Below are 72,089 nucleotides of genomic sequence, written 5' to 3' on the forward strand. Positions count from 1 at the left end.
CCCTTTATTTTTTTGAGTAGTGTACACATATATATATATATATATATATATATATATATATATATATATATATATATACTGTGGCTCTGGGTGTTGGGGGGAACGGCAGTGGCGGAGGAGCGGGGCACAGAAGGCAGCTGCCACCTGCTGCAGCCTACACCTGAACGGGATTCGGGCATATGATCTGACGTGGCCATAGACTATAATGGTCCAGACAGAGTGAATGTGCCCTCTGTCGTGCATCAGGTGTGTACGCCTACTGGAGGCGCAGTCTACTAAGCCTATGGCCTCGTCAGCACACACTACCGAATCCAGTTTTGTGAGGGAGTTCGCACCAAAGCCCCGACTGGTCAATGTGAAACTCCGTAAGGAAGAATGATGAGATACATACCTGCATAGACAGAGTATGAGAGTGATGAATGGATGGATAGATGGGGGCATTTTTGTCAGGTTTACACAGTGGCTGTTGGGCTCGAAAGAAATCACTTTGTGCAAACGTTGTCCTTATAGTCATGATTCCTTTTTCAGACCCCACCGCTCCACAATTTTACCACGGCCACTGATTTTACCTCGGCTCCCAGGAGGCTTCAGCCGCGCTCAACAGATTCGTCAACTTTCACAGAAGTCCAGTAGGTTCTGCCCTATTTCTGGAAACCTCCATATGGCAAATATGGATGAGACAGACGGATGATTAGATGGATGTCTGAGAAGAGGGCGCCCTGATAATGAACATATATTACAAAGCCAGAACAAAAACAACAGGGGTCCCGGACCCTGGCCGTGTAGACTGATAACTGGTGTACTGCACTTACAGGGGGACATTAAGTCATAGGGGCCCCACCAGGCAGGGACCCGATATTACAGGGTGGCAGGAGGGCGACTATTGCAAACAACATAATTAGAGCTATGGGCCCTTATGTGCAGAGTATTCAGGGGCCCCATTATGCAATGCAGGCGGGATACAGAGTCCCAGCAGAGCTTATATATCAGGTGTAAGGGCCACATAGTAATGGTATCAGGGGCCCCAGCAGCCGCCTGTACTCAGCTCCTATATATCAGGTGTAAAGGCCGCATAGTAATGATATCAGGGGCCCCAGCAGCCGCCTGTACTCAGCCCCTATATATCAGGGGTAAGGGCCACATAGTAATGGTATCAAGGGCCCAGCAGCCGCCTGTACTCAGCTCCTATATATCAGGTGTAAGGGCCACATAGTAATGGTATCAGGGGCCCCAGCAGCCGCCTGTACTCAGCTCCTATATATCAGGTGTAAGGGCCACATAGTAATGGTATCAGGGGCCCCAGCAGCCGCCTGTACTCAGCCCTTATATATCAGGTGTAAGGGCCACACAGTAATGGTATCAGGGGCCCCAGCAGCCGCCTGTACTCAGCCCTTATATATCAGGTGTAAGGGCCACATAGCAATGGTATCAGGGGCCCCAGCAGCCGCCTGTACTCAGCCCTTACATATCAGGTGTAAGGGCCACATAGCAATGGTATCAGGGGCCCAGCAGCCGCCTGTACTCAGCCCTTATATATCAGGTGTAAGGGCCACATAGTACTGGTATCAGGGCCCCCAGCAGCCGCCTGTGCTCAGCCCTTTTATATCAGGTGTAAGGGCCACATAGTAATGGTGTCAGGGGCCCCAGCAGCCGCCTGTACTCAGCCCTTATATATCAGGGGTAAGGGCCACATAGTAATGGTATCAGGGGCCCCAGCAGCCGCCTGTACTCAGCTCCTATATATCAGGTGTAAGGGCCACATAGTAATGGTATCAAGGGCCCAGCAGCCGCCTGTACTCAGCCCTTATATATCAGGTGTAAGGGCCACATAGTAATGGTATCAGGGGCCCCAGCAGCCGCCTGTACTCAGCCCCTATATATCAGGGGTAAGGGCCACATAGTAATGGTATCAGGGGCCCCAGCAGCCGCCTGTACTCAGCTCCTATATATCAGGGGTAAGGGCCACATAGTAATGGTATCAAGGGCCCAGCAGCCGCCTGTACTCAGCTCCTATATATCAGGTGTAAGGGCCACATAGTAATGGTATCAGGGGCCCCAGCAGCCGCCTGTACTCAGCTCCTATATATCAGGTGTAAGGGCCACATAGTAATGGTATCAGGGGCCCCAGCAGCAGCCTGTACTCAGCTCCTATATATCAGGTGTAAGGGCCACATAGTAATGGTATCAGGGGCCCCAGCAGCCGCCTGTACTCAGCTCCTATATATCTGGTGTAAGGGCCACATAGTAATGGTATCAGGGGCCCCAGCAGCCGCCTGTACTCAGCTCCTATATATCAGGTGTAAGGGCCACATAGTAATGGTATCAGGGGCCCCGGCAGCTGCCTGTACTCAGCTCCTATACAGTGGTGGCCAAAAGTATTGGCACCCCTGCAATTCTGTCAGATAATACTCCGTTTCTTCCTGAAAATGATTGCAATCACAAATTCTTTGGTCTTATTATCTTCATTTAATTTGTCTTCAATGAAAAAACACAAAAAGAATTGTCCTAAAGCCACATTGGATACAATTGGCAATAACTAAATCACACTTGCAGCCATTTAACATGGATTATGTTATGATCTGCAACATAAACTAAGGAAAGAAAGGGAAAAGCTGTCCCTACAGTAAGACTAAGCTGAATCCCTACGATGTAGCGGGCAGCCTGTTCCTTGTGAACAGACCCGCCTTCGTCCTCGGCTAGTCTGAACAGAGACCTATAGAATAAAGGGAGGGGTCCCTAAAAGAACTAAGGACTGGGACAAAAAATGGACACCTCCTAACAGAAGTTGTTGCAGAGCAAAAATACAAACTGAACAAAAAGTACTAGAGGTCCAGAGGACCAAGCAAACTAGACAGAGATAGGCACCGAAGCACCTGGCTAGAGAGACAGGCAAAAAACACTGAAGTCCAGCAAAGCCAGAAGGGCGGAGCTGGAATATATAGGCAGCTAGTCACGTGACCGCAAAACACAAGATAGCAAAAACTAACAGGAGGGTTCTAACAGAGTAAAGTTGACTCAGCCTCTGTCCTGTGTCCTTGTGTGTACCACATTGAGCATGGAGAAAAGAAAGAAGACAAAAGAGCTGTTTGAGGACTTGAGAAACCAAATTGTGAGGAAGCATGAGCAATCTCAAGGCTACAAGTCCATCCCCAAAGACCTGAATGTTCCTGTGTCTTCCGTGCGCAGTGTCATCAAGAAGTTTAAAGCCCATGGCACTGTGGCTAACCTATCTAGATGTGGACGGAAAAGAAAAATTGACAAGAGATTTCAACGCAAGATTGTGCGGATGGTGGATAAAGAACCTCGACTAACATCCAAACAAGTTCAAGCTGCCCTGCAGTCCGAGGGTACAACAGTGTCAACCCGTACTATCCGTCGGCGTCTGAATGAAAAGGGACTGTATGGTAGGATACCCAGGAAGACCCCACTTCTTACCCCGAGACATAAAAAAGCCAGGCTGGAGTTTGCCAAAACTTACCTGAGAAAGCCTAAAACGTTTTGGAAGAATGTTCTCTGGTCAGATGAGACAAAAGTAGAGGTTTTTGGGAAAAAGCATCAACATAGAGTGCACAGGAAAAAAAAGAGGCATTCAAAGAAAAGAACATGGTCCCTACAGTCAAACATGGCGGAAGTTCCCTGATGTTTTGGGGTTGCTTTGCTGCCTCTGGCACTGGACTGCTTGACCGTATGCATGGCATTATGAAGTCTGAAGACTACCAACAAAGTTTGCAGCATAATGTAGGGCCCAGTGTGAGAAAGCTGGGTCTCCCTCATAGGTCATGGGTCTTCCAGCAGGACAATGACCCAAAACACACTTCCAAAAGCACTATAAAATGGTTTGAGAGAAAGCACTGGAGACTTCTAAGGTGGCCAGCAATGAGTCCAGACCTGAATCCCATGGAACATCTGTGCAGAGATCTCAAAATGGCAGTTTGGAGAAGGCACCCTTCAAATATCAGGGACCTGGAGCAGCTTGCCAAAGAAGAATGGTCTACAATTCCAGCAGAGCATTGTAAGAAACTCATTGATGGTTACCGTAAGCGGTTGTTCGCAGTTATTTTGGCTAAAGGTTGTGCAGCCAAGTATTAGGCTGAAGGTGCCAATACTTTTGTCTGGCCCATTTTTGGAGTTTTGTGTGAAATGATCATTGATTTGATTTTTGTTTCATTCTCTTTTGTGTTTTTTTCTTTGCAAGAAAATTAAATGAAGATAATAATACCAAAGAATTTGTGATTGCAATCATTTTCAGGAAGAAACTGAGTATTATCTGACAGAATTGCAGGGGTGCCAATACTTTTGGCCACCACTGTATATCAGGTGTAAGGGCCACATAGTAATGGTATCAGGGGCCCCAGCAGCCACCTGTACTCAGCTACTATATATGGCCACGGCCGAAAGTGTTGGCAATCTTAAAATTGTTCCAGAAAATGAAGTATTTCTCCCAGAAAATTATTGCAATTACACATGTTTTGTTATACACATGTTTAATATTCTTTGTGTGTATTGGAACAAAAGAAAAAAACAAACAAAAGGAAAAAAGGCAAATTGGACATCATTTCATACAAAACCCCAAAAATGGGCCGGACAAAATTGATAGCACCTTTCCAAAATTGTGGGTGAACAACTTTGTTTCAAGCATGTGATGCTCATTCAAACTAACCTGGGCAAGTAACAGGTGTGGGCAATATGAAAATCACACCTGAAACCAGATAAAAAGTGGAGAAGTTGACTCAATCTTTGCATTGTGTCTGTGTGTGCCACACTAAGCATGGAGTACAGAAAGAGAAGAGAACTGTCTGAGTACTTGAGAACCAAAATTGTTGAAAAATATTACCAACGGATTTTGGGTCGCAATGTAGTGCCCAGTGTCAGAAAGCTGGGTTTGCGTCCTAGGTCATGGTTCTTCCAGGAGAATGACCCCAAACATACTTCAAGAAGCCCGCAGAAATGGATGGAAACATAGCGCTGGAGAGGTATGAAGTAGCAGCAACTATGAGAGACATGGAGCAGTTTACAAAAGAAGAGTGGTCAAAATTCCAGCTGAGAGGTGTAAGAAGCTTGTTGATGGTTATAGGAAGCGATTGATTGCAGTTATTTTATTCCAAAGAGTGAGCAACCAAATATTAAAGTTGAGGGTGCCAACAATTTTGTTCAGACCATTTTTGGGGCTGTGTGTGAAATTATGTCCAATTTGCCTTTTTTTCTGCTTTTATGTGTTGTTGCAATACACACAAAGAAAATAAAGTGTGTATAGCAAAACATGTGTAACAGCAATAATTGGGAGAAATACTTCATTTTCTGAAACAATTTCAAGGGAGTGAACACTTTCGGCCATAACTGTATGTGTAATATATACATATATACATACATACACACACATACAGTTGAAACCAGAAGTTTCCATACACTATATAAAAAGACACATCTGCATGTTTTTCTCAATATCTGACATGAAATCAGAATAAACCTTTCCCGTTTTAGGTCAATTAGGATTACCATAATTTTGAAAATTTGCCAAATGCCAGAATAATGAGAGAGAGAGAATGTTTAAGTCATTTTTATTACTTACTGCAAAGTCAAAAGTTTACACACACTAAGATTACTATGCCTTTAAACAATTCTGGACTGCCCATATGATGATGTAATGTGTTTGGAAGCTTCTAATAGTTTTTTTTTCTGTAGTATCATGGGAAAGTCTAAAGAAATTAGCGAAGATATCAGGAAGAGAATTGTGGACTTGCACAAGTCTGGCTCATCCTTAGATACAATTTCAAGATACCTGACGGTGCCTCGGTCATCTGTACAAACAATTATACGCAAGTACAAACAAGATGGGAATGTACTGCCATCTTATCGCTCAGGAAGGAGACGGGTTCTGTGTCCCAGAGATGAACGTGCTTTGGTCCGACACGTGCATATCAACCCAAGGACAAAAGCAAGAGACCTTGTGAAGATGATGGCGGAAGCTGGTAAGATTGTGTCAATAACCACAGTGAAACGAGTACTGTATCAACATGGGCTGAAAGGCCACTCTGCCAGGAAGAAGCCATTACTCCAAAAGAAACATAAAAAAGCCAAATTAATGTTTGCAAATGCACACAGGAACAAAGACCTTAATTTTTGGAGACATGTCTGTGGTCTGATGAAACTAAAATTGAACTTTTTTGGCATAATGACCATCGCTACGTTTGGAGGAAAAAGGGAGAAGCTTGGAAGCCTAAGAACACCATCCCAACTGTGAAACATGGGGGTGGCAGCATCATGATCTGGGGTTGATTTGCTGCAGGAGGGACTGGTTCACTTCACAAAATAGATGACACCATGAGAAAAGAAGATTATGTGGCAATACTGAAGCAACATCTCAAGACATCAGCCAGGAAGTTAAAGCTTGGGCGGAAATGGGTATTCCAAATGGACAATGACCCGAAGCATATTGACAAAATGGGAACAAAGTGGCTTAAGAATAACAAAGTCAATGTTTCGGCGTGGCTATCACAAAGCTCTGATTGCAATCCTATTGAAAATTTATGGGCACTCTTGCTGCGAGCAAGGCGACCTACAAACCTGGATCTGTTACCCCAGTTTTGCCAGGAGGAATGGGTCCAAATTCCGACCAACTATTGTGAGAAGTTTGTGGAAGGATATCCCAAAAGTTTGACCCAAGTCATTCAGTTTAAGGGTGATGGTACCAAATACTAATGAAATGTATGTAAACTTTTGACTTTATATATATCAAAAATTGATTCTACTATAACCAGAACCCTGGTAGGATAAACAAAAACATGAACACTTCAAATAATATTAACAATATAATTTTATTAGAACATAAAATAACAATAATTAAAATACCAGGGGCCTCAAATGTGAGGGACAAACAAATGCTGTACCCTATATCTGCGCAGCAAGAGTAATAACCATATATTACCCCATTACTGAAATAATGTGACTATACAAATGCACTACAAAAGATTTCAATCTGAATAACCGCTCATGTGGCAAAAATAGAAAGAAAGAAATGCATATGCTATTATAACGGTCACTAGACTATCACTGATGAGTTTGAGATACGCCTATAAAATGTAAAGCGGCAGTGCATATGATGATATAGAGTCGACTGTCCAGCAAAAAAGTGCAAAGTGCTTAGATAAAGATAACGTATTGTTTCCAGCCTCAAAGAAACTAATGCATATAGCGGTTAATAATGTTAGTATATCTATCAGGGGAGACTGGGTACATAAAAAAGGCTGGGTACGGTCCCATAGAATAACTATAGTGTAATAGTGGCACTGTCCACAAATAGACAAAACAGCTCAACACCTCATGAGAAAGAAATACTTGGTTAGAATGGCAGCTTCTAGGCAGGGTAATCACGCGTCCCTCCACCCCGACGCGCGTTTCATCAACACTTCCTCAGGGGTCGTGCCAGGGAGGGGAACGCCAGATGTTATATAGGGAGCCTAATCCAATCATGAACCGAGCCGGAGAGAAAAAGTGTGTCACCTGACTTTCCGGTATGTGTTCTGGCTGGTATACGGCGTGAGACATTCTGTGCCCGCCACAATACATGTGACTCTGCGGCTTCTGGCATTTGACCCGCAAGCCGGCAGTGCAGTCACGGACATGACGGCAGTGCGTGCCAGCAGGGTCTAAGAGCCAGAAACAGCCAAGGTCAGGGGGAGGCGCCCATAAATGCTAGCGCTCAGCAGCCATACACTCTAACCTGATCATACATAATACTAAGATGTGAATAGGCAGAAATTATGGGATTCTATTGTGTCGTGAACAAATATACACACTGATTAGTGATTAGAATAATGTTAAGACTTTGCAGTAAGTAATAAAAATGCCTTAAAACATTCTCTCTCTCTCATTATTCTGGCATTTGGAAAATATCAAAAATGATGGTAATCCTAATTGACCTAAAACGGGAAAGGTTTATTCTGATTTCATGTCAGATATTGATAAAAACATGCAGATGTGTCTCTTTATATAGTGGATGGAAACTTCTGGTTTCATCTGTATATGTATTGATTTCATGGCTCTAATGATTTTTGGGGGAATTGCTCAAGTTTTTATTGTAAGCATTAAAAATTTTAAAAAATTTTTTACACTTTTATATTTTTTACATATTTCTATGTCGCCAACAAATTCTGCAAAGTTCAGTTTTTTTCTCATTAATAAAACTTGCATTTTTCTAATCATTTATTGTATCATAAAATATTACACACAATGCAGATTGTTCAATTTTGCCAAAATTTGACTTTTCCCATGTGTCCACCAGTCTTGACCAGCACCGGCAAAATTTTGAAGCCTTGCGGAGCTTCTTGGGGAGAGGCTTAACAGCGCCGCAGGTTTTTCCAGCTAATCCTTCACTAAAACAGGCGTGTAAAAGGCCAATCTTCATGAAATGGGACATAATCTTGTGTAACTGTCTGCCCAGAAACAATGTAGGGCTGACAATTATCTAATAGGTTTGAGGCCTTAAAGGGACTCTGTCAGCACAGAATGACTGTTCAAACCAAGCACAGGCACTCGATGCACTCTTGCTGCGGCCAAACATTTAAGTGCATCTTCTCATCTATTTCTATCCCTGTTACAAAATGGAGCGTCTGGTTGGATGCCCGACCACTGATCCATTCATTCTCAATGGAGCTGTTGGAAAAAGCAGAGCGCTCTGCAGCCCCAAAGGGCAAGAATGGAGGTCAGACTGAGCATGTGCACCGCTGCCCAATTCCAAAAGTGATAAAAGTGCCGCATTCTGCCCATCAGTGCCGCTCTAAGCTGTTGGACACCACCGATCACCTTGGATAGGTGATAAAGGGGTCGTCTGATGAAAAGAAGTTCTCTCGATTGATGCACGGAAGCATCGTTATAAAATACAGTTTTCTCTCATAAAATGTGAGATTTTAGTATTACGTTATACCAGGGATGGCCAATTTATTTTCCCGAGGAGCCCTCCACTGTTCTGGAGGGAAAAATCAACAGGCTGAAATCAATTCTGCTCAATATTAGAATTGATACATTCCGCTGACTCGCTGCTACATATTACGATAGAGCTTATTGTATCGTCTATCCTTACTTGTAGTGACTCGCCCCCTGGGCCGTGGGGCTCTCGGAACCAGACAACAGGGCAATGCTGGGAGTAGTAGTGGCGACCCGGTCCCGTGGCTCAGGGTGGTCAGACCAAATGCTGTGGCAGTGTATTTGTAGGTTTTGAAAGTCCGACTACGCCACCTGTGGATTGCGGTCAGGGAGGACCGGCGCTGCAGGGCATACCGCTGAGGCTGGTGTTGGGGGTGCAGCAGGGAATAGTACAACTCCCCATGGGAGGAGTGTAGCCTCAGGGCAGTGTAATAGGATGCTGGGGGTGATGGTGCAGGCGCAGCAGTAATCACACAGAGTCCAATAATGCAGTCCAGGGTCTTTTACTGCAGATCTTATCACAGACCCACCAGGAGTACAGGGAGGAATGGACCTGGGTGTCTGAGGGCATTGGGGCGAGCTCCACTGGTCAGGGTGAGTGGGTAGGCCTACCGTTCTCTCTCTGCCCTTGCTGACTATCTCCCCCTTTAGTGGTATGATAGCCCACGTCCCTGAGCTGGCCGTGTACTACGCCTGTATGGCTTGCGACTCGGGCCCTAGGTACCTATAGCTTGTCTGTGCTGTACTGGTCCCTCTGTGTGGCGGAGCTTCCAGGCTTCTTAGGCCAAGGGACCTAAAATCCCTCGCAAGTAGATGATCTGCTGCAGGACTTGCAATTCTGACAGCCTCGGATCCCAGTGTCCGGTATGTTGTTCTCTCTCAGCCAGGACCAGCTCTCGTCGCCTCTGTCCCTGGCTTGCTGTTCCTCCTTAGCCTCCTGGACTCCTCAGCTGCCGCTGACCTGTCCCTCTCTTCTGGGAACCCTTCTGGATGCTTCAGAAGTGGGTCCTGGTCTCCCTAACCCTGCCCTCAGTACCAGCTTTTATAGGGGCAGCCTGCTCCCCCTACTGGCCTGGGACAGGAGGTGCTGCATGCTAATGGTCCATGACCAGAGAACCTCCCTCCTGCTCTCAGACACAGCCTTACAAGTTTGTGGCATCCAGGCCTGGGGTGACACAGTAGCAGCAAATCCACACCATATAATTCAGTGCTTTTTATAAAGCATCTGCTCCCGTTATTCAATCATTGTACGATGATAAACAGCTCTTCACACACACATTATGATGCCCCCACAGTACATTCCCCCGACAAAGTATGATGTCCCCACAGTACATTCCACCACACACAGTATGATGTCCCCACAGCACATTCCCCCCCACACACAGTATGATGCCCCCACAGTACATTCCCCCCACACACAGTATGATGTCCCCACAGTACATTCCCCCCCACACACAGTATGATGTCCCCACAGTACATTCCCTCACACACATAGTATGATGCCCCCACAGTACATTCCTCCACACACAGTATGATGTCCTCACAGTACATCACCCCACACACAGTATGATGGCCCCACAGTACATTCCTCCCCACACACAGTATGATGCCCCCACAGTACATTCCCTCACACACACAGTATGATGTCCCCACAGTACATTCCTCCCCATAAAGTATGATGTCCCCACAATAGATTCCTCCACACACAGTATGATGTCCCCACAGTACATTCCCCCCACACACACACAGTATGATGCCCCCACAGTACATTCCCCCCACACACACAGTATGATGCCCCCACAGTACATTCCGCCCCACACACAGTATGATGCCCCCACAGTACATTCCCACACACACATTATGATGCCCCCACAGTATATTCCCCCTCACACACAATATAATGCCCCTACACAGCATGATGTCCCCACAGTAAATTCTCACACACAGTATGATGCCCCCACAGTAAATTCCCCCACACTCAGTATGATGTCTAAACAGTACATCCCCCCCAAAGTATGATGTCCCCACAGTACATTCCCCCCCACACACAGTATGATGCTCCCACAGTACATTTCCCCCACACACAGTATGATGTCCCCACAGTACATTCCCCCACACACAGTATGATACCCCCACAGTACATTCCCCCCACACACAATATGATGTCCCCACAGTACATTCCCCCACACACAGTATGATGTCCCCACAGTACATTCCCCCCACAGACAGTATGATTCCCCACAGTACATTCCTCCCCACACACAGTATGATGGCCCCACAGTACATTCCCCCACACACACAGTATGATGTCCCCACAGTACATTCCCCCACACAGTATGATGCCCCCACAGTACATTCCCCGACACACAGTATGATGTTCCCCTCTATGCCAGTCTTTTCACCGAGCTAAATACAACTCTCAGCAAAAAAAGTTGTGGACTGGCTCCGTACCGTCTCTGGCCATATTCACCTGTCCACGTGTTTGTGGTTAGGCAGTCCTTCCACTGGGGAGGGCACGGGTAATGTTGTGGGACCCATGCTTGTGGAAGGAGGAGACAATACCGGAAAAAATAATGGCGGCTGGGGACCGAGTATAGATACCCAGTCGCCGCCGCCATAAGATTGTGGACAGCTTCCGCCTCCACGAGCTTAAAAAGCCATATTTCAAGTGCAAGCAGCTGCCCAGAAATCTGGCAGTTTAGTGTTGCGGCCTGTGGGTGGGTGGATGGCTACATACTTGCACTTGCATTCCAAGTAACAGAAAACTAAGCAGATGGTGGCCTCTATCATCATCATGGCCTCACCTCGGCACTATGAACTCTCCAGAAGGAGAAGCCAGGGCCCGCCAGAGTAGTCTCCGGTTCTCTGGTGGGCCCGTCCAACCCTGCCGAAAAGCTGCCCTGGCTAATAAAATTGTGGGGGAAGGTTTCCGGACACTCTGTGGCTGCTTTTTTAATGTGGATCGGCCATGCTTATGCATGTTATTTCTCAAAAAGCATTACAGATCAGGCCATTGTCCAACTCTGTATTCAAGAAATAAAATGCGAAAAGAAAGATGTGTGTGTGTCAAAGCACCACCGACAAGTGCGAGTTGATGTTGGACGGACTGCCATTGCTTCTGCAACAAGCTGAATTACAGGACTTCCTGGGAGAAATGACACCCAGGGTAGATACGGTTTCCCTCTATGCCAGTCCTTTCACCGAACTAAATACAACTGTCAGCAAAAAAAAGTTGTGGACTGGCTATGTACCGTCCCTGGCCACGTTCACCTGTCCATGTGTTTGTGGTTAGGCGGTCCTTCTCAGTAAGTGCACTGGGGAGGGCACGGGTAATGTTGTGGGACCCGTGCTTGTGGAAGGCAGAGGCGATACCGGGAAATATAGTGGTGGCTGGGGAAAGAGTATGGACACCCGGCCGCCGCCGACATGAGGTTATGAAAAGCTTCCGCCTCCACGAGCCTAAAAGGCTACATTTCAAGTGCAAGTAGCTGTCAAAAATTTGTCAGTATAGTATTGCAGCCGGTGGGTAGGTGGGTGGCTGCCTGCATACTTGCACTTGCATTCCAAGGAACTGAACGCTGAGGAGGGACAAGGACGTGGATGGTGATTGTTGCAAATCTGTAACGACAGGTCCATGGCGGGAGGCATCTTCGCATGCGCCAAGCATCTCTTATGATGGGCACACTTTTAGGCAGTGACCTGGGAGTCAGAGATGCTTCCATGCTGTTCCCATGTCTTTTCAGCACTGTATGCATGTGTCTGATGATGTGTCACACACCACATGGCCAGATAAGGTTGTAAAATGTTAAAATGACATTTCCTGGTGAATGCATTTGTGTTGGTTGAAAGCAATGCAAAAGTGCAAAAACGCATCAAAAACGCTACGTGTGAACATAGCCCAAGGTGTGGAGGAGTATTTTTGTTTTTGGTTATTTATTTTCCCTTATATACAAGTTATAACTCTGGAAAGGATGTTCCTTAACATACTTCCCAGGAAAATCCATTTTGGTTTCGTTTTTGTATATTTTATTGTGAGTCCGTAAAAGTGGCGTAAATACTTCTGACAACATTGTTGACAGCAGTGACCTGGGAGTCAGAAATGCTTCCAGGGGTCTTCCCCATGCTGTTCCCATGTCATTTGAGCACTGTTCCCATCGATTTGGGCAATTTTTAGGCCCTCTGCAGACCGCCGGGGGGAGCCGCCTGAAAAATGCTCGAGTTTCCCATAGACTTACATTGGGCTCATTGCTCGGGTCGAGCAGCCGAGTATTCCAATTTGCTCGACCCGAGCATCGAGCACCCGAGCATTTTAGTGCTCGCCCATCACCATTAATGACGTAAATGATTGATCACTTGGGGCACTTATCATTAATTCTTCAATATTTGTCACAGTTGTTAATAGTAAACTCTCCAACCAATGAGGTAAATGTTATTTGGTAAAAAAAAGACACGCGAGGAATAAATATACACAATATTTCCCATAATATGACTATTATATCTTTGAGGAATGTTCACAAGTGGCAGTTTTTTCAGGGTTATTTTTCTGCTGCTAAAACACTGCGTTTTACAGTGCCAGCTTAGAGAATGAGATTTCTAAAGTCTCATTCACATGCTGCGTTTTTTTCCTTTTTTTATTTTAAATTTGCAGGATGTTAATTCTTTCAGGGGTTTTGCAACATTTTTCACCCATTCAAATGAATGAAAAAAAAAAACCCACAAGTATAAACACTGCAAAAACACAGCAAATAAGTGTGGATTGTATGCAGTGTTTTTCCTGAGTACAACCTGGTTTTTGGTGTGGAAAAAAATGCTGCAAAAACGCAACGTGTGAACATTCCCTTATCCTGGTTGTGTTGTATTTGGAAATAAAAGAGGACGGCCAAAAAAGCATATTGCTAGGCAGCATGTATGTGTGTAGAGCCACTCCTTGAAGATTCCATCACAAGATTCCATGATGACATCACAGGTCATGGTCGGGCATTATGACATCACAGCTCACAGTCACTATATATACAATGTACACAGGTTCACGGCTGCCTTTGTTGGCTTCATAGTGACTGAGCGCACTTGCAGTTTCTCGCTATTCTATAGTGACTGATCGCACTTGCAGTTTCTCGCTATCCCATAGTGACTGAGCGCACTTGCAGTTTCTCGCTATTATATATAGTGACTGATCGCACTTGCAGCTTCTATGGCTGAATTACTTTTGGACAATCTTCAAGTAGAAGCTCTATGGGAGATTCTTACCACCAATCGCCCTGAGATTGTGCTTCTACCACCCGATGGCGTCCTCAGCTTCACTCACCGGCTGGTGGTGGAGCTTGTAAGGGACTGCCTGATCAAATACCACCGAGGTCATCTCACCTCAGAGTATCTGACGGATTTACCTCAGAACATCAGGGCATTACTACAGCAGGTAAGTGGCGGAAGCTCCGCATAACACTTCTCAATAATGGATAATAATGGTGGGATAGAAGCAGGGGCTGATTAAGAGTAGCCAGGGCCCTGGGCAGTTTAGGAGCCGTGGGCTCCCAGCACCCGATGTATCACATGACATGTCACAAGATTGCCTTTGATAGATCATGTGATAAGTCACGCGATTAACATGCAGGTGCTCGGGTGCACTACACATAACAGAGCGCTATACATAATAGAGCAGGGGTGGGAAAGTAATATTACTGAGGGGCCACATGAGAAATGTGACTGTTGTGTAGGCCGAATCAATAGGCTGAAATTAATTCTGCTCAATATTAACATATGAATTATATTTTATATTATTAACTGTATCACTTAATATTGAGCAGAATTAAGTGTGCTGGCATCCCCCTACATACAGAAAGAGCCCACACACATACCCTATATACAGTAAGAGCCCACACACAGCACCCTTTATACAGTAAGAGCCCATACATAGCACCAATGTACAGTATGAGCTCACACACAGAATCCTATTTAGAGTATGAGCCCTCACATAGCCCCCTATATACAGCCAAGCTCTCACATAGCCCTCTATATACAGTATGAGCCCTCACATAGCCCGCTATAAATAGCTGAGCCGTCACATAGCCCCCTATATACAGCATGAGCCCCCACACACTTTAAATATTGCTTGGCAGCATGTATTTGTGCAGAGCCGCCGCTATAAGATTTCATCACAAGATTCCATGATGACATCACTAGTGATGGTCGGCCATTATGACATCAGAGCTCACAGTCACTGTGTACAATCTACACAGGGTCATGGCTGCCGTTGTTGGCTCCATAGTGACTGAGCACTTGCAGTTTCTCGCTATGGAACATTAGGACATTCCACAGCAGGTAAATGGTGGACGCTCCGCACAAATCTTCTCCACAATAATGGATAATAACGGTGGGATAGAAGCTTCTTCTTTCTTCCAATATAAAACAGGACAAGACCCCAGATATGTAGTCAATGTATCTGCAGAGAGGAGCAGATGTCAGATACAATGGCGGCCTTCATTGTGATCTTTCTCATCTCGAGATTTTTCATTTGTGTTTCTTTTCTTCTTTATAGGCTGAAAAAAGATCTCAATATAGAGATTTGTCTTTTGTTAAAGAACTGGCCGAAAAAGTCCTGTGTGTACTGGAAGGTCCGGCCCGCTCATCGGAACGCCCGGTAACGATCCATCATCTTCTCTATCACACGTCCTTGTTTTCTGATCTTCTCCAGATCACCAGCCAGATATCAGAAGATCTGGTGTTAGATCTTATCGGCCTCCCTGTCAGCCCCTGGCAAGCACAGGAGGTAATATGGCCGCCTGTCTCTGCTGATGGCAGTCTGTATTCTGCTGATGTAGTCACAGCTCAGTGGTGGGAAGTCTGTATTTCCGCCTCTGTCTCCCTCTATTATCCATATTAATGTTTTTGCAATGTTACCTCATCTTAATCCATTTTATCTGATAAAAGTCCTCATGATGGCGGCTGATCTGTATAGTTACAGTTGGTGCGTCTGTAAATGCGGGTTTAGTCCTTCCTGATTTGTGGATTTGGTGATTTAGTGGAAGGTTCCTCGTGGTAATTCTATATATTCTATCAATCAGGAGACACCAGAAGGCGACACCGAAGACGAGCAAAATGTGACCCCAGAGACCCCTGACCCTAATACGAGTCAGCCGGGGCCGAGCAGCGATCTGACTACAGGTGAGCCGATCACACAACCTTCTACCGGAAATATCCAGATATTAAAGAGAACAGGGGATAATGTCATAGTTACTCTTTCCACTCTGTAATCAAACATACAGAGAGCCAAAATGAAAAACTTGGAAAAAGTCACGAGCCAACCAGAATGCAGTATAATGGGTCCCACAAAGTCCTCCATAACGAGTAATGGGTCCCAGAAAGTCCTCCATAATGAATAATGGGTCCCACATAGTCCTCTATGCAGAATAATGGGCCCCACATAGTGCTCCATGCAGAATAATGGGCCCCACATAGTCCTCCATACAGAATAATGCCCCACATAGTCCTCCACACAGAATAATGGGCCCCACAAAGTCCTCCAAACAGAATAATGGGCCCCACAAAGTCCTCCACACAGAATAATGGGCACCAGATAGTCCTCCATACAGAATAATGGGTCCCACAAAGTCATCCATACAGAATAACGTGCCCCAGATAGCCCTCCATACAGAATAATTGGCCCCACATAGTCCGGCACACAGTATAATGGGCACCACATAGTACTCCATACAGTATAATGGGCACCACATAGTCCTCCATACGAAATAATGGGCCCCACATAGTCCTCCATACAGAATAATGGACCCCACATATTCCACCATACAGAATAATAGGCCCCACATAGTCCTCCATACAGAATAATGGCCCCACATAGTCCTCCATACAATATAATGGCCCCACATAGTCCTCCATAAGGAATAATGGCCCCACATAGTCCTCCTTATGGAATAATGGCCCCACATAGTGCTCCATACAGAATAATGGCCCCACACAGTCCTCCACACAGTCCTCCACACAGTATAATGGCCCCACATAGTCCTCCATACAGGATAATTGACCCCACATAATCCTCCATACAGAATAATGGGCCCCACATAGTCCTCCATACAGAATAATGGGCCCCACATAGTCCTCCATAGAGATTAATGGGCCCCACATAGTACTCCATACAGTATTATGGGCCCACATAGTCCTCCATAAAGTATTATGGGCCCCACAAAGTCCTCCATACAGGATAATTGACCCCACATAATCCTCCATACAGTATTATGGGCCCCACATAGTCCACCGTAGAGTATAAAGGGCCCCACATAGTCCTTCATAGAGAATAATAGGCCCCACATAGTACTCCATACAGTATTATGGGCCCACATAGTCCTCCATAAAGTATTATGGGCCCCACAAAGTCCTCCATAGAGAATCATAGGCCCCACATAGTCCTCCATACAGTATAATGGGCCCCACATAGTCCTCCATACAGAATAATGGGCCCCATATAGTCCTCCATACAGAAAAATGGGCCCCACATATTCCACCATACAGAATAATAGGCCTAACATAGTCCTCCATACAGATTAATGGCCCCACATAGTCCTCCATACAATATAATGGCCCCACATAGTCCTCCATAAAGAATAATGGCCCCACATAGTCCTCCATACAGAATAGTCATTTCTCCATTATATTGCTGTATTATGTCTGTAGGATTAATATCCTCTAATACATTTTATTTCCTCATCATTTTATCGCTATTTTAGAAACAACTGAGCTGTTGGATCCTGACAGTGTAATCTTAGAGATCCCGGAGATCCAAGAACCTGCCGGTGTAAGTATTATAGAGGTAGATGTCTGTGTATCACCAGATCACGGGGTGTGAATGACCCGTCCAGTATTATCCCCCATATAACCAGGGGGCGCCTCTATTATTAGAGGAGATGACACTATTGCATTAGATAATAGCGTTTATATTATAGGGAATCCGTCAGCAGGTTTCTGCTCACCTATCGGATCAGTGACATCAGCTGGGACATAATATAGGAGGAGACGTTTCTGCATCTGGAGATTTTCTCCAGCAGCTTCTAGATCTTAATATCATTTCTTCTTCTTCTTCTTTTCTAGGACTTGATTGAATCATTGATCCCGGCGAGAAAGCCGCGTATGAGCGACTACGAAACATCTAAGCTGATCAGCAGCGGATCTTTTGGGTGAGATTTCAGTTAGCATAAGCCACATTTCTCAGGGTTCCCTATGATAATGCTTCATCCTCTGTGCTTTGCCATTCAGTGTTATCATAGGGACATGATCTGAGGTGAAAGGTGATAACGTGACCTGGGTGAGGGTCCGGCAGACGTGGCATTGTGCAGACTTCCCATAGGTGATAATGTGACCTGGGTGAGGGTCTGGCAGACCTAGCATTGTGCACACCTTCCATAGGTGACAATGTGGCCTGGGTGAGGGTGTGGAAGATGTGGCATTGTGCAGACCTCCCACAGGTGATAATGTGACCTGAGTGAGGGTCCGGCAGACGTGGCATTGTGTAGACCCTCCCATAGATGATCTATGTAGTATTATTTAATGTATTTCTAGATGTGGATTTCTAGTAATGGTCGGACTTCTGGTATTAAACATTAGAACAGAAGATCATATAATGACTTCTATAGACGGACTGTTAATAAGGATTCACTATAAACCATGGTTTCTTCTTCTCTCCAGGTCTGTCCACTTAGTTCACCATAAAGACTCACAGAAGATCTTCGCTATGAAGAAAATTGCCAAGCGGGACCTGGATACTCCAAAACATGTGGAAGGGGCCTATCTGGAGAGGGACATCCTGACATTCGCTGACTGTCCCTTTGTGGCCTCCATGCTCTGCTCCTTCCCTACTAGATCTCACCTGTGTATGGTCATGGAGTATGTAGGAGGTAGGAGATGTACATGTATTATATTCAGCCCATGTCTGCTGACATCTTATCACCGCTCATATCATTAGGACTTGTCCCCGTGGACGGTTACATCCCCGCAGAGCATTTACTATAGATATTATGGAAAGTCATTGATGTGTGTGATCTCCCTGTATGTCCGCACTGAGCACGTCAGTATCGCCAGCTGTAGACGAGATGAGACATCACTTTATTAGTGACATGGACGACATCTCACCATGACCTCAGACTAATATTCTGTGCTCTATACATTATATCTGTATATATTCTCTCCTGCCCCAATGTCTCCGCTCACTTCTCATGATCCATCGTGGTGATCTGCTGTATAAACCCCTCACCTTTCTTCTATAGGTGGAGACTGTGGGACCCTCCTAAGCACCAGGGGTCCTTTATCTGTCCCCTTGGCCCGCCTGTACTTTGCTGAAGCGATACTTGCTGTGGAATACCTGCACAGCTATGGTGTGTTGCATAGAGACCTGAAGCCAGAGAAGTAAGTGCCCCCTATAGTTTAATAAAGGGGGGAAAGTTATCATTTATTACCACACAGACTGTGAGACTAAAACCATCTTCTCTTTCACAGCCTCCTGATTACACCGGCTGGACACATTAAAGTCGCCGATTTTGGGATTTCAAAAGTTGGTGTCATGATACCAGAAACCAACACCCACAAGGAATCATTGGAGGACATCGCCAGAGAGTTCCAGGACCATGAGGTTGGCATCACTTACAGGATCTTAGCTTGTTCTTTACAAATCTCATCACACTATTGTCTCTTCTCTACGTTCTTCATTTCTAGAGAACTTTTCAACTGATATTTTATCTTCTGTCATTGAGTTTTTATGTCGAGAACTTGTCATAATAATAATTTCATCGATTCTCATTTCTACCTTCTGTTGGTTTCCAGGACTGTGGCACCCCGCTTTACATGGCCCCAGAAATCATTCTGAAGAAAGGCTATGGAAGACCTGCCGACTGGTGGTCAATGGGAATCATCCTGCATGAGTTTCTGGTGGGATATGTACCATTTCATGGGGATTCCCTATCTGAGCTCTATAAAAATATTGTCACTGGTAAGTAGAATAATCCGATCATTGCTTTGACTGGTTACATGAATTTAGTTATTTCCTCTACTTTATCTTACAGTCCAAAACAGAGGTTTTATTTTCTGTAATTTTCTATATAACAGGAGACATAATTTGGGATTGGGATCGCGCTCCTCCCCCCGATGCTCAGGACCTTATTAATGACCTGCTCAGAACAAATCCTGCACAAAGACTTGGGACAGGTAACTGATATACTTTATTAGTATTAATATTCACTTTTTACAACGAGGACTCTTCGCTCCTGTCCATGAGGATCAGCACTTCTCTATCTGCTTGCCTATTTCTAGTTCTCCATAATATAACTTTCAGTTTGTTTCCTTCGGTTTTGTCATTACTTAAGATTAAGATATACTGTTCAGATATGGAGCAGCCTCTAACAATGTCCGCATCACTTTTGTTTTTCTTTTTCCAGGAGGAGCATTTGAGATCAAGAGTTATCCATTCCTGAGTGACTTAGAATTTGAAAACCTTCTAAGTCAGAAGCCGGAGCACATTCCTCGGCTTGTTTCAGATGAGGACACCAGCTTATTTATCAGTAAGTAGAAGACGTCATCTAGACTAAGCGGCTGTTTGTCTCGTCTTCAATAATATGTGACAATCGGTTCCCATTAATAGTAGTGATAAATGGTGACTGTGTTATACTGACAACCGCCAATAACACTTCATTACCTATGTCTTGTAGATCACGCTGATACAAACAAGCCTATTGTCTCAGAGGAGGAGGACACAAGTGAGGATAATGAGAGCCTTTTCTTCCAAAATTTTACAACATCCTCTAAAAGGCTTTCTAAAGTAAGTGATCAATAAATCCAGAATACATAAAAAGACCTCTAAGGCTGAGTTCACACGATGCGTTTTTCATGCGTTTCCGCTGCGTTTTTGCAGTTGCGTAAACGTCGCGGAAACGCATGAAAAACGCATGGTAGAAGGGCAGCAATGTTCCCCAATGGAAATCCGCATGTGCTGTGCCCATGGTGCGGATTTTTCTGCAGCGTAAACGCTGCGGTCAAAAATCCGCAGCATGTCAATTAATTTTGCGGAAACGCTGCTCTTTTGCCGCCATTGACTTGCATTAGACCGCATGGAATCCGCATCACTGTATAGGTTGATGCGCTTTTCATGCGGTCTAATGTGCGGATGGTACCCGGGTGTGGATGAGAGGACTCTCATCCAGACCCAGGTACCATTAAAAAAAAAAGAATAAAATAAAAAATATATATATTCTCACCTTCTGACGGCCCGCGCTGCGTCCTGCCGGCTTCCCGCGCACTTCGCGGTTGAATGAAGGACCTTCGCTGACGTCAGAGTCATGTGACGGGTCACGTGACGCTGACGTCGGAAGGTCCTACAGTCTTCACTGCCGGCAGCCGGGACCGATGAAGCAGGACACCGGGGGCCATCAGAGGGTAAAGTATATATTTATTTTTTGACATCACACACTATATAAATCCATGCCGGCTGCATGGATTTATATAGTGTGAAGTTGACAAGCACTTTCCAAGTGATGCTAAAATCGCTTGGGAAGTGCTTGTCAACCCGCATGCGGAAATGAAAGTGAAGACCGCTTCATTTCCGCATGTCCCTGGCAGGAAACCGCATGTACAATCCGCATGAATTTTTTCCTGCCAGAGAGATGCTTTAACGCTCAGGAAAAAATCCTGAGCATTTCTGCATCGTGTGCACATACCCTAAACGTAAAAAATTTAATTTCATATCTTATTTTTGTCATTTTTTAGCTCTGTACCACCGCTATCAAGTTTCCTCCAGAGTGTACCCCGGCATCCAGCAGAAACATCTCAGAAATGTGAGTAGATTATGGGGTCATTATTGGGAGCTCCAGGCTAATATATGTGCACAACACCAAATATAGGACATAAATACCATAATATTGAATGCAGCATCCACCGCCCCATGATCAGCGGTCATTGGCTATTGGCTTCAGAATCCGCTGGAGATAACAACCCATAATTGCTGCCGGTCAGGCATTGTTAGTTTTGCCCACACTGCAGGAGATATGTAGTATTACATGCCGGCCATTGTTGCTAGTTGTTTCCATAGAAGGTCGTTTTGAGCAGGAGACTTCCCCACTATGACTTTCATATGTCCTATTAGGCCTTATAGTCGGGGTTCTTCTAGTGAGACAAACCCTTTTATACTGAATTTACTTGTGATTTACACGTTTTTCTTCTTCCTAACAGGCAGAAAGGATCTTCTCCTGAATCTGCTAGAGACGATGCTATAAGCAGCTTGCCGTCCTCGTCCCCATTGTCAGGTATGTACATGTCTATAGCACAAACAATGTGAATGTTGTCATCAAGGGAGAAATATTTCCACATGGTTTTTCTTTAACGGGTCTCCTATGTTATCCATGTTTCAAGGAACCCAATTACTTTGCCCATGGGACCATACAGTGTCTCCATTTCTGCAATTTTGTACAGTATTATCATGGATTCTGTGATACATTGTTGCATCCAGTAACCTCCGTCATCATAATGAGACATCGTCTCCTATAGTAGAATATCGCTCATTAGGGATGCACCACATGGCGGCACACAGGGCGCTCACTGCTCCATATTAGTGACACATCTAATGCCCCTCATATTAGGTCATGTCCGGTATATAGGACTTATTCTGCCCTATTGTGTAATACCAGATTGTCAGGACTATAGGGGACAGGACTAGAACAATCTATATACTATACACAGGAGAGATACGAAGCAGATCCCATAACAATATGTCTTTAGTGAGTTGTTGTTTTTTCTTCTTTTTGATCAGAATTTCCAGCTGATGACGAAAAATCAGAAAATGGGAAAAAGGGGAAAAAGAGACGAGGTAAGTGTGAGAGTCATCTCCATGTTGTGTGATGTCGTCAGTGAGAATAATTCATGTGGAGCAGATGTCATCTGTCGGAGATGGGATTGTCACATGTATGATGGCTGACGATGATCCCTGACCTCTGTGTGATGAGATTCCTCTGCCGTCCGGCCACAGTGACCGCACAGTAGTATCATGTCATATGGAGTCCCATCACTTACACTATATTTCCTTCTCTTCTCATAGGTTCCATCTTCCGCCGGATCTTATCATCCTGCCGGCGTGGATTATCCAGGGCTGCTCGCGTATTTGCGTGTTGTCACCGTTCCCCTAGAGACATCTAAAAGACGGTAAACCTCCGCATCCAGCGCCCTGAAGTCCAGCAGATTCACCATCACTGCTGGAGCTGTACAGAAGGACCTTCACCATCTACCGGTGGCCTTCTGACTGTTACATCTCTGCCCGGACAATCTCAGTATCACCTCTGTCACCAGGCTCCGCGGTATTCATACTGCTCGCAGACGTGGCGGTTACTGATCACCTGGTATCTGACCCCGGCTGTCCTCCTGACTATGAGTTTGCCTACTGATTCTGTTCCTGGTTTTGTCCCTCCCTTCTATCCTATTATTAATTAAAAAAAAATTACAATTATTATTACTGAGATCTTGGTTCATCCATCAAACTTTACTCTGCATTTTGTTAACTGATAAAAATAATTTATTGACACTTCTGCTTTTAAAAGGATATATACAGTATGCTTATAATATATATACAGTATGCTGATTATATATACATGGTGACAAAGTCACTGGCAAAGTGCTGGAGGGGAGGTATGTTTCACTGAGGCTGTTAGCTTCAGTGATTTGAAGCCCATAAGTTTTCCACCAGCACACTATGTGTTGAGAGGGATTAATCGGCCATTTTAAGGGCTGGGTTTTTGTGAACGACCATAGAGCGGGTTGGGAGGTTGTTCACCATTTGGGAGGTCATTCACCATATCTCCACCCCAGGGTGGGGACTAGGATGTATATAGTCCTTCTAAGGCATTCAGTGTTCAGTAGGGCTGGAGAGAGGAACTCCAGCGCTTTGTGTCCTGAGAAGGAAAAGCTGAACTAGTGGATGGTTGTTCTCCTGAGCGGGCAGATCCCCACAGCAACACGGCTGTATGTTATGTTTTGTTTTTCCTTAGGTCAGAAAGCACGTATTTATTTTTGCTAACTCCTCACTGGCTTATGCAGCATCTTCAAATAAACCAGTGAGAGACTTAAGGAGACGGCGCTCCGGTGGCTACTTCTGTGTGCAACTGAATGGGCCCATCTACCATAGTATATATATACCGTATACTACCATAGTATATATATACCGTATTTTTCGGACTATAAGAAGCACCGGACCATAAGACGTACCTAGGTTTTAGAGGAGGAAAATAGAAAAAAAATTGAAGCAAAAAATGTGGTCATTATGCCCTGTTAAGGGGGAGGGGGTCTGCTGCTGACACTGTTATAGGGGTAATGTCTCCCAATTCTGTTAATATCACCCATCCTGGTATATTTATATATACACTGCTCAAAAAAATAAAAGGAACACTGAAATAACACATCCTAGATCTGAATGAATGAAATATTCTCATTGAATACTTTGTTCTGTACAAAGTTGAATGTGCTGACAACAAAATCACACAAAAATCATCAATGGAAATCACATTTATTAACCAATGGAGGCCTGGATTTGGAGTCACCCCCAAAATTAAAGTGGAAAAACACACTACAGGCTGATCCAACTTTGATGTAATGTCCTTAAAACAAGTCAAAATGAGTCTCAGTATTGTGTGTGGCCTCCACGTGCCTGTATGACCTCCCTACAACGCCTGGGCATGCTCCTGATGAGGCTGAGTATTGTGTGTGGCCTCCACGTGCCTGTATGACCTCCCTACAACGCCTGGGCATGCTCCTGATGAGGCTGAGTATTGTGTGTGGCCTCCACGTGCCTGTATGACCTCCCTACAACGCCTGGGCATGCTCCTGATGAGGCTGAGTATTGTGTGTGGCCTCCACGTGCCTGTATGACCTCCCTACAACGCCTGGGCATGCTCCTGATGAGGTTGCGGATGGTCTCCTGTGGGATCTCCTGCCAGACCTGGACTAAAGCATCCGCCAACTCCTGGACAGTCTGTGGTGCAAAGTGACGTTGGTGGATGGAGCGAGACATGATGTCCCAGATGTGCTCAATCGGATTCAGGTCTGGGGAACGGGTGGGCCAGTCCATAACCTCAATGCCTTCATCTTGCAGGAACTGCTGACACTCCAGCCACATGAGGTCTGGCATTGTCCTGCATTAGGAGGAACCCAGGGCCAACCGCACCAGCACATGGTCTCACAAGGGGTCTGAGGATCTCATCTCGGTACCTAATGGCAGTCAGGCTACCTCTGGCGAGCACATGGAGGGCTGTGCGGCCCTCCAAACAAATGCCACCCCACACCATTACTGACCCACTGCCAAACCGGTCATGCTGAAGGATGTTGCAGGCAGCAGATCGCTCTCCACGGCGTCTCCAGACTCTGTCACGTCTGTCACATGTGCTCAGTGTGAACTTGATTTCATCTGTGAAGAGCACAGGGCGCCAGTTGCCACTTTGCCAATCCTGGTGTTCTAAGGCAAATGCCAAGAGTCCTGCAAGGTGTTGGGCTGTGAGCACAACCCCCATCTGTGGACGTCGGGCCCTCATACCACGGTTATGGAGTGGGTTTCTAAGCGTTTGTGCAGACACATCCACATTTGTGGTCAGCTGGAGGTCATTTTGCAGGGCTCTGGCAGTGCTCCTCCTGTTCCTCCTTGCACAAAGGCGGAGGTAGCGGTCCTGCTGCTGGGTTGTTGCCCTCCTACGGCTTCCTCCACGTCTCCTGGTGTACTGGCCTGTCTCCTGGTAGCGCCTCCAGCCTCTGGACACTACGCTGACAGACACAGCAAACCTTCTTTCTACAGCTCGCATTGATGTGCCATCCTGGATGAGCTGCACTACCTGAGCAACTTCTGTGGGTTGTAGAGTCCATCTCAAACTACCACGAGTGTGAAAGCACAACCAACATTCAAAAGTGACCAAAACATCAGTCAGAAAGCATTGGTACTGAGATGTGGTCTGTGGTCCCCACCTGCAGAACCACTCCTTTATTGAGGGTGTCTTGATAATTGCCAATAATTTCCATCTATTGTCTATTCCATTTGCACATCAGCGTGTGAAATTGATTGTCAATCAGTGTTGCTTCCTAAGTGGACAGTTTGATGTCACAGAAGTTTGATTTACTTGGAGTTATGTTCTGTTGTTTAAGTGTTCCCTTTATTTTTTTGAGTAGTGTACATATATATATATATATATATATATACACTGTGGCTCTGGGTGTTGGGGGGAACGGCAGTGGCGGAGGAGCGGGGCACAGAAGGCAGCAGCCACCTGCTGCAGCCTACACCTGAACGGGATTCGGGCATATGATCTGACGTGGCCATAGACTATAATGGTCCAGACAGAGTGAATGTGCCCTCTGTCGTGCATCAGGTTTGTACGCCTACTGGAGGCGCAGTCTACTAAGCCTATGGCCTCGTCAGCACACACTACCGAATTCAGTTTTGTGAGGGAGTTCGCACCAAAGCCCCGACTGGTCAATGTGAAACTCCGTAAGGAAGAATGATGAGATACATACCTGCATAGACAGAGTATGAGAGTGATGAATGGATGGATAGATGGGGGCATTTTTGTCAGGTTTACACAGTGGCTGTTGGGCTCTAAAGAAATCACTTTGTGCAAAAGTTGTCCTTATAGTCATGATTCCTTTTTCAGACCCCACCGCTCCACAATTTTACCACGGCCACTGATTTTACCTCGGCTCCCAGGAGGCTTCAGCCGCGCTCAACAGATTCGTCAACTTTCACAGAAGTCCAGTAGGTTCTGCCCTATTTCTGGAAACCTCCATATGGCAAATATGGATGAGACAGACGGATGATTAGATGGATGTCTGAGAAGAGGGCGCCCTGATAATGAGCATATATTACAAAGCCAGTACAAAAACAACAGGGGTCCCGGACCCTGGCCGTGTAGACTGATAACTGGTGTACTGCACTTACAGGGGGACATTAAGTCATAGGGGCCACACCAGGCAGGGACCCGATATTACAGGGTGGCAGGAGGGCGACTATTGCAAACAACATAATTAGAGCTATGGGCCCTTATGTGCAGAGTATTCAGGGGCCCCATTATGCAATGCAGGCGGGATACAGAGTCCCAGCAGAGCTTATATATCAGGTGTAAGGGCCACATAGTAATGGTATCAGGGGCCCCAGCAGCCGCCTGTACTCAGCTCCTATATATCAGGTGTAAGGGCCACATAGTAATGGTATCAGGGGCCCCAGCAGCCGCCTGTACTCAGCTCCTATATATCAGGTGTAAGGGCCACATAGTAATGGTATCAGGGGCCCCAGCAGCCGCCTGTACTCAGCTCCTATATATCAGGTGTAAGGGCCACATAGTAATGGTATCAGGGGCCCCAGCAGCCGCCTGTACTCAGCTCCTATATATCAGGTGTAAGGGCCACATAGTAATGGTATCAGGGGCCCCAGCAGCCGCCTGTACTCAGCTCCTATATATCAGGTGTAAGGGCCACATAGTAATGGTATCAGGGGCCCCAGCAGCCGCCTGTACTCAGCTCCTATATATCAGGTGTAAGGGCCACATAGTAATGGTATCAGGGGCCCCAGCAGCCGCCTGTACTCAGCTCCTATATATCAGGTGTAACAGACCCCAAGACACAGCAGTGGGGGTCGCACCATGGAGAGCGGCATAGGGGCCCCTGATCAGCCCATAACAACCTGCACTGCGGTGATGCGACCAGCAGGGGGCAGCGCACACAGCACCAATCACCCACCTGTCTCTCTGCTCCTCTCTCACAACACTGCCTGCAACTTCCGGCTTCCGAATGCGGAGGAGGAGTCGCGTCTACCACTGATCTGAGCACTGGGGGGGGAACTGCAGCGGCCGCTCTTACTCTTTCCCGTCACTGATCGCAGCCGCATCTTTATTTTACCTATCAGTTCATTAAATATCTGCACTTTTACAAACAATAACAATTTATTCTCCTCAGCTCCCCCTGAGGACTACAAAGAGTTGGTATCTTCCAAAGCGCGACGATTGGAGCAGAGCAGCCGGCTCCCAGTCTTGTATTTTCACTGGGACCCAATCATATTTTATCCCGGTAACGCGTCATCTGGTGCGAAGATGAAAACGAGTAGGCTGAGCTGATGCGCCGCTGATCAGCCTCTAGATGGCGCTGTAGATCAGCACAGGACGGAATGCGCTGTTTACTCGCTAAAAATGTCGCTTCCTTTTGTGTGACATTGGATCTGTGCAGATGGCGACACATAATAGATCAGGGATCCTAATAGACTCCATGTAATTGGGAGAGATGAGATATATATATCCAGGGATGTGTCCTTCTGTCCTAAGCCTCTATAGTCTGCGCCGGGAGGACGAGGCTGGAGGAAGAGTGCGTCGCCGGAGATCACCATGTGCATAGGCGCTGACCACGTCTCCGGCGAGGCTTAAGGAGGAGTCTGTGCCGGAGCCAGCGCATAGCGCGATATCCAGCACCATTTTGTTGAAGACAAATTCGCAGTGTCTTCAACAAAATGGCGCCAAATAGCGCAGTATGTGCACACACTGACTCCAGCGCCATTTTATTTACATATTTAACACAGACGATGTGCTGCGGGGGAAGGGTGAGTAGGAGTGTTTGTGGATGGATGAGCAGGACAGGCAGGATCGGGGGGGGGGTGACATATACCAGGATGGGGGGGGGAGCATATACCAGGATGAGGGGGAGCATATACCAGGATTGGGGGGTGACATATACCAGGATGGGGGGGAGCATATACCAGGATCTTGGGTGACATATACCAGGATGGGGGGAGCATATACCAGGATGAGGGGGTGACATATACCAAGATCGGGGGTGACATATACCAGGATGGGGGGCGGCATATGCCAGGATGAGGGGGAGCATATACCAGGATCGGGGGGTGACATATACCAGGATGGGGGGGAGCATATACCAGAATGAGGGGGAGCATATACCAGGATGACGGGGAGCATATACCAGGATTGGGGGGTGACATATACTAGGATGGGGGGGAGCATATACCAGGTTCGGCGGTGACATATACCAGGATGGAGGGGAGCATATACCAGGATGGGGGAGAGCATATACCAGGATGACGGGGAGCATATACCAGGATGGGTGAGAGCATATACCAGGTTGAGGGGGAGCATATATCAGGATGGGGGGGAGCATATACCAGGATGCTGGGGTAGAGCAGGAGCGAGGTGCGGCGACGCAACCACAGCGGCTGTAAGTATGGAACCTTTTCATATTATATATTGGATTGGTTGTCACTTTGACTATATTGTCTTTCATGACACTTATTTCTATTAATGTACTGAGAGGATGATGGGAGTGATGCTTCACGCAAGATTACGATGTAAGACACAGATGAAGTAATTCTTTCCTTATCTGGACATTTGGACTGACGCCCGGAAACTAGATTGTAACCTGTTTTTAGCTGTCTCAGTAACCTTCTACTGCTATGAATTAACACTTTTTATGAAACTTTCTTATTAACATTCCACTGTAATGAATCATTATTTCGCTGCTTGTAGAACAAAGGCATTTTACTGCGCATGTATGACAACAAACTAAGATTATTAGTATAAATAAAAGGGACAGCTCCAATAGAGGCAGGCGCGCTCAGGGGCTTCCCAGTACTTGATTATACACTACGTGTCTGTGTATTTCTTGTTACGGGGATACCCCGACTCCAACAAGGACCCTCCATGGCTGAATGATCCTAACATTTCCTGGCGCCCGAAACAGGGACCCGAGGTCTGCGTATTCCTTCAAGTTCATCGACCGGCACGAGTAACCGCTGAGATTGGGACATCGGAACAGCAGATGACAAACCTGGCCAGGTAAGAGACACTGTTAGTTCTCTTACATCTGCTCTGCGATAGTCCGTAAATTTCATGCATATCTTGTGTTGGGATTGAGGAACTAGTAGAGAAGGATACCTATAGCTCGGGTCATTCATGTATATACTGTAGGATCTGCCGAAGGAGAGGTCAGAGAAGGTTATGAAACGGATGGTATGAAAGAGATGTGGATGTCGGGAATAGCCTCATAAGCCGCACTAAGGTAGATGACATAAGTATTACGGAGATTGCCTAACTGAGTCATAAGGTTGTGTCCTTTCGGGGAAACCTTCGCTCACGCTTAACTCCCGAACCTTTGTCCTCCTTTTTTGACGGATAAGAGATTGACAGAATGAGCCCATGGAAGTAATGATAATACTCCAGGGACACGATATATAATGGAGACTGTATGGTTCATTTTATGTATTGTTGGTCTTGCCCTTGTTGCCATATATATGTGTGTTAGAATTACTCTACACTTCAGACAAAACGGTCCAGAGAAACCGTTTCAGATACTGGCTCCTTAGGACAGAATAGGTAACGAGGAAAGGTAGAATATAGAATATATTTTATCTAACCCAAAAAACCTCCTAAGGTAGGAATAGTCAGGAAAAATGGGCAACAAGATACTGGCTCCTTAGGACAGAATAGGTAACGAGGAAAGGTAGAATATAGAATATATTTTATCTAACCCAAAAAGCCTCCTAAGGTAAGAATAGTCAGGAAAAATGGGCAACAAACAGACTAAGACCACAAATGATGAACAAGATGTCTATACAATCGTGAAAGAAAGGTGTGGTGTAGAAGCAACTAAGAATTTAGGGAAAGTTTGCAAAACTTTTCAGGTAGCAAGGCATGACAGGTTTAACAGGAAACTATGGGAGGACATTCGGGCTAGAAAAGCAGGAGTGGTAAGAGACAAAGGATGGTAGAGTCCAAATTTTGGTGCCTGATGACCAAGAGTCTCTAGAAAACATTGTAAAAGTCCAAGCCTTAGAGGATGAGAAAGATCCTGCCCCTACCCAAATTATTTTAGATCTTTCTGAGGTACCAGAAAAATTATGGGCACAACATGACACCGATGTAGGACTAATGCCAATAGCTCCAGTAAAAGTCACTCCTGTTCCAGGTGTGACACTACCCCAATTGAGACAGTATCCTATTAGTGCCCAACAAGAACACGCCATAGGAGAACAGATAAAAGATTATCTAAAAACTGGAGTACTGATAGAAGTAAAGTCACCAGCCAATACACCGTTGTACCCCGTAAAAAAGAAATCTACTGAGGGGTCAGCTGCTAGGTACCGGATGGTACATGATCTAAGAGAGATAAATAAAATTTTGGAACCTATTACTCCTGTTGTGCCAAATCCACACACGTTGCTATCACAGATCCCAGCAACAGCACGAGTATTTTCTGTCATAGACTTATCAAATGCATTTTTTTCAGTACCATTACACCCAGACTGTTACAAACTGTTTGCATTTACATTTAAGAATAGACAATTAGCATGGACAAGATTACCACAGGGTATGATACATTCACCTACCTTGTACTCAGAAGCTATGAGATCAGTTCTTCAAAATTTCAAACCTACGGATGAGGTTGTAATTCTTCAATATGTTGATGACCTATTGTTATGTGCCCCTGCTCAAGAGTCCGCAAACAGCAACACAATAAGGTTGTTAATATTTCTAGCAGACATGGGCTGTAAAGTTAACAAGAAAAAAGTACAACTTTGTATGACTACGGTAGTATTTCTAGGACACTGCATTTCACAAGGTATTCGGCACCTCACCGCCGACAGACTAAAAATCATTAGAGATCTTGTTCCTCCCAAGAACTACAAAACATTAAGAGCATTTTTGGGAATAGTATCACACTGCAGACAATGGGTTATACATGCTAGTCAGCTTATGCAACCTCTATATCATTGTTTAAAAATCGAACCTTTCCAGTTAACTGAATCAGCGCTCATAGCCTTTCAAGACCTCAAGAAAGGTCTCATGTCAGCCCCGGCCTTGGGAATCCCAGACTACGCCAAACCATTCCAATTAATGGCTGCGGAAATGTCTAATCATGCTACAGGAGTACTAACACAGAAACATGAAAATAAACAAAGACCTGTCGCATACTATTCTGCTCAATTAGATAATGTTACCAAAGCTGCACCATCATGTGTCAGAGTAGTAGCAGCTGTCTCTCTTTTGGTAGAAAAAGCCTCAGAAATAGTACTAGACCATGCCCTAATAGTACAAACTACACATGATGTACATGGCATACTGAATCAGGTATTGCCAAAACACATTTCAATGGCTAGACATCTTAGATTACAATGCTCCTTACTAATGCCACCAAACCTCACTTTTCGCCGCATATTGTCTCTAAATTTAGCCACTCTGTTACCACTAGAGACAAAGGGGGGAGTGGAAGGAGGTCAGGAAGACGAAGATGAAAATTTTTTACAATACCACGAACAAGACAATATAATACATGATTGCTTACAGTGTATAGAACAAGAAACACAAGGGCTACCTAATGTACAGGACACCCCTCTTGACAATCCAGACCTACATATGTATATAGATGGTAGTAGGTATGCAGATGAAACTGGTAACTTTCACACAGGTTATGCCATTGTATCAGATCATGATGTTATTGAAGCTGAGCCAATGCAGGCCAGCTGTTCAGCCCAGGAAGCTGAACTATTAGCTCTAATACGAGCATTACAGTTAGCAAAAGAAAAAACCGCTAATATTTTTACTGATATGCATATGGTATTGTACATGATTTTGGATGTATATGGAGAGCTAGAGGTTATATGACAGCTTCAGGTCAACCAGTAAAACATGGACAAATGATTAGACAAATCCTAGAATCAGCTGCCTTAACCAAACAAGTAGCAGTAATAAAAGTACCTGCACATGTAAGACTCGACACCGAGATAGCTAGGGGTAATGACCGAGCCGACAAGGCTGCTAAGCGAGCTGCAGTAAAACCTCTGACAACTGACCACACTATTAGTGCAGTATCAGAATTTGACTTAATTACACGGCTCAAAGAAGCCCACCAGCAGGTGAGTAGAGAAGAAAAAGAAGAGTGGCAGAAACAGGGGGCAGAAGAAAAAGAAGGACTATGGAGAAAAGGAGATGAGCTTTGTCTCCCCCGAGCATGGTACCCTGTTGTGGTCAGTGAAGCCCACGGACCTACACATGTGTCTGCAAACGGTATGATACAGAGGGTCAGACAGAAGTGGTTAGCCCCAGGGTTCGGCCAGGTAGCTCGAGCAAAATGTGGTTCTTGTGAAATCTGTTTAGCCCACAATCCAGGACAGACTGTTAAGACCCCCCAGAAGCACCATGTAAGACCACTATATCCGTTCCAGAGACTTCAGATCGATTACATCCAGATGCCTAAGCATGGACACTATGAGTATGTACTGGTATGTGTGGACATGTTTTCGGGGTGGCCAGAGGCTTATCCAGTTCATACAGCCACGGCTAAAGTCACTGCAGTAAAAATAGCACATGAACTGGTACCCCGTTATGGTATCCCAGAAGTGATCGAGTCAGATAGAGGTACACATTTTACTGGAGAGATCTTTCAGAATGTAATGAAAATGTTGTGTATAAAAAGTGAACTACACACCCCTTACCACCCACAGAGTTCTGGTAAGGTTGAGAGAATGAATGGAACACTTAAGTTAAAAATACAGAAAGCCATGGCAGAAACACAGAAACCATGGACTGAGTGTCTCCCAATAGCATTGTATTCAGTCAGAAACACCCCCCAGGGAAAGAGCAAACTCACCCCCCATGAAATATTGTTTGGTAGAGTTGCCAATACAGGATTGTATTTCCCACAGACTTTAATGTTAGAAACTGAAAGCTTAACTGCTTATGTGCAAAATTTATGTAAGCATGTGTCTAAAATACACTCTTTAGTGTTCTCTTCCATTCCAGATCCAGATTCCATTGAGGGAACGCACAAGCTGCAACCAGGAGACGAAGTCTACGTAAAAAGACATAACAGAAGAACGCTAGAACCCAGATTTGAGGGTCCATATCAGGTGTTATTGACAACTCCAACTGCAGTAAAATTGGAAGTGTTTACATGGACTAATTGCTCAGACAAATTAGCAAATAACCAAACCGTTAATTCTAGATTATGGAACACCACTGTTGCCATCCCAGTTGTGGGGTGGGTGGGATTTCCCTGGTGGCAAGGTAATATGACCGGAAAAATAAACAACTTACAATATTTAGCGTTTAAAGGAGGTGTATGGGTTCCTAGAAATAAGACGGGACTAACAGACTTAGGGTTAATTCCTACAGAAAATATACAACTCAGTTTTAGTAGCACAGTATCTTCTTCTCAACCTTTTAAACCTGATATAGTAGAAAAATACATACACAATAATGGTTGGAAATATTCACAATTATTCCCCGATGGAAACAATGATACATGTTCAAAAATACCAGGTAATATATTATGTAATGAGTCAAGTGCATATGACCCAGGTACACCGACTTGTGAAAATCCAGATGCAGGATACTGTAGTCCATTAGGTCAAAAACCCCCTTGGTGTATACTTCAGAATGTATCTAAATTTTTAGATTTGGTACATAGGTTGGTGCTCCAACACTCTGCAATATGGGATCTGCCTGAAGGAACCTTCTGGATTTGTGGAAATGGAGCATACAAATGGCTCCCAGTAGGAATAAAAGGTACATGTACTCTAGGACGCTTAACACCGGCCACATTTATAGTTCAGAATCAGCAGGTAGATATGCAAGCAGTACCTAAACACACACTATACAAAAGAGCAGCCGACAACTCGCCTAGACCTTCAGGTAGGCCACATGTGGTCCAAATGGGAATTCCTAATAAAATATTCAGCACTTTCTTTGTGTATCCAATGTTGATGCAGATGTGGGATAAATTAGTTCAGGCCACCGACTATCTAGATGATCAGATATGGGATATTATGGATATACTTAATACTAGTATAGCTGTACAAAATCAACTTATAATTGTTACTAATCAACATACTGTAGTGTTAGACTACCTAACTGCGGCCCAGGGAGGAATGTGTCAAATTATTGGTCCAACCTGTTGTCATTACATAGATCCAAACAGTACAATGAGTATGAGGTTCAAGCTGGCAGATATACAACGATTACGGGATGAATATGACAGACACAATGACCAAAATAAAGATAGCTGGTGGTCAGACACCTTCTCCTTTCTCAACCCAAAGAACTGGTTTAAGGGTATTGGAGGTTGGGTGGCTGGAATTCTGCAAGGTATATTATAGATTGTGCTAATTATAGTAGTCATATATGTAGTGTTTAAAATAGGATTAAAAATTATTTTAATATGCATAAATAAGCTTTGTAACACGGACTCAAGAATATGAAAGAAAAGAAATCCCGGACCAGGTCTTCTACCAAAAGTCCATAAGGAAGAATCAAAGGGGGGACTGAGAGGATGATGGGAGTGATGCTTCACGCAAGATTACGATGTAAGACACAGATGAAGTAATTCTTTCCTTATCTGGACATTTGGACTGACGCCCGGAAACTAGATTGTAACCTGTTTTTAGCTGTCTCAGTAACCTTCTACTGCTATGAATTAACACTTTTTATGAAACTTTCTTATTAACATTCCACTGTAATGAATCATTATTTCGCTGCTTGTAGAACAAAGGCATTTTACTGCGCATGTATGACAACAAACTAAGATTATTAGTATAAATAAAAGGGACAGCTCCAATAGAGGCAGGCGCGCTCAGGGGCTTCCCAGTACTTGATTATACACTACGTGTCTGTGTATTTCTTGTTACGGGGATACCCCGACTCCAACAAGGACCCTCCATGGCTGAATGATCCTAACAGTACTGAGTGTCATACTTGCATCCACTTTGGGAAAATGCTTCTATATTAGAACCTGCATTAAACAGAAGTCATATACCAGGATTGGGGGGTGACATATACCAGGATGGGGGGGAGCATATACCAGGTTCGGCGGTGACATATACCAGGATGAGGGGGAGCATATACCAGGATGGGGGAGAGCATATACCAGGATGACGGGGAGCATATACCAGGATGGGTGAGAGCATATACCAGGATGAGGGGGAGCATATACCAGGATGGGGGGGAGCATATACCAGGATGCTGGGGTAGAGCAGGAGCGAGGTGCGGCGACGCAACCACAGCGGCTGTAAGTATGGAACCTTTTCATATTATATATTGGATTGGTTGTCACTTTGACTATATTGTCTTTCATGACACTTATTTCTATTAATGTACTGAGTGTCATACTTGCATCCACTTTGGGAAAATGCTTCTATATTAGAACCTGCATTAAACAGAAGTCTCTCACTGTGCGACCTTTCAATTGGATAGACACTTGAGCTACCTCTTTATGACCTGTTTTTGCAGTGCCATATTTTGCCTTCAGGCAATTGATTTACATAGGGCAGTACATTTAACCTGTTCCTCGTCTCCATGCTCCTCCATTGTTTTTAATTTTATGCCTCTGAGTGTTTTCCATTTTTTCTATTCTTGATTTTTTTCAATAAAGATTTTGTATTTTCATGTTTTCATGAAGTTCTTTTGTGCTTCCTTGTTCTCCATGATGGGGGGAGCATATACATGGATGGAGGAAGCATATACCAGGATGAAGGGGAGCATATACCAGGATGGGGGGGGGCATATACCAGGATGGGGGGAGCATATACCAGAATGGGGGGAGCATATACCAGAATGAGGGGGAGCATATACCAGGATGGGGGAGCATATACCTAATGAGGGGGAGCATATATCAGTATGGGGGTAGCATATACCAGGATCGGGGGTGACATATACCAGGATGGGGGGAGCACATACCACGATCGGGGGGTGACATATACCAGGATGGGGGGAGCATATACCAGGATTGGGGGTTGACATATACTAGGATGGGGTGGAGCATATACCAGGATGAGGGGAAGTATATACCAGGATGGGGGGGACGATATACCAGGATCGGAGGTGACATATACCAGGATGGGAGGGAGCATATACAAGGATCAGGGGGCGACATACCAGGATGGGGGGAGCATATACCAGGATCGGGGAGTGACATATACCAGGATAGGGGGGAGCATATACCAGGATGGGGGGAGAATATACCAGGATGGGGGTGACATATATAAGGATGGGGGGAGCATATACCAGGATGGGGGGAGCACATACCTGGATGGGGGCATATACCAGGATGGGGGGCATATACCAGGAAGGGGGGAGCATATACCAGGGTAGGGGGAGCATATACCAGGGTAGGGGGAGCATATACCAGGATGAGGGGGAGCATATACCAGGATGGAGGGGCATGTACGAGGATGGGGGGAGCATATACCAGGATGGGGGAGCATATACCAGGATGGGGGGAACATATACCAGGATGGGGGGATATACCAGGATGGGGGGCATATACCAGGATGGGGGGCATATACCAGGATGGGGGGGAGCATATACCAGGATGGGGGAGCATATACCAGTATGGGGGGAGCATATACCAGGATGGGGAGGAGCATATACCAGGATGGGGGGATATACCAGGATAGGGGGAGCATATACCAGGATGGGGGGAGCATATACCAGGATGGGGGAGCATATACCAGGATGGGGGGAGCATATACAAGGATGGAGGGAGTATATAACAGGATGGGGGGCATATACCAGGATGGAGGGAGCATATACAAGAATTGGGGGAGCATATACCAGGGTAGGGAAGCAAATACCAGGATGGGGGGCATATACCAGGGTGGAGGGGCATATACGAGGATTGAGGCAGCATATACCAGGATGGGTGGAGCATATACCAGGATGGGGGGGCATATACCAGGATGGAGGAAGCATATACGAGGATTGGAGGAGCATATACCAGGATTGGGGGAGCATATACCAGGATAGGGGGAGCATATACCAGGATGGAGGGAGCATATACCAGGATGGGGGGAGCATATACCAAGATGGGGGGAGCATATACCAAGATGGGGAAGTATATACCAGGATGGGGGAGCATATACCAGGATGGAGGGAGCATATAACAGGATAGGGGGAGCATATACCAGGATGGGGGGAGCATATACCAGGATGGGGGGTATATACCAGGATGGGGGGAGCACATACCAGGATGAGGGGCATATATCAGGATGGGAGGCATATACCAGGATGGGGAGAGCATATACCAGGATGGGGGGAGCATATACCAGGATGAGGGGGAGCATATACCAGGATGGTGGGCATATACCAGGATGGGGGGAGCATATACCAGGATGGGGGAGCATATACCAGGATGGGGGAGCATATACCAGAATGGGCGGATATACCAGGATGGGGGGCATATACCAGGATTGGGGGGAGCATATATCAGGATGGGGGAGCATATACCAGGATGGGGGGAGCATATGCCAGGATAGCGGGAGTATATACCAGGATGGGGGGAGCATATACCAGGATGGGGAGGAGCATATACCAGGATGGGGGGAGCATATACCAGGATGGGGGAGCATATACCAGGATGGGGGCACATACCAGGATGGAAGGAGCATATAACAGGATGGGGGGGCATATACCAGGATAGGGAAGCATATACCAGGATAGGGGGCATATACCAGGATGGAGGGAGCATATACAAGAATTGGGTGAGCATATACCAGGGTAGGGAAGCATATACCAGGATGGGGGGACATATACCAGGGTGGGGGGGCATATACGAGGATTGAGGCAGCATATACCAGGATGGGTTGAGCATATACCAGGATGGGGGGGCATATAACAGGATGGAGGGAGCATATACGAGGATTGGGGGAGCATATACCAGGATTGGGGGAGCATATACCAGGATAGGGGAAGCATATATGAGGATGGAGGGAGCATATACCAGGATGGAGGGAGCATATAACAGGATGGGGGGAGCATATACCAGAATGGGGAAGTATATACCAGGATGGGGGAGCATATACCAGGATGGAGGGCGCATATAACAGGATGGGGGGAGCATATACCAGGATGGGGGGAGCATATACCAGGATGGGGGGGTATATACCAGGATGGGGGAGCATATACCAGGATGGGGAGAGCATATACCAAGATGGGGGAGCATATACCAGTATGGGGGGAGCTTATACCAGTATGGGGGGAGCATATACGAGGATTGGGGGAACATATACAAGGATGGGGGGGAGCATATACCAAGAAGGGGACCAGGATTGGGGGATCATATACCAGGATGGGGGGGAGCATATACCAGGATGGGGGAACATATACCAGTATGGGGGGAGCATATACCAGGATGGGGAGGAGCATATACCAGGATGGGGGGATATACCAGGATAGGGGGAGCATATACCAGGATGGGGGGAGCATATACCAGGATGGGGAAGCATATACCAGGATGGGGGGAGAATATACCAGGATGGAGGGAGCATATAACAAGATGGGGGGCATATACCAGGATGGAGGGAGCATATACAAGAATTGGGGTAGCATATACCAGGGTAGGGAAGCATATACCAGGATGGGGGGCATATACCAGGGTGGGGAGGCATATACGAGGATTGAGGCAGCATATACCAGGATGGGTGGAGTGTATACCAGAATGGGGGGGCATATACCAGAATGGAGGGAGCATATACCAGGATAGGGGAGCATATACGAGGATGGAGGGAGCATATACCAGGATGGATGGAGCATATACCAGGATGGGGGGAGCATATACCAGGATGGGGGAAGCATATACCAGGATGGGGAAGTATATACCAGGATGGGGGAGCATATACCAGGATGGTGGGAGCATATAACAGGATAGGGGGAGCATATACCAGGATGGGGGGAGCATATACCAGGATGTGGGGTATATACCAGGATGGGGGGAGCACATACCAGGATGGGGGACATATACCAGGATGGGGGGCATATACCAGGATGGGGGGAGCATATACCAGGATGGGGGAGCATATACCAGGATGGGGGAGCATATAACGGGGGAGCATATACCAGAATGTGGTGATATACCAGGATGGGGGGCATATACCAGGATGGGGGGCATATACCAGTATAGGGTAAGCATATACGAGGATGGAGGGAGCATATATCAGGATCGAGGGAGCATATACCAGGATGGGGGGAGCATATACCAGGATGGGGGGAGCATATACCAGGATGGGGAAGTATATACCAGGATGGGGGAGCATATACCAGGATGGAGGGAGCATATAACAGGATAGGGGGGAGCATATACCAGAATGGGGGGGCATATACCAGGATGGAGGGAGAATATACTAGCATTGGGTGAGCATATACCAGGATTGGGGGAGCATATACCAGGATAGGGGAAGCATATACGAGGATGGAGGGAGCATATACCAGGATGGAGGGAGCATATACCAGGATGGGGGGAGCACATACCAGGATGGGGGGCATATACCAGAATGGGGGGCATATACCAGGATGGGGGGAGCATATACCAGGATGGGGAGGAGCATATACCAGGATGGGGGGAGCATATACCAGGATGGGGGAGCATATACCAGGATGGGGACACATACCAGGATGGGGGGAGCATATAACAGGATGGGGGGGCATATACCAGGATAGGGAAGCATATACCAGGATGGGGGGGCATATACCAGGATGGAGGGAGCATATACAAGAATTGGGTGAGCATATACCAGGGTAGGGAAGCATATACCAGGATGGGGGGACATATACCAGGGTGGGGGGGCATATACGAGGATTGAGGCAGCATATACCAGGATGGGTGAAGCATATACCAGGATGGGGGGGCATATAACAGGATGGAGGGAGCATATACGAGGATTAGGGGAGCATATACCAGGATTGGGGAGCATATACCAGGATAGGGGAAGTATATACCAGGATGGGGGAGCATATACCAGGATGGAGGGAGCATATAACAGGATGGGGGGAGCATATACCAGGATGGGGGGAGCATATACCAGGATGGTGGGGTATATACCAGGATGGGGGGAGCATATACCAGAATGGGGAAGTATATACCAGGATGGGGGAGCATATACCAGGATGGAGGGAGCATATAACAGGATGGGGGGAGCATATACCAGGATGGGGGGAGCATATACCAGGATGGGGGGGTATATACTAGGATGGGGGGAGCATATACCAGAATGGGGAAGTATATACCAGGATGGGGGAGCATATACCAGGATGGAGGGAGCATATAACAGGATGGGGGGAGCATATACCAGGATGGGGGGAGCATATACCAGGATGGGGGGTATATACCAGGATGGGGGAGCATATACCAGGATGGGGAGAGCATATACCAAGATGGGGGAGCATATACCAGGATGGAGGGAGCATATACCAGGATGGAGGGAGCATATACCAGTATGGGGGGAGCTTATACCAGTATGGGGGGAGCATATACGAGGATTGGGGGAACATATACAAGGATGGGGGGGTGCATATACCAAGAAGGGGACCAGGATTGGGGGATCATATACCAGGATGGGGGGGAGCATATACCAGGATGGGGGAACATATTCCAGTATGGGGGGAGCATATACCAGGATGGGGAGGAGCATATACCAGGATGAGGGGATATACCAGGATAGGGGGAGCATATACCAGGATGGGGGGAGCATATACCAGGATGGGGGAGCATATACCAGGATGGGGGGAGAATATACCAGGATGGAGGGAGCATATAACAAGATGGGGGGCATATACCAGGATGGAGGGAGCATATACAAGAATTGGGGGAGCATATACCAGGGTAGGGAAGCATATACCAGGATGGGGGCATATACCAGGGTGGGGAGGCATATACGAGGATTGAGGCAGCATATACCAGTATGGGTGGAGTGTATACCATAATGGGGGGGCATATACCAGAATGGAGGGAGCATATACCAGGATAGGGGAACCATATACGAGGATGGAGGGAGCACATACCAGGATGGGGGGGAGCATATACCAGGATGGGGGAACATATACCAGTATGGGGGGAGCATATACCAGGATGGGGAGGAGCATATACCAGGATGGGGGGATATACCAGGATAGGGGGAGCATATACCAGGATGGGGGGAGCATATACCAGGATGGGGGAGCATATACCAGGATGGGGGGAGAATATACCAGGATGGAGGGAGCATATAATAAGATAGGGGCCATATACCAGGATGGAGGGAGCATATACAAGAATTGGGGGAGCATATACCAGGGTAGGGAAGCATATACCAGGATGGTAGACATATACCAGGGTGGGGAGGCATATACGAGGAAGAAGGCAGCATATACCAGGATGGATGGAGTGTATACCAGAATGGGGGGGCATATACCAGAATGGAGGGAGCATATACCAGGATAGGGGAACCATATACGAGGATGGAGGGAGCATATACCAGGATGGAGGGAGCATATACCAGGATGGGGGGAGCATATACCAGTATGGGGGGAGCATATACCAGGATGGGGAAGTATATACCAGGATGGGGGAGCATATACCAGGATGGTGGGAGCATATAACAGGATAGGGGGAGCATATACCAGGATGGGGGGAGCATATACCAGGATGGGGGGTATATACCAGGATGGGGGGAGCACATACCAGGATGGGGGACATACACCAGGATGGAGGGGGCATATACCAGGATGGGGGGAGCATATACCAGGATGGGGGGAGCATATACCAGGATTGGGGGAGCATATACCAGGATAGGGGAAGCATATATGAGGATGGAGGGAGCATATACCAGGATGGAGGGAGCATATACCAGGATGGGGGGAGCATATACCAGAATGGGGAAGTATATACCAGGATGGGGGAGCATATACCAGGATGGAGGGAGCATATAACAGGATGGGGGGAGCATATACCAGGATGGGGGGAGCATATACCAGGATGGTGGGGTATATACCAGGATGGGGGGAGCATATACCAGAATGGGGAAGTATATACCAGGATGGGGGAGCATATACCAGGATGGAGGGAGCATATAACAGGATGGGGGGAGCATATACCAGGATGGGGGGAGCATATACCAGGATGGGGGGGTATATACCAGGATGGGGGAGCATATACCAGGATGGGGAGAGCATATACCAAGATGGGGGAGCATATACCAGGATGGAGGGAGCATATACCAGGATGGAGGGAGCATATACCACTATGGGGGGAGCTTATACCAGTATGGGGGGAGCATATACGAGGATTGGGGGAACATATACAAGGATGGGGGGGAGCATATACCAAGAAGGGGACCAGGATTGGGGGATCATATACCAGGATGGGGGGGAGCATATACCAGGATGGGGGAACATATACCAGTATGGGGGGAGCATATACCAGGATGGGGAGGAGCATATACCAGGATGAGGGGATATACCAGGATAGGGGGAGCATATACCAGGATGGGGGGAGCATATACCAGGATGGGGGAGCATATACCAGGATGGGGGGAGAATATACCAGGATGGAGGGAGCATATAACAAGATGGGGGGCATATACCAGGATGGAGGGAGCATATACAAGAATTGGGGGAGCATATACCAGGGTAGGGAAGCATATACCAGGATGGGGGGCATATACCAGGGTGGGGAGGCATATATGAGGATTGAGGCAGCATATACCAGGATGGGTGGAGTGTATACCAGAATGGGGGGCATATACCAGAATGGAGGGAGCATATACCAGGATAGGGGAACCATATACGAGGATGGAGGGAGCATATACCAGGATGGGGGGGAGCATATACCAGGATGGGGGAACATATACCAGTATGGGGGGAGCATATATCAGGATGGGGAGGAGCATATACCAGGATGGGGGATATACCAGGATAGGGGGAGCATATACCAGGATGGGGGGAGCATATACCAGGATGGGGGAGCATATACCAGGATGAGGGGAGATTATACCAGGATGGAGGGAGCATATAACAAGATGGGGGGCATATACCAGGATGGAGGGAGCATATACAAGAATTGGGGGAGCATATACCAGGGTAGGGAAGCATATACCAGGATGGGGAGCATATACCAGGGTGGGGAGGCATATACGAGGATTAAGGCAGCATATACCAGGATGGATGGAGTGTATACCAGAATGGGGGGGCATATACCAGAATGGAGGGAGCATATACCAGGATAGGGGAACCATATACGAGGATGGAGGGAGCATATACCAGGATGGAGGGAGCATATACCAGGATGGGGGGAGCATATACCAGTATGGGGGGAGCATATACCAGGATGGGGAAGTATATACCAGGATGGGGGAGCATATACCAGGATGGTGGGAGCATATAACAGGATAGGGGGAGCATATACCAGGATGGGGGGAGCATATACCAGGATGGGGGGTAGATACCAGGATGGGGGGAGCACATACCAGGATGGGGGACATATACCAGGATGGAGGGGGCATATACCAGGATGGGGGGAGCATATACCAGGATGGGGGGAGCATATACCAGGATGAGGGGGAGCATATACCAGGATGGGGGGCATATACCAGGATGGGGGGAGCATATACCAGGATGGGGGAGCATATACCAGGATGGGGGAGCATATAACGGGGAGCATATACCAGAATGTGGGGATATACCAGGATGTGGGGCATATACCAGGATGGGGGGGAGCATATACCAGGATGGGGGAGCATATACCAGGATGGGGGGAGCACATGCCAGGATAGCGGGAGCATATACCAGGATGGGGGGAGCATATACCAGGATGGGGAGGAGCATATACCAGGATGGGGGGATATACCAGGATGGGGGGAGCATATACCAGGATGGGGGGAGCATATACCAGGATGGGGGCATATACCAGGATGGAGGGAGCATATAACAGGATGGGGGGGCATATACCAGGATAGGGAAGCATATACCAGGATGGGGGAGCATATACCAGGATGGAGGGAGCATATACAAGAATTGGGGGAGCATATACCAGGGTAGGGAAGCATATACCAGGATGGGGGGACATATATCAGGGTGGGGGGGCATATATACGAGGATTGAGGCAGCATATACCAGGATGGGTGTAGCACATACCAGGATGGGGGGCATATAACAGGATGGAGGGAGCATATGCGAGGACTGGGGGAGCATATACCAGGATTGGGGGAGCATATACCAGGATAGGGGAAGCATATACGAGGATGGAGGGAGCATATACCAGGATGGAGGGAGCATATACCAGGATGGGGGGAGCATATACCAGGATGGGGAAGTTATACCAGGATGGGGGAGCATATACCAGGATGGAGGGAGCATATAACAGGATGGGGGGAGCATATACCAGGATGGGGGGAGCATATACCAGGATGGGGGGGTATATACTAGGATGGGGGAGCATATACCAGGATGGGGAGAGCATATACCAGGATGGGGGAGCATATACCAGGATGGAGGGAGCATATACCAGGATGGAGGGAGCATATACCAGTATGGGGGGAGCTTATACCAGTATGGGGGGAGCATATACAAGGATTGGGGGAACATATACAAGGATGGGGTGGAGCATATACCAAGAAGTGGACCAGGATTGGGGGATCATATACCAGGAAGGTTTATTTTCTCCCTGCTGCATTCGACTACGTGCAGGCGTCGGGCAACATAATAACGCTATTAACCTGCAGATTAATCACATATGTGCAGGTTAACGGTGTTACTTCTGGTGACAGGTTCCCTTTAATTTTGTAGTACAATACTTCAATAGAATGACCCGGACTCAGTGTATGCGTATACCATGCTATCCGGCACCATTTTTTTAAGACACTGTCTGCAAATTCGCATATACAGTGTCTTCAATAAAATAGCGCCGGATAAGCGCAAACGCTGACTCCAGCGCCATTTTATTGAAGTAATGTACTACAACGTCAACATAGCAGTGCGCATGCACCACCCATCACCATTATCCCTTTGGCTGGCACGTGTGCACTGCTGTGTTGACATTGTAGTACATTACTTCAGTAAAATGGCGCTTATCCGGCGCTATTTTATTGAAGACAATGTATATGCGAATTTGCAGACAGTGTCTTAAAAAAAAATGGCGCCAGAAATATACCAATAAAAATGCTCACCACCCGGGCGTAGAAGGGGTTCAATAGCTAGTATAATATATAACCAGTGGCGTAACGAGGCTGATGGGTCCCGGAGCAAGATTTCAACCCCCCCATTCTGATTATATACAGGGTGGGCCATTTACATGGATACACCTAAATTAAATGGGAATGGTTGGTAATATCAACTTCCTGTTTGTGGCACATTAGTATATGTGAGGGGAAAACTTTTCCAGATGGGTGGTGACCATGGCGGCTATTTTGAAGTCGGCCATTTTGGATCCAACTTTATTTTTTTCAAAGGAAAGAGGGTCATGTGACACATCAAACTTATTGAGAATTTGATAAGAAAAACAATGGTGTGCTTGGTTTTAATGTAACTTTATGACCACTTAAAAAATGTGTTCAAATTGCTGCCCATTGTGATGGATTGTCAATGCAACCCTCTTCTCCCACTCTTGACACTCTGATAGCAACACCACAACACCATAGTCCTCCATATAGTATAATGCACTCCCCATAGTCCTCCATTTAATATAATGCACAACATAGTCCTCCATACAGTATAATGCACTCCCCATAGTCCTCCATATAGTATAATGCACCACACAGTCCTCCATATAGTATAAAGCTTTCCCCATAGTCCTCCATATAGTATAATGCGTTCCATAGTCCTCCACATAGTATAATACACTCCCCATAGTCCTCTCTATACTATAATGCAAACCATAGTCCTCCATATAATATAATGCATCCCATAGTCCTCCATATGGTATAATGCATCCCATAGTCCTCCATATAGTATAATGGACTCCCCACAATCCTCTATATAGTATAATACACTCCCCATAGTCCTCCATATAGTATAATGCACTCCACATAGTCCTCCATATAATATAATGCATCCCATAGTCCTCCATATAGTATAATGCACTCCCCATAGTCCTCCATATACACTGCTCAAAAAATAAAGGGAACACTTAAACAACAGAATATAACTCCACGTAAATCAAACTTCTGTGAAATCAAACTGTCCACTTAGGAAGCAACACTGATTGACAATTAATTTCATATTTTGTTGTGCAAATGGAATAGAAAATAGATGGAAATTATTGGCAATTATCAAGACACCCTCAATAAAGGAGTGGTTCTGCAGGTGGGGACCACAGACCACATCTCAGTACCAATGCTTTCTGGCTGATGTTTTGGTCACTTTTGAATGTTGGTTGTGCTTTCACATTCGTGGTAGCAAGAGACGGACTCTACAACCCACAGAAGTTGCTCAGGTAGTGCAGCTCATCCAGGATGGCACATCAATGCGAGCTGTGGCAAGAAGGCTTGCTGTGTCTGTCAGCGTAGTGTCCAGAGGCTGGAGGCGCTACCAGGAGACAGGCCAGTACACCAGGAGACATGGAGGGGGCCGTAGGAGGGCAACAACCCAGCAGCAGGACCGCTACCTCCGCCTTTGTGCTAGGAGGAACAGGAGGAGCACTGCCAGAGCCCTGCAAAATGACCTCCAACAGGCCACAAATCTGCATGTGTCTGCACAAACGGTTAGAAACCGACTCCATGAGGTTGGAATGAGGGCCGGATGTCCACAGATGAGGGTTGTGCTCACAGCCCAACACCGTGCAGGACGCTTGGCATTTGCCTTAGAACACCAGGATTGGCAAAGTCGCCACTGGCGCCCTGTGCTCTTCACAGATGAAAGCAGGTTCACACTGAGCACGTGTGACAGACGTGACAGAGTCTGGAGACGCCGTGGAGAGCGATCTGCTGCCTGCAACATCCTTCAGCATGACCGGTTTGGCAGTGGGTCAGTAATGGTGTGGGGTGGCATTTCTTTGGAGGGCCGCACAGCCCTCCATGTGCTCGCCAGAGGTAGCCTGACTGCTATTCGGTACCAAGATGAGATCCTCAGACCCCTTGTGAGACCATATGCTGGTGTGGTTGGCCCTGGGTTCCTCCTAATGCAGGACAATGCCAGACCTCATGTGGCTGGAATGTGTCAGCAGTTCCTGCAAGATGAAGGCATTGAGGTTATGGACTGTCCCGCCCGTTCCCCAGACCTGAATCTGATTGAGCACATCTGGGACATCATGTCTCGCTCCATCCACCAACGTCATGTTGCACCACAGACTGTCCAGGAGTTGGCGGATGCTTTAGTCCAGGTCTGGGAGGAGATCCCACAGGAGACCATCCGCAACCTCATCAGGAGCATGCCCAGGCATTGTAGGGAGGTCATGCAGGCACGTGGAGGCCACACACAATACTGAGCCTCATTTTGTCTTGTTTTAAGGACATTACATCAAAGTTGGATCAGCCTGTAGTGTGTTTTTCCACTTTAATTTTGGGGGTGACTCCAAATCCAGGCCTCCATTGCTTAATAAATTTGATTTCCATTGATGATTTTTGTGTGATTTTGTTGTCAGCACATTCAACTTTGTACAGAACAAAATATTCAATGAGAATATTTCATTCTTTCAGATCTAGGATGGGTTATTTGAGTGTTTGCTTTATTTTTTTGAGCAGTGTATTACAATGCACTCCCCATAGTCCTCCATATAATAATGCATCCCATAGTCCTCCATATAGTATAATGGACTCCCCATAGTCCTCCATAAAGTATAATGCACTCCCCATAGTCCTCCATATGGTATAATGCATCCCATACTCCTCCATATAGTATAATACACTCCCCATAGTCCTCCATATAGTATAATGCATCCCATAGTTCTCCATATAGCATAATGCACCCCCCCATAGTCCTCCATATAATATAATGCATCCCATAGTCCTCCATATAGTATAATGGACTCCCCACAGTCCTCTATATAGTATAATGCATCCCATAATCCTCCATATAGTATAATACACTCCCCATAGTCCTCCATATAGTATAATGCATCCCATAGTCCTCCATATAGCATAATGCATTCCCCATAGTCCTCCATATAATATAATGCATGCCGTAGTCCTCCATATAGTATAATGGATTCCCAACAGTCCTCTATATAGTATAATATTCTCCCCATAGTCTTCCATATAGGATAATGCACCACATAGTACTCCATACAGTATAATGCACTTTCCATAGTCCTCCATAAAATAGAATGCGTCCCACATTCCTCCATATAGTATAATGCATCCCATAGTCCTCCATATAGTATAATATGCTCCCCATAGTTCTCCATATAGTATAATGCATCCCATAGTCCTCCATATAGCATAATGCATTCCACATAGTCCTCCATATAATATAATGCATGCCGTAGTCCTCCATATAGTATAATGGATTCCCCACAGTCCTCTATATAGTATAATATTCTCCCCATAGTCTTCCATATAGCATACTGCGCTCCCCATAGTCCTCCATATAGTATAATACACTCCCCATAGTCCTCCATATAGTATAATGCACCACATAGTCCTCCATATAGTATAATGCACCACAAAGTCCTCCATACAGTATAATCCACTCCCCATAGTCCTCCATATAGTATAATGCACTCCCTATAGTCCTTCATATAGTATAATGCACTCCCCATAGTCCTCCTTATAGTATAATGCACCACATAGTCCTCCATACAGTATAATGCACTCCCCATAGTTATCCATATAGTATAATGCACTCCCCATAGTCCTTAATATAATAGTATGCATCCCATATTCCTCCACATAGTATAATGCATCCCATAGTCCTCCGTATAGTATAATTGACTCCCCACAGTCCTCTATATAGTATAATACACTCCTCATAGTCCTCAATATAGTATAATGCACTCCCCTTAGTCTTCCATATACAATACTGCATTCCCCATAGTCTTTCATATAGTATAATACACTCCCCATAGTCCTCCATATAGTATAATGCACTACATAGTCCTCCATATAGTATAATACACCACATAGTCCTCCATACAGTATAATGAACTCCCCATAGTCCTCCATAAAGTATAATGCACTCCCCATAGTCCTCCATATACTATAATGAACTCACCATAGTCCTTCATATAGTACAATGCACCACATAGTCCTCCATATAGTATAATGCACCACATAGTCCTCCATACAGTATAATCCACTCCCCAGAGTCATCCATATAGCATAATGCACTCCCCATAGTCCTCATTATAGTATAATGGACCACATACTCATCCATATAGCATATTGCACTCCTCATAGTCCTTCATATAAAATAATGCATCCCATAGTCCTCCAAATAGTATAATACACTCCCCATACTGCTACATATAGTTTAATGCACTCCCCATAGTCCTCCATAAAGTATAATGAACTCCCCATGGTCCTCCATATAATATAATGCATCCCATAGTCCTCCATATAGTATAATGCACTCCCCATAGTCCTCCATATAATATTATGCTTCCCATAGTCCTCCATACAGTATAATGCACTCCCCATGGTCCTCCATATATTATAATGAACTCCCCATGGTCCTCCATATAATATAATGCATCCCATAGTCCTCCATATAGAATAATGCACTCCCCATAGTCCTCCATATAGCATAATGCATCCCATAGTCCTCCATATAGTATAATGTAATCCCCATAGTCCTCTATACAGTATAATACATACCGTAGTCCTCCATATAGTATAGTGCACTTCATATAGTCCTCCTTATAGTATAATGCACTCCTCATAGTCCTCCATACAGTATAATTCAATCCCCATAGTCCTCCATATAGTACAATGCATCCCATAGTCCTTCATATAGTATAATGCACTCCTCATAGTCCTCCATACAGTATAATGCACTCCCAATAATCCTCCATATAGTATAATGCATCCCATAGTCCTCTATATAGTACAATGCATCCCATAGTCCTCCATATAGTATAATACACTCCCCATAGTCCTCCATATAGTATAATGCACTCCCCATAGTGTTTTATATTGTATAATGCACTCCCCATAGTCCTTCATATAATATAATGCATCATATAGTCCTCTATATAGTATAATGCACTCCCCATAGTCCTCCATACAGTATAATGCAATCCCCCTTGTCCTCCATATAGTATAATGTGCCCCATAGCCCTCCATATAATATAATGTACTCCCCATAGTCCTCCATACAGAATAATGCATTCCCCATAGTCCTCCATATAGTATAATGCATTCCCCATAGTCCTCCATATAGTATAATGCACTCTCCATAGTCCTCCATATAGTATAATGCTCTCGCCACAGTCCTCCATATAGTGTAATGCACCCCCATAGTCCTCCATATAGTAAAATGCACTCCTCATAGTGCTCCATATAACATAATGCATCCCATAGTCCTCCATATGGTATAATGCACTCCCCATAGTCCTCCATATAGTATAATGCACTCCCCATAGTACTCCATATAGTATAATGCACCACATATTCCTCCATACAGTATAATGCACTCCCCATAATCCTCCATATAATAGAATGCATCACATATTCCTTCATATGGTATAATGCATCCCATAGTCCTCCGTATAGTTTAATAGACTCCCCACAGTCCTCTATATAGTATAATGCACTCCCCATAGTCCTCCATATAGTATAATGCACTCCCCATAGTCTTCCATATAGCATACTGCACTCCCCATAGTCCTCCATATAGTATAATACACTCCCCATAGTCCTCCATATAGTATAATGCACCACATAGACCTTCATATAGTATAATACATGACATAGTCCTCCAAACAGTATAATGCACTCCTCATAGTCCTCCATATAGTATAATGCACCACATTGTCCTCCATACAGTATAGTTCACTCCCCATAGTCCTCTATATAGCATAATGCACTCCCCATAGTCCTCCATATAGTATAATGTACCACATAGTCCTCCATATAGTAAAATGCACTCCTCATAGTCCTTCATATAAAATAATGCATCCCGTAGTCCTACATATAGTATAATGCACTCCCCATAGTCCTTCATACAGTATAATGAACTTCCCATGGTCCTCCATATAATATAATGCATCCCATAGTCCTACATAAAGTATAACGCACTCCCCATAGTCCTCAATATAATATAATGCATCCCATAGTCCTCCATATAGTATAATGCACTCCCCATAGTCCTCCATATAATATAATGAACTTCCCATGATCCTCCATATAATATAATGCATCCCATAGTCCTCCATATAGTATAATGCACTCCCCATAGTCCTCCATATAACATAATGCATCCCATAGTCCTCCATATAGTATAATGTACTACCCATAATCCTCTATATAGTTTAATGCATCCCATAGTCCTCCATATAGTATAAAGAACTCCCCATAGTCGTCCATATAGTATAATGCATCCCATAGTCCTTCATATAGTATAACGCATCCCATAGTCCTTCATATAGCATAATGCACTCCTCATAGTCCTCCATACAGTATAATGCACTCCCCATAGTCCTCCATATAGTATAATGCATCCCATAGTCCTCTATATAGTACAATGCACCCCATAGTCCTCCATATAGTGTAATACACTCCCCATAGTCCTCTATATAGTACAATGCACTCCCCATAGTGCTCCATATGGTATAATGCACTCCCCATAGTCCTCCATACAGTATGATGCACTCACCACAGTACTCCATATAGTATAATGTGCCCAATAGCCGTTCATATAATATAATGCACTCCCAATACTCCTCCATACAGTACAATGCACTCCCCATAGTCCTCCATATAGTATAATGTACTCCCCGTAGTCCTCCATATAGTATAATGCACTCTCCATAGTCCTCCATATAGTATAATGCTCTCGCCATAGTCCTCCATATAGTATAATGGACCCCCATAGTCCTCCATATAGTATAATTCACTCCCCATAGTCCTCCATATAGTATAATGCACTCCCCATAGTCCACTATATAGTATAATGCACTCCCCATAGTCCACAATATGGTATAATAAACTCCCCATATTCCTCCATATAGTATTATGCACCCCCATATTCCTCCATATAGAATAATGCACTCCTCATAGTCCTCCATAAAACATAATTCATCCCATAGTCCTCCATATAGTATAATGCACTCCCTATAGTCCTCTATATAGTATAATGAATCCCATAGTCCTCCATATAGTATATGCTCTCTCCATACTCCTCCATATAGTATAATGCACTCCCCATAGTCCTCCATAAAACATAATGCATCCCATAGTCCTCCATATAGTATAAGGCACTCCCTATAGTCCTCCATATAGTATAATAAATCCCATAGTCCTCCATATAGTATATGCTCTCCCCATACTCCTCCATATAGAATAATGCACTCCCCATAGTCCTCCATAAAACATAATGCATCCCATAGTCCTCCATATAGTATAATGCACTCCCTATAGTCCTCCGTATAGTATAATGAATACCATAGTCCTCCATATAGTATATGTTCTCCCCATACTCCTCCATATAGTATAATGCACTCCCCATAGTCCTCCATATAGTTTAATGCATCCCATAGTCCTCCATGTTGTATAATGCATCCCACAGTCCTTCATATAGTATAATGCACTCTCAATAGTCCTCCATACAGTATAATGAACTCCCCATAGTCCTCCATATAATATTATCCATTCCATAGTCTTCCATATAGTATAATGCATCCCATAGTCCTCCATATAGCATAATGCAATCCCCATAGTTTTCCATATAGTATAATGCATCCCATAGTCCTCCATGTAGCATAATGCACTCCCCATAGTCCTCCATATAATATAATGCATTCCTTAGTCATCCATATAGTAGAATGCATCCCATAGTCCTCCATATGGTATAATGCATACCATAGTCCTCTGTATAGTAAAATACACTCCCCATAGTCTTCCATATAGTATACTGCAGTCCGCATAGTCCTTCATATAGTATAATACACTCCCAATGGTCCTCCATATAATATAATGCATCCCATAGTCCTCCTTATAGTATAATGCACTCCCCATAGTCCTCCATATAGCATAATGTGCCCCATAGTCCATCTTAGAGTACAATTCACTCCCCATAGTCTTCCGTATAGTATAATGTGCCTCATAGTCCACCATACAGTATAATGCACTCCCCATAATCCTCCATACAGTATACTGCACTCCACATTATACTCCATACAGTATAATGCACTCCCGATAGTTCTCCATATAGAATAATGCACTCCCCATAGTCCTCCATATAGTATAATGCACTCCCCATAGTCCAACATTTTGAATAATGCACCCCCATAGTCCTCCTTGTAGTATAATGCATCCAATAGTCCTCAATATGGTATAATGCACTCCCCAAAGTCCTTCATGTAGTATAATGCACTCTCCATAGTCCTCCATATAGAATAATGCACTCCCCATAGTCCTCCACATAGTATAATGCACTCTTCATAGTCCTCCATATTGTATAATGCACCCCTATAGTCCTCCATATAGTATAATGCACTCTCCATTGTCCTCCATATCGTATAATGCACTCTCCATAGTCCTCCATATAGTATAATGCACTTTCCCATAGTCATTCATATAGAATAATGCACTCCCCATAGTCCAAAATATAGTATAATGCACTCTCCATAGTCCTCCATATAGTATAATGCACAACCCATAGTCCTCCATATAGAATAATGCACCCCATAGTCCTCCATATAGTATAATATACTCCCCATAGTCCTCCATATAGTATAATGCACTCCCCATAGTCCTCCATATAGTATAAATCACTCCCCATAGTCATCCATATAGTATAATGCACTCCCTATAGTCCTCCATATAGAATAATGCACTCCCCATAGTCCTCCATATAGTATAATGCACTCCCCACAGTCCTCCATATTGTAAAATGCACCCCCATAGTCCTCATTTAGTATAATGCATCCCATAGTCCTCTATATTGTATAATGCAGCCCCATAGTCCTTCATATGGTATAATTCATCCCATAGTCCTCCTTATGGTATAATGCACTCCCCATAGTTCTTCATATAGTTTAATGCACTCCTCATAGTCCTTCATATAGTATAGTGCACTCTCCGTAGTCCTCCATATAGTATAATACACTTCCCATAGTCCTCCATATAGTATAATACACAGCCCATAGTCCTTCATTTAGTATAATGCACCCCATAGTCCTCCATATAGTATATTGCACTCCCCATAGTCCTCCATATAGAATAATGCACTTCCCATAGTCCTCCATGTAGTATAATTCACTCCCCATAGCCATCCATATTGTATAATGGACCCCCATAGTCCTCCATATAGTATAATGCATCCCATAGTTCTCCATATGGTTTAATGCATCCCATAGTCCTCCTTATGGTATAATGAACTTCCCATAGTCCTCCATATAGTATAATGCTCTCCCCATAGTCCTCCATATAGTATAATGCACTCTCCATAGTCCTACATATAGTATAATGCACTTCGCCATAGTCCTCCATAAAGAATAATGAACTCCCCATAGTCTTCCATATAATATAATGCACTCTCCATAGTCCTCCATAAAGTTAAATGCACAGCCCATAGTCCTCCATATAGTATAATACACTCCCCATAGTCCTCTATATAGTATAATGCGCTCCCCATAGTCCTCCATATAGTATAATGCACTTCCCCATAGTCCTCCATATAGTATAATACACTCTCCATAGTCCTCCATATAGTATAATGCACAGCCCATAGTCCTACATATAGTATAATGCACTTCCCCATAGTCCTCCATATAGAATAATGCACCCCATAGTCCTCCATATAGTATAATACATCTCATAGTCCTTCATATGGTATAATGCACTCCCCATAGTACTCCATATAGTATGATGCACTCCCCATAGTCCTCCATATAGTATAATGCACTCTCCATAGTCCACTACATAGTATAACGCACCCCATAGTCCTCCATATAGAATAATGCACTCCCCATAGTCCCAAATATAGTACAATGCACTCTCCATAGTCCTCCATATAGTATAATGCACAACTCATAGTCCTCCATATAGTATAATGCACAACCCATAGTTCTCCATATAGAATAATGCACCCCATAGTCCTCCTTATAGTATAATGCCCTCCCCATAGTCCTCCATATAGTATTATGCACTCTCCATAATCCTCTATATAGTATAATGCATTCTCCAAAGTCCTCCATATAGTATAATGCACTCTCCATAGTCCTCCATATAGTATAATGCACTCCCCACAGTCCTCTATATTGTATAATGCACCCCCATACTCCTTCATATAGTATAATGCATCCCATAGTCCTCCATATGGTATAATGCACTGCCCATAGTTCTCCATATAGTATAATGCACTCCCCATAGTCCTCCATATAGTATAGTGCACTCTCCATAGTCCTCCACATAGCATAATACACTTCCCACAGTCCTCCATATAGAATAATGCACTCCCCATAGTCCTCCATATAGTATAATACAGTCTCCATAGTCCTCCATGTAGTATACTACACAGCCCATAGTCCTTCATACAGTATAATGCACTTCCCCATAGTTCTCCATATAGAATAATGCACCCCATAGTCCTCCATATAGTATAATGCACTCACCATAGTCCTCCATGTAGTATAATGCACTCTCCATAGTCCTCCATATATTATATTGCACTCCCTATAGTCCTTCATATAGAATAATGCACTCCCCATAGTCCTCCATATAGTATGATGCTCTCCCCCTAGTCCTCCGTATGGTATAATGCACCCCCATAGTCCTCCATATAGTATAATGCATCCATAGTCCTGCATATGGTATAATGCATCCCATAGTCCTCCGTATAGTATAATGCATCCCATAGTCCTCCATATGGTATAATGCACTTCCCCATAGTCCTCCTGATAGAATAATGCACCCCATAGTCCTCCATATGGTATAATGCACTTCCCCATAGTCCTCCAGATAGAATAATGCACCCCATAGTCCTCTATATAGTATAATGCACTCCCTATAGTCCTCCATATAGTATAATGCACTTCCCCATGGTCCTCCATATAGAATAATGCACTCCCCATAGTCCTCCATATAGTATAATGCACTCTCAATAGTCCTCCATATAGTATAATGCACAGCCCATAGTCCTGCATATAGTATAGAGCACTTCCCCATAGTCCTCCATATAGAATAATGCACCCCATAGTCCTCCATATAGTATAATACACTCCCCATAGTCCTCCATATAGTATAATGCAATCCCCATAGTCCTCCATATAGTATAAAGCACTTCCCCATAGTCCTCCATATAGAATAATGTACTCCCCATAGACCTCCATATAGTATAATGCACTTCCCCATAGTCCTCCATAAAGAATAATGCACTCCCCATAGTCCTCCATATAGTAAAATGCACTTCCCCATAGACCTCCATGTAGAAAAATGCACTCCCCATAGTCCTCCATATAGTATAATGCACAGCCCATAGTCCTCCATATAGTATAATGAACAGCCCACAGTCCTCCTTATAGTATAATGCACTTCCCCATAGTCCTCCATATAGAATAATGCACTCCCCATAGTCCTCCATATAGTATAATGCACAGCCCATAGTCCTCCATATAGTATAATGCACTCCTCATAGTCCTCCATATAGTATAATGTACTCTCCATAGTTCTCCATATAGTATAATGGACTCTCTATAGTCCTCCATGTAGTATAATGCACCCCATAGTCTTCCATATAGTATAATGCTCTTCCCCATAGTCCTTCATATAGAATAATGGACTCCATAGTCCTCCATATAGTATAATACACTCCCCTTAGTCCTCCGTATAGTATAATGCACTCCCCATAGTCCTCCATATTATATAATGCACTCTCCATAGTCCTCCATATAGTATAGTGCACTCTCCATAGTCCTCCATATAGTATAATGCACTCTCTATAGTCCTCCATATAGTATAATGCACTCCCATAGTCCTCCATATTGTATAATGCACTCCCCATTGTCCTCCATATAGTATACTGCACCTCCATATAATATGATGCACCCCCATAGTCCTCCGTATTCGTATAAATCACAGCCCATATCCTTCATATAATATAATGCACAGCCCATAGTCCTCCATCTTAGTATAATACAAAGCCCATATCCTCCATATAGTATAATGCACTCCCCATAGTCACCTGTGTAGAAGTATGGTCACCATGTACTCACTGGTTTAGAAAGAAAAAAATAAATACTCCCCTGCCCTGCGCTCCCCCTCCGAGCGGCATCCTCTTCTGAAGCCGGCAGCTGACTTCAGAGTACAAGTGACGGGAGCGCATGACGTCAGCGTCTGGCCTCTGATTGGCTGGCAGCATGTATCGCCGTGCATGGACCCGAAGGGTCTGTGCGCTGCAATACACTTCAGCTGAATGTGTGTCCTTTTGACACATGACAGCACATACTCCTACATGTGACGCTATTCGTATGGCATTATACACACTACTGCTATAATAGCATGAGGACTGTCTGGCATTTGCCTTGTGACAGAGCCTTTTTCCCACCTGGGATCTATTATGCCTAACATCTTATTACCACTCATTTGAGATGGGATTTTTTTTGTATCAGTGATTGTCACCATACATGACTGATACACTCATGTGGTTTCATGTGTTATATATTTATTCAGATGCTTCTGTTGTATTGACATCTGAACTTTGCCAGTGTGGTTACACTTTTTTGTGTTTTTCACCAGCAACCATGTATACTTTTCATGATACTCTATTATTTTTTTTAAGTGTTTAATAAAGTTAATACATATTTTATGCGCATTATATTTGTTGTTGCTATTACTTATGGGGTATTTAGCTCCTGTTTTTCTCTACTGTTGTCCTAATTGCTTTGGGATTTCCCCCATTGGGGGAAGGGAGGACATAATCGCTGGAGTTCTGAGGGAAGAACGTTGACCCATTCTTGTCTGATGTCGGATTCTCACTGCTCCTCCTTTGTCGGATTTTTTGTTTCATGATGCTCACAATATTTTCTTTTGGTGAAAGGTCTGGACTGCAGGTGGCCGGTTCATCACCAGGACTCTTTTTCTGCAGAGCCGTGGTGTGTGATGTATGCAGGATGTGGTTTACCATTGTCCTGTCAACATATACAAGGTCTTCCCTGAAATAGACGTTGTCTGGATGGAGCAGATGTTGTTATAACATCTCTACACGTAAGGCTCAGCATTGATGGTGCATTTCATGTGAGTGCTGTCCCTATAATAGGCATTAATGCAGCCAGATACTATCAGAGATAAAGAACTGTGTGCCAATAACAAGCTGGATGGTCCCTCTCCTCCATAACAAGGTGGATTGACCCTCTCCTACATGATAAGGTGTATGGTTCCTCTCCTCCATATCAAGCTGGATGGTTCCTCTCCTCCATATCAAGCTGGATGTTTCCTCTCCTCCATATCAAGCTCGATGGTTCCTCTACTCCATAACAATCTTTATGGTCTCTCTCCTCCATAACAAGCTTTATGGTCTCTCTCGTCCACAGCAAGCTGGATGGTTCATGTCCTCCATAACAAGCTGGATGGTTCCTCTCTTCAATAACAAGATGGATGTTTTTTCTCCTCGATAACAAGCTGGATGGTCCCTCTCCTTGATAAAGGTCCCTCCCGTTGATAAAAAGCTGGATGGTCCCTCTCCTCCATAGCAAGCTGCAAATGCCCTCTCCTCCATAACAAGCTGGATGGTCCCTCTCCTCCATAACAAGCTGGATAGTCCCTCTCCATGATAACAAGCTGGCTGGTCCCTCTTCTCCATAACAAGCTGGATGATCCTTTAACTCCATAACAAGCTGGATGTTTACTCTCCTCCGTAACAAGCTGGATGGTCCCTCTCCTTGATAAAGGTCCCTCCCCTTGATAAAAAGCTGGATGGTCCCTCTCCTCCATAACAAGCTGCAAATGCCCTCTCCTCCATAACAAGCTGGATGGTCCCTCTCCTCCATAACAAGCTGGATGGTCCCTCTCCATGATAACAAGCTGGATGGTCCCTCTTCTCCATAACAAGCTGGATGATCTTTTAACTCCATAACAAGCTGGATGTTTACTCTCCTCCGTAACAAGCTGGGTGGTCCCTCTCCTTGATAAAAAGCTGGATGGTCCCTCTCCTCCATAACAAGCTGCAAATGCCCTCTCCTCCATAACAAGCTGGATGGTCCCTCTCCTCCATAACAAGCTGGATAGTCCCTCTCCATGATAACAAGCTGGATGGTCCCTCTTCTCCATAACAAGCTGGATGATCCTTTAACTCCATAACAAGCTGGATGTTTACTCTCCTCCGTAACAAGCTGGATGGTCCCTCTCCTTGATAACAAGCTGGATGGTCCGTCTCCTCCATAACAAGCTGAATGGTCCCTCTCACTCTGAGGGCACAGCGTCTGTGGTTTCCATAACGAATTTCACATTTTGATTTTTCTGACCACAGAACAGTTTTCTATTTCGCCTGAGTCCATTATAAATGAGTGCAGAGAAGACTACAGCGTTTCTGGATTGTGCTGATATTCTGCTTTTTCTTTGCATGATAGAGCTGTCATTTACATTTGTGGAACGCATGGTGAACTGTGATCACAGACAATGATTTCTGGAAATTTTTTTGAGCCCATGCAGTGACTTGGATGACTGAATCATGTCTTGATATCATGCAGAGCCTTCTCAGGGTCCGTACATCATGAGCATTCAATATTGACCATCAGCCCCATTCTTTGTGCACATGGATTTTTCCAGAATTTTTTGATGATTTTATGGCCTGTAGATGGAAGATATTCAAAGTCTTTGTAATTTCACATTGAGGAAAAATTTCCTGAAATTATTCTACAATTATTAGACGCAGTTGTTCACAGATCGGTGACCTCTGACCATCTTTGCTTCTGGGAGGCTCTGCCTCTCTAACATGCTTTTTTTTTATACACAGTCATGTGATTTAGTTAGAAATTGACCCTCCATTTGTTTTTCATTACTTATACTTACTTTTACAGCCTTTTATTAACCATAATAAATACATTGATCTGACATAGATAGATAACATAGAAAATGAGATACATAAAGATGAAAACTAGAAATTAGGATGATCTGGATAGATAGAGAAAAATATGTGAAAACAAATAATAGCCGCACCGTGGAATATTGGGTGCGATCCCCTCGAAACCGTAGTGAGGTCCACTGTATAAAATATAAAAAAGGCAGGTGTTAGAATCTATATTGTTTTACTATCGGCCATCTTGTTGTGGTTTGCTGGCTTCTAGTCTTTTCCTCTGGTGCTGGGTGTCTTGGTCACGTGATCTCTTCACTCTTTATTACTCAGCACCTGTCTCCCATTCCCCGCTAGACATCAGTGTTGTTACGCTTGTGCTCTGGCTAAGTTTCCTTGCTAAGTTCTCTGTGCTTTGGACAATTGATATGCTGGGACTTCTTGTTCCACCAGTTTTGTTCCCTTTAATCTTCGTTTCTGCAACTAACTTTTCTATTAGGAGGTCTCCTGTTTTTTCTCCTAGTCCTTAGATCTGTTAGGGACCCCTTTTCCCCTTCCTTCAGGTCTTTGTTTGAGTTCAGTGCAGGAGTTTCGGTGGGGCTATTCACAAGGAATAGAGCACCCACCCCAGCGTAGAGTTTAGCTGAGTCTCAGTGCAGGGACAGCTTTTCCCTCCTATTCTTTAGTTCTAAGCTGCAGAACATAACAGCAGTCAGCGCTCTGATAAAAGCTCGTGAATTTTCTGCATAGGAAAGCTAACAGTGTTTTTCATAGATAGCACTCTTACCTGTAATACGACCTGCAGGTTCAAAACCAAACAGGTTGATAGCGTTATCTGACATGACAACTTCCCTTTAAGTGCTCTGGGTGCGGCAGGCACTTTACGAGCCTCCGCCTCCTTGGGGTAAAAATTTCTTATCCCAAATATATATTATAAAATGTAATTGATTCTGTTGTCTATGTCTAAATGAGCGGTGCACATATTACATGTCTGTATACCTCCCACCTGTCTGTCCATACATTATATACAGCCCCCTGCACCACCATCTGCCAGTCCTCGCAGCACATGCCTGAATTATAGGCTTCTCCAGCGCAATGACATCACTCCATCGCACCGCCTGCAGCTACAGACTGCGGCACAAGGACAGCACCACTCGTTGTGGGAGAAGGGAGTTTTCATTTATTTTTATTTTATTGCCAGGGCACTGGATGGGAGGATGTAAAGGGGGGATTACAATTGTATGGAGGCACTAGTAATATATAGAATTACAGAGGAGCACTATGCCTGGTATATGGACATACTGCATATAGGCACAGAAGAGGCACTATCACTATATGGAGGAATAGAAGGGGCACTATCACTATATGGAAGCACAGAGGGGGCACTATCACTATATGGAAAAACAGAGGGGGGCACTATTACTATATGGAGGAATAGAAGTGGCACTATCACTATATGGAGACACAGAGGGGGGCACTATAACTTTATGGAGGCATAGAGGGGGCATTATTTCTATATGGAGACATGGAGGGGGCACTATTACTATATGGAGACACAGAGAAGGCACTATTACTATATGGAGACACAGAGGGGGCATTATTGCTATATGGAGGCACGGAGGGGGCACTATTACTATACGAGGACACAGAGGGGGCATTATTACTATATGGAGACACAGAGGAGGCACTATTACTATATGGAGGCACGGAGGGGGCATTATTACTATATGGAAGCACAGAGGGGGCATTATTTCTATATGGAGACACGGAGGGGGCACTGTTACTATATGGAGACACAGATTGGGCACTATTACTATATGGAGGCACAGAGGGGGCATTATTTCTATATGGAGACACGGAGGGGGCACTATTACTATATGGAGACACAGAGGAGGCACTATTACTATATGGAAACACAGAGGAGGCACTATTACTATATGGAGACACAGAGGAGGCACTATTTCTATATGGAAGCATGGAGGGGGCACTATTACTATATGGGGACACAGAGGGGGTATCATTACTATATGGAGACACAGAGGAGGCACTATTACTATATGGAGGCACGGAGGGGGCATTATTACTATATGGAGGCACAGAGGGGGCATTATTTGTATATGGAGACACGGAGGGGGCACTATTACTATATGGAGACACAGAGGGGGCACTATTACTATATGGAGGCACAGAGGGGGCATTATTTCTATATGGAGACACGGAGGGGGCACTATTACTATATGGAAACACAGAGGAGGCACTATTACTATATGGAGACACAGAGGAGGCACTATTACTATATGGAGGCACGGAGGGGGCACTATTACTATATGGGGACACATAGGGGGGCATTATTACCATATGGAGACACAGAGGAGGCACTATTACTACATGGAGGCACAGAGGGGAGAGGGGGCATTATTACTATATGGAGGCACAGAGGGGTGCATTATTACTATATAGAGGCACAGAGTGGGAACTATTCCTTAATGTGCCTAGAAAGATTAATATTTCTATATAGTAGCACAATGGGGGCATTTTTACCATGTGGAAGCTCAGACGTGAGACTTTTAGTATATGGAGGCAGAGAGCTGGACACAATTACTGTATAAAGGCAAAGAGGGGTGTACTATTACTGTGTGGGGCAACAGAGAGGGCATTATTACTCTCCAGGGCACTAGAGATGGTTATAGCATTATGCAGTTTGTGTAGAGGTGGGAAAAAGTGGGAAAAGTGCCGGTTAAATAATAATCCAAAGACGTCTGTGCATTAAGTTCTGCAGAGACACATCGTGGATGGAAGAAGTTATCACGGTGATCTGGGCTAAATAGAGGAGAGAAGGGAAAGTGAATGACTATGATCAGCAAGAACATGTCACCGATAAGACTCTGGATTTATCTGTACTGTATATACTTATACCATTCAGAGGCTTCAGATCTACCATAGCTCTTCAGCCTCATTTGCATACCAATTTAAAAGCTGATTTCTCAGTAATGGAGGAACAGTCCGTGAAAGAGCTACATGTGCATATAAGTAGTGTGGAGGGTGCAGGGGTGGATTAAGAGTAGCAAGGGCCCCGGGCAGTTTAGAAGGTGCGCCCCCCCCCCCCACACACACACACACACACACACGCACACCTGATGTATCACATGTCACATGATCACCTGTGATAGATCATGTGATAGTTCACGTGAAATTAATTTGGCACAATATTAATATATTAATTATAATAATAATTTATAATATTTTTTTTTAGGCTGTGTGCCCACTATGGGTTTTTTAAGCGTTTCCGCTTGGTATCATTGTGGAAAAATCCGCAGCACTACCAATTATTTTGCGGAAGAGCTGCGTTTTCGCCGCCATTGACTTGCATTGGAACGCATGGTATCCGCATCACTGCATCTGTACATGCGGATTCCATGCGTTTCAATGTGCGGATGGTACCCGGGTTTGGAGAACAGAAGACTCTCCTCCGGACCCGAGTACCATGGAACCTGTAAAAAAAAGAATAAAATAAAAAATAAATATTATACTTACCTTCTGATGGCCCCCGGTGTCTTTATCCGATGCGTCCTGCCTCGCCGGCAGCTCGCGGTAGACTAAAGGACCTGTGGTGACGTCATTTAGTCATGTGACGGGTCACGCGACCGCTGACGTCGGCAGGCCATCAGAAGGTAAGTATATTTATTTTTTACCATTCTTTCGGTCACACTATATAAATCCTTGCCGGTTGCATGTATTTATATAGTGTGACCAAGTTGTCAAGTACTTTTCCAAGTGATGCTAAAATCGCTTGGAAAACGCTTGACAACCCGCATGCGAAAATGCATGTGAAGAACGCATCACATCCGCTTGTCCCTGGCAGGAAAAACGCACGTACAATCCGCATGTACAATCCGCATGTACAATCCGCATGCGTTTTTTCTGCCAGGGAGATGCAGAAACGCTCAAAAAAAATCTGGAGCATTTCTGCATCGTGGGCACACAGCCTAACATTGGATGACTTAATATTGAGCACACGTAGCCATCTATACTCAGCAGGAGGCCGCACGTAGCCATCTATACTCAGCAGGAGGCCGCACGTAGCCATCTATACACAGCAGGGGGCTGCACGGAGGCATCTATACACAACAGGAGGCTGCACGTAGTCATCTATACACAGCAGGAGGCCGCACGTAGCCATCTATACACAGCAGGGGGCTGCACGGCGCCATCTATACACAGCAGGAGGCTGCACGTAGCCATCTATACACAGCAGGAGGCCGCACGTAGCCATCTATACACAGCAGGAGGCTGCACGTAGCCATCTATACACAGCAGGAGGCCGCACGTAGCCGTCTATACACAGCAGGAGGCTGCACGTAGCCATCTATACACAGCAGGAGGCCGCACGTAGCCATCTATATACAGCAGGAGGCCGCACGTAGCCATCTATACACAGCAGGAGGCCGGACGTAGCCATCTATACACAGCAGGAGGCAGCACGTAGTCATCTATACACAGCAGGAGGCCGCACGTAGCCATCTATACACAGCAGGGGGCCGCACATAGCCATCTATACACAGCGGGAGGAAGCACGTAGCCATCTATACACAGCGGGAGGAAGCACGTAGCCATCTATACACAGCGGGAGGCCGCACGTAGCCATCTATACACAGCAGGGGGCTGCACGGCGCCATCTATACACAACAGGAGGCTGCACGTAGCCATCTATACACAGCAGGAGGCCGCACGTAGCCATCTATACACAGCAGGGGCTGCACGTAGCCATCTATACACAGCAGGAGGCTGCACGTAGCCATCTATACACAGCAGGAGGCCGCACGTAGCCATCTATACACAGCAGGGGGCTGCACGGCGCCATCTATACACAGCAGGAGGCTGCACGTAGCCATCTATACACAGCAGGAGGCCGCACGTAGCCATCTATACACAGCAGGAGGCTGCACGTAGCCATCTATACACAGCAGGAGGCCGCACGTAGCCATCTATATACAGCAGGAGGCCGCACGTAGCCATCTATACACAGCAGGAGGCCGGACGTAGCCATATACACAGCAGGAGGCTGCATGGCGCCATCTATACACAGCAGGAGGCCGCACGATGCCATCTATACACAGCAGGAGGCCGCACATAGCCATCTATACACAGCAGGGGGCCACACATAGCCATCTATACACAGCAGGAGGCCTCACGGCGCCATCTATACACAGCAGGAGGCCACACGGCGCCATCTATACACAGCAGGAGGCCGCACGGCGCCATCTGTACACAGCAGGAGGCTGCACGTAGCCATCTATACACAGCAGGAGGCCGCACGTAGCCATCTATACACAGCAGGAGGCCGCACGTAGCCATCTAACCTACCTTTCCTTTACCTGACTTTTACTAACCTACCTATATCTGACTTTTACTATCCTACCTATACCTGACTTTGCAATTTCTTTTAGGTGGTGCCACCATAACTCCCACACATGTCACCTGCACCTTATAAACATATCCAGAATTCAACCTTTTCGCACCTTTGATACTGTAAAAACTCTTACTGTGTCTCTGATTAATTACTGCAGCTATCTTCTAATCAATTTCCCTCTAAACAAACTCTCTTCTCCAATCCTTTCTGAATGTAGCAGCCAGAGTCGTATTTCTATAAAGGGCAGCACGGTGGCTCAGTGGTTAGCACTGCAGCCTTGCAGCGCTGGGGTTCTGGGTTCAGGGTTCAAATCCCACCAAGGACAACATCTGCAAGTAGTTTGTATGTTCTCCCTGTGTTTGCATGGGTTTCCTCTGGGTTCTCTGGTTTTCTCCCACACTCCAAAGACATACTGATAGGGTATGTAGATTGTGAGCCCCAATGGGGACAGTGCCCATAATGTCTATAAATTGTCTGAATTGTAAAGCGCTGTGGAATATGTTGGCGCTATATAAATAAAAAGATTATTATTAGTGTTGAGCGAGTATGTTCTATTAACCCTTTCGGCGAGTATGCTCGGGCCGAGCTCCGTGTATTTATAGCTGCTCGGTGATATGGTTGAATCGCTCCCGTGTGCATGATTTGCGACTGTTTTGACAGTTTTATTACATGGAAGTAATGTCTATTTCTTACACATTCCTCACAAGTAATAAAGCTGTCAAACAGTTGCAAATCATGCACCCAGGAGCGATTCAACCATATCACTGAGCAGCTGTAAATACTTGGAGCTCGGCCCGAGCATACTCGGACAGAACATACTCGCTCAACCCTAATTATTATTATTAAGCCGCTTCACCGAAGCCTCTACCCTTTGCGAGTCATTGCACTGGTTAGGTTAAACAATCACTACAGAATACAATACAAACTCATCTCTTTCACCCACCAAGCTCTCCACAGTTCTGCACCGGCCTATATCTCTTCCCTCATTTCTGTGTATCACCCCTCCCATGCCCTCCGTTCTGCAACTGATCTAAGACTGACATTCTCCTTAATCAGAACCTCACACCTCTGTCTACAAGACTTCTCTCGTGCCGTGCCAGTTTTCTGTAATGCCCAAGTCGGCTTGTGTGCCAGACTGCCAACAGCCAAGACTTCCCTGTTCTCATCAAGAGGACTTTTGTCCATGTTCTCTTCCTCCTCCTCATTATCACCCAATCCGCGTCGGGATGAGATGAGGCTGGGCTGAGTAGCATAACCCTGTATAGCTCCTTGCTCCACCTGCAATGCCTCCTCTTTAATTGTGAGCAGCGATTGTTCCAGTACACAGAGAAGCGGGATGATGATGCTAATTATGGCGTCATCGCCGCTCACCATCTTGGTGGAGTCCTCAAAGTTTTGGAGGACGGCACAGATGTCAGACATTCATGCCCACTCATCAGCTCTTATGTGCGGAGGCTGACCTGAATGCCGACGGGCGTATTGAAGCTGGTACTCAACTGCTCTCTGCTGCTCAAAATCATTCCAAACATCTGCAACTTTGATTTCCAATCCATGGTCACATCGCACACTAGTCGGTGATCTGAAAGCTGCTGAAGCCCTGCCAGAGCGGTGAAAGCTGTAGCTGACTTTCTGAAATGGGCACACATGCAGCGTACTTTCACAAGTCGCTGTGGCAGACCTGGGTAGGTTTTGAGAAACAGCTGAACCACTAAGTTGAGCACATGGGCCAGGAATGGCTCGCGTGTGAGCTTGCCTAGCTTCAGAGCCGCCACCAGGTTCTCTGACACAGCTTTCAACAACTCTGCAATGGTGTGTGGTTTGTCAACTAAGCATACAGTCCTGCTTATTGTTATTGGCACCCACAAAGTTTTAGTACATAATCTGGAATATCTCCTGAAAAAAATGAATCAAGTGATGGAGATGGAGGCTGAAGAGGAGGAGGTGGTGCAGGAGCTGTAGAATGTGGGGGCAACCCTGGTTGACCCAGGGCTTGCAATCCTCTGCGTCGGGAGTACGCATTCTGTCCCAAGGTCCCACTGGGTCCCGGCTTCCAGAATATTAACCCAGTGAAATGTGTCAGTGAGATGTACCATCCCTGGCCACATTCACTTGTCCATGTGTTTGTGGTTAGGCGGTCCTTCACACTAAGTGCGCTGAGGAGGGCACGGGTAAAGTTCTGGGACCCGTGCTGGTGGAAGGCGGGGACAACACCAGGAGAAATAATGGTGGCTGGGGACGTGTATGGATACCCGGCTGGAAAGCTTCCACCTCCACGAGCCTAAAAGGCCATATTTCAAGTGCAAGTGTGTCACCCTGGCCTGGATGCCACAAGTGTAAATAAAGCTGTGTCTGAGAGCAAGGGGGAGGTTCTCTAGTCAGGGGAACATTAGCATGCAATGCCTCCTGTCTCAGGCCAGTAGGGGGAGCAGGCTGCCCCTATAAAAGCTGGTGCTGGGGGCAGGGTTAGGGAGAACTTGATGGCCTGTCTCAGCAATGAGACGTGTCCCAGAGCAGAGCAGGGACAGACAGTTGTATTGCACCTAAGAGGAAGTGTGGCAGGACGAGAGCCACAAGCCAGAGACAAGAGGCGAAGAGAGCCTGTCCTGGCAGATAAAGGACTTAATTTACCAAACTTTGGTGTCTGAGGCTGGGAGGATTCTACATCCTCCAGCAGATAACCAGTCCGCAGGGGACTGTATATTCCTTGGCCTAAGAAGCCTGGAGGCCCTGCCACAACCGAAGGGACCAGTAAAGCCGTACAAGGCTGGGAGCAGAAAGGAACCCACGTCGCAGGCCATACAGGCGAGAATACACCGAAAGCTCGGAAACGTGGGCAGTTACCCTATAACGAGGAGATCGCCAGAAGGAGCGCAGAAAGCACGGTAGGCCTACACCCTCACCCTGACCAGGGCCAATTTCCCCGTTGCTCTCAGACATCCAGGTCCCCTCCTAGCTGGGACTGTTTGTGGGTCAGTTTACCTGTTTTAGTAAAGACCCTGGACTGCAACCTGTTGTCTGTGTGCTCCTTGCTCCTCCAGCACTATCAGCACTGGGACTCTCACTACCATCACTCCCACCATCCACTATACTGCCCTGGGGCCGCACTCTTCCCGTGGGGAGTCACACTACCCTAGCTGCACACCTCATCAGCCCCAGCGGTCTGCATGCAGCGGCGGTTCCTAATAACCGCAATCCACGGGTGGCGTAGTCGGACATAAACATCAGCACATAACGGACTACCACTGGCCTGACCACCCTGAGCCACGGAACCGGGTTGCCACTACTACTCCCACCGTTTCCCTAATTGCCCGGATCCGAGTGCCCCACGGCTCAGGGGGCGAGTCAGCTTTGGCGTAGTCGGCAGGATTTCGTGCCCGCAACCACCGGGTACTGCGTGCCTGAAAAAGACTTTTGTAATTTACCTGTGGCGAAGTTTCCCACCGTCCGGAGTCGTTTCCCGCCATCCGGAGCCGATTCCCGCCATCAGACGCCATCTTGGACCTTTTCCCGCCGTCTTCTGCCGTCTTCCCGCCATCTGCAGCTGTTTCCCGCCATCGGACGCCATCTCCAGGACGCCGCGCGGGAAGAAGAGGGGCGTGGACGTCAAAACCGCGAGAGATCCGAAGCTCCGCCCCACGCACCGACGCTGCGCAAGGTCCTGGAAGGGAGAGAGAGCGACGCTGACGTCACCAGGACGCGACGCCAGGTCCTCGTCCATAGCAGCAGCAGCGGAGCCGCGGCCTACAGAAGAGGATCGTCGGAAGGTAGGCCACGCTTGACTAGGGGGGAGGAAGATGTCGGACACAGAGGCCCCCACTACCACCAAAGCAGCTGCAGCAGCGCTGATGCCCTTTTCCCTGCCCTACATCCCTGGAGCGGCCTGGCTGCCCAAATACTCAGGGGAGCCCCATGCCCTAACTGACTTCAAGGAAAGGCTATACAGTTTGTTCCACGTTTACCCCCTGACAGAGGAACAGAAGGTCAGCATATTGACAGGGCAGTTAACTGGCGCAGCCCAAAGGGAGGTAAAATCATGGTCCACTGAGGAGAAAAGGACTGTGAAGGGTATTCTGGCCCGGCTGCGGGGTACCTTTGACACACGTACCTCCGCTGAGATTAAAATGAGGTTCTATGGATGTAAGCAGCGGGCACAGGACAGCATCAGAGACTATGCCCTAAATCTGCAGGAAGCCTTGAGGGCTATTCAACAAACTGACCCTGGCAGTGTGCAGGAAATGGATAAGCTGCTAACAGAACAATTCATAGAAGGTCTGCTGTCTAGCGCCCACAGGGCCCAACTGCGCCTCATGTTCTTTCAGAACCCCGACCTGACCTTTGCCCAATTTAAGGACAGGGCCATAAGGGTGCTCCGTGAATCTGCAACTAGTGGCGCTATAAACCCCCGGTGCCCTGCTCTCACCTACCACCAGGAGGTGGCGCCCTCCTCTATGGACTCCGTGGAGGCTGATGCACAGGCCTTGAACCAAGCCCCGTCGAAAGACCTGCACCACCAAGTCCAGGAGCTGACCAGGAGTGTCGCGGCGTTGACCAGGACCGTCCAGGCGTTGCAAGTGGACCCGTCAAGACCCATCGAGCTGGCTTCAAGTCCGGAGGATGTCCCGTGGCGTCGACAGAGGAGGATCCCGTCGTTCCGAGGGAGGCCCACAGACCGCTACGCAGAGGATGGACAGCCCATTTGCCGTCGATGCAACCAGCCCGGACACATTTCCAGGTACTGTAATTTAAACGGGTCCAACCTGGGGCAGAGGGCCAACCCCCAGGCATAAGATCACCAGGCCCTTATAATTGGCGTGATAAGTACGTTGGGGGGCGCCCGGTTTTACCCGTGGTGCTGGACGGTATCCCCATGAGCGCCTTGCTGGATACTGGGTCGCAAGTAACCACTATCCCTTATGTACTTTTTAAGCAGTATTGGACTGATGCTGATATCACACGGTATCCAGACAGTAACTTGAGCATCATCGCTAGTAATGGCTTACCCGTGCCGCAGATGGGGTTCAAGGAGATGACCATTAAAATTGGTAAAGTTGAGCTGCCGGCACAGGGAGTAATTATTGTGGACATTGACTGTCGTGAAAGTCACCCTAAAATAACTGTGGGTACTAACGTAATTGAAAATTGTCTTTCAGAGGTAATTGTAATCTTACAACAGGTGGCGGTGAATGCTAGTTCCAGCCAACAGAGAGTCCTCAACAAGGAGATAAAAGCCCTGATGAGACGGCAGCAGGTAGAACTGTCTGGTGGTGAGATCGGTAGCGTAAGACTGAGTGACCCATTCCCCATTTCCATGCCTCCCAAAAGTGAAATGATGATCTGGTGTCGGACTGCAATCGGGTTGAGAGGTAGAGACTACCAAGCCATGGTAGAACCCGTGTACTCAGACAGCAGGCCCACCATTTTGACAGCCCGGGGGGTGGTTGATGTCCGTCATGGGAGGGTGCCCGTCCGCATCCTCAACATTGGGGAGAGGGAGGTACACTTACCCAGGTACGCTACACTCGCCAAACTGTTTGTTGTCGAACACAAAGCTATCAGGGCCGTGGAACCCTTGCCTCCATCTCCTCAGGCGGAGGGTAATGGCTCCCAGAAACAAAAGGAGGACTGGTGCCAGAAACTCAATGTGGGTGCTGACTCCACTCCCCTGCACCAAAAACAAGGAGTCTACCGGGTGGTACAGGAGCACGAGAGAGTCTTTAGTAAGCACCCGCTAGACTTCGGCAGAGTAAAAGGGATAGAACACCACATCCCCACAGGGAGCCACCCACCAATAAAAGAGAGGCACAGACCTGTACCCCCTGCACATTATCAGAACGCAAAGGGCATGC

The 72,089-nt window shown here is 46.0% G+C and overlaps 1 long non-coding RNA gene across 1 annotated transcript; it reads left to right on the plus strand.

Annotated features, from left to right (window-relative positions):
- Positions 1-29,244: 29,244 nt before the first annotated feature.
- On the plus strand, positions 29,245-35,435 carry LOC141176254 (uncharacterized). The gene is made up of 2 exons (XR_012253119.1): positions 29,245-29,768; positions 33,732-35,435. It is a non-coding gene; the product is annotated as an uncharacterized lncRNA (long non-coding RNA).
- Positions 35,436-72,089: the final 36,654 nt, after the last annotated feature.

Source organism: Phyllobates terribilis, unplaced genomic scaffold (genome assembly GCF_046119375.1).
Source record: "Phyllobates terribilis strain yellow unplaced genomic scaffold, ASM4611937v1 Scaffold_19__1_contigs__length_20705806, whole genome shotgun sequence".
Taxonomy (NCBI): Eukaryota; Metazoa; Chordata; class Amphibia; order Anura; family Dendrobatidae; genus Phyllobates; species Phyllobates terribilis.